The 72,089-nt window shown below is 41.8% G+C and overlaps 2 protein-coding genes across 4 annotated transcripts in view; both read right to left on the bottom strand.

The window, feature by feature from the left end:
• The window catches only part of LOC124118026 (sodium- and chloride-dependent glycine transporter 2-like), a 24,804-nt gene extending 12,072 nt beyond the window's left edge, over nt 1–12,732 (bottom strand). The window contains exons 1-6 of one of the 3 annotated variants that reach the window (XM_048402819.1): nt 12,371–12,732; nt 11,687–11,818; nt 3,815–4,124; nt 2,530–2,662; nt 347–481; nt 74–177 (exon numbers count right to left, since the gene is read on the bottom strand). In XM_048402819.1, coding sequence (XP_048258776.1) covers nt 74–177; nt 347–481; nt 2,530–2,662; nt 3,815–4,124; nt 11,687–11,818; nt 12,371–12,491 — 935 coding nt within the window. In that variant the 5' untranslated portion in view covers nt 12,492–12,732. Of the gene's footprint in view, nt 1–73; nt 178–346; nt 482–2,529; nt 2,663–3,814; nt 4,125–11,686; nt 11,819–12,071; nt 12,141–12,370 lie in introns of those variants that run through there. The other 2 variants (XM_046480067.2, XM_046480068.2) reach the window with 2 other exon arrangements.
• An 11,296-nt stretch (nt 12,733–24,028) lies between these two features.
• LOC124118019 (sodium- and chloride-dependent glycine transporter 2-like) lies at nt 24,029–55,400 on the bottom strand. The gene is made up of 14 exons (XM_048402820.1): nt 55,296–55,400; nt 48,523–48,658; nt 46,332–46,463; nt 44,586–44,895; nt 43,938–44,070; nt 40,881–41,015; nt 40,585–40,688; nt 36,866–36,990; nt 36,029–36,141; nt 34,436–34,567; nt 32,941–33,040; nt 30,717–30,817; nt 28,569–28,739; nt 24,029–28,105 (listed from the first exon to the last, which is right to left on the bottom strand). The coding sequence occupies exons 2-14, from the start codon at nt 48,641–48,643 to the stop codon at nt 27,971–27,973; spliced, it is 1,812 nt and encodes a 603-aa protein (XP_048258777.1). The 5' UTR covers nt 48,644–48,658; nt 55,296–55,400; the 3' UTR covers nt 24,029–27,970.
• Nucleotides 55,401–72,089: the final 16,689 nt, after the last annotated feature.

The following is a 72,089-nucleotide window of genomic DNA, read 5'->3' as shown; positions in this document are numbered from 1 at the left end:
CCATGCAGCTGCACATCAGTATCTGTGTTTCAATCACTGCAAAGCACCCCAGTTGACGAAAAACAATTCATACCTGTAACAGTTATTGTGAAATCTGTTGTAGCTAGACAGGGTAACTATTCCTCCGTTGCCAATACCCACAGAGTAGAACATCTGGACAGCAGCATTACGCCATACCTGGGAGGAATAGTTCAGCAATAGTTGATTTGTTTTAAACCTCTTTTTAGTTCACTGTGAGATTTGGAGAAGGCGTTGTTTAAGGTGTTGGCTACAAGTAGAGCTATTTTGATAGAATATGAATCAATACTTATTCACTGCAATAGGTTGTTCCGCTAACACAGCTCACCTTCGCATCCATGAGTTTCGTCCACTGTGGTATAGTATAGTACTTGATTCCTTCTACAGCACCCGGAAGTAGCAATCCACGCACAAGCATAGCTATCAGAATCAGGTACGGAACGGTTGCCGCAACGTACACAACCTAAAATAATAACAGTAATAATTGACATTGAAGTAGTGAGTGAGTTTATTTTGACGCGGAATTTCAGTTATATCGTTGGGTTACAAACGTCCTACCTGGATGGAACACATGAAGATGGACGAACTACGCATTTATGTTATTATCTTATTAATAAGACCAACGAGCCATTTCATGGGAGCCTCGCTGAGCTATGGCCTCCAAGACGTGACAATAATAGCATCATTATATTTAAGGCTGTCTCACAAAGACCTCTAGGATTACACTACCCACAAAGTCAACCTTTGTGCCTACAACAGCCCAAGGTCAATCACACAGTAGCAGCGAGCTCAGTCTGGGTAAAAAACATGAAATGGTGGAAACGTTGTAATATAACATGTGAAGGGAGTAGTGCTTGAGGGAAAAACTGGAAATACAATAAAATGCTGCATGTCCGGAGAAAAGTATCGTAAGTTCTACACCAGTAGCCGAAAATATGTTCTGTCAAAAATGTCCCACAAGATTATTGTTGATTGGTCAATATTCGTATTCTACAGGGGTATTATGTACATTGATGTAGACGAGTTATTTGGTGGTGGATTTTAAGTTCAAAATGATTAATTTAGTATTTCCAAGATGAAAGAATACTCTCCACAAGCCAAAAATGGTCCACAGTCCATACAGGGCATTATAGTTATTGTAAGATGTCACTTCTAAACAAAGGAATGTGTCGTCACATTTGATTGGCTACACGTTTCTGTAAACCAAGTAGAACCAGTTTGATTGGCTTGGTAATGCACATGCGTTTTGTGCTGTGAGCATGCTACATGCATGATCACCTTGCTGGTGACATCTGGAGTCGGAACACCTGAAAACATTACTTCAAGTCAGTTTAGTTTGTTTAAGAAAAGTTATTTTATACAACGTATAAATATGAATAAACATTGTTGTATTGTTGTACCCTTTATAACGGTAGTTTAATGGTTCATGTAATTTGGTAATAACTGAAGTTTGAACATTTTAAGTGTGTAGTTGTGTACAGAATAACTGTTGATGGTAAACGTTTTGCAGTTTTGTCTATGCAGTTATTTATTGTACTATTTGGTGGTGGCAGTGGTGACCAGGTCAATACCACTCCTACTTGGTGTCTACAAGATTTGAGGTACATTCAAGCATTCTCTTTCTGCCTATATTTCAAAGGTGCTCAAAAGTTGTTTGATCAAGTTCCAACATTCAAGGCCTAACCCGAGCTTTCAAAAGGTTATATTCTAGTTATGGTGGACATTTCAAAATTTCAAAATGATGTCGATGCAATTCTCTATTTTGACAGTTGGTGACTTCCTCTTGCATGTGTTTGTGAAGGGTGCCATCTGGCGGACAGGATGCGTTCTCACCTCTTCGTGAACATCTAGTATCATCACTATTTGCAGTGATTCCCACGCACATGATCACAACATAGTTGGAATCGTACAACCGACTACGCTTTTGGGGAATATGGGAAGGCTTTTGTCGCTTTAAAGTTTTGAGACATTCAAGATTTTGTGATACTGACACCTTGTTTGTCTTCAACCCATCAGATGTATCATCATGGAAGAAGCTTTTGAGCAAATGTGTATCCTCAGTAAAAGGGTAAAGATCAATGCTGTACTTGTCTGCAGTGTCACTGTGTACAACGTGAACAAGGGTGGTCATGGAACCGATCATTGCAAGACATCATACATTAAAGCCATTTCCTCTGTAGCTGGACGACGTCTATCCTGAATATGGGACACAAATCAGCAGCACCTTGCAGATACGGTGAGGTAAAGTTGGGTTTAAGATTATTGGACTTATATAGCACCTGTGTTTCGTGTCTTTCGTGTGTGTGTGTGGTGGCTTGTACTAGCCCAGTTAATGTCGAGTTCATAGTCACCGCATCAGACACAGTATACACTTATTGTAATTACAATACCCTGCCCGAGGACTTGATGCCCTTTATAAGACTGAGGAACACCGCCAGCCAGGCTCCCAGTAAACACAGGAGTAGCTGCCACCGCATCAGATATAGTATACACTAATTGTAATGATCATACCTTGCCCGAGGACTTGATGCCCTTTATAAGACTGAGGAACACCACCAGCCAGGCTCCCAGTAAACAGAGAAGTAGCTGCCACCGGATACTTCCCATTTCTCCGATTCCCGAGGACATCTGAAGCACGTGGTGCCTGAAGTACACACATCAAACATTGCTTTTGGCATGTTTTACTCACAATTCCTTAGGATGCGCAATGAAATATAAAATGACTTTTAATGTTGCATCTTGCCCTGACATACGAGACTGTCAAATGTGCATGAAACGCAGCAGGGTTTTCGCCGTTTACGTTCCCATCGATGTAGTTTGCAATATAATATTTATCTGAGCTTTTAATCCATGACGTTAGATTTTCCTCAATGATAGCTTCCTATCTGTACATACTATACATATTCGTGCCACTCTTATATGGAAGGTGAGGTGAAATGGGGTTTAACGTCGCGTCCAAGATTATTGCACTTATATAGCGACGTGCATGTACATGTACGTGTGCCCTGAGATACCATGCCGCAGTTTAACATGAATACCCCACTCAGACACAGTATACTGACTCCGAGCCGACCATTACTTGTTTTAGCCCCTTAATGCCGATCGCCAGACAAGGTAACAACAAGTACCATCTTTTAACGTCTTTTGGTATGACGCGGCCGGGGATCGAACCACGGACCTTCCGCTCTCCGGGGGGACGCTCTACCACTAGACCACGGAGGCTGTCTTATATGGAAGGACTGCCAGCAAGTCAACTTTGAATTCCGAAATGAATGGATCATCACTCTGTTGTGTCTGGTTGGGCACCTTACGGTATCAGTCAGATAGTGAGGTACCTTGGAGGATGCATAGCAAAATGGTGGAAATTAGCAAGAGATTGCATAGGCATGGAAGTGTGACATCGTCGTGTGTAATTATTTCAAGTTGATTCGCTCCACCGTATCGGCAACAATATGCAACATATGAAGAGATGCATGCAGGGTAAGGGAGTTGTGCACGCCACTTTTGAAATCTGCTTGCCACGTTTCAGCAGCAGTTTTGGATATAGGCTAAAACAGGGGATCGGCTATGCTCTTGTCAGTTGATTTCAATGTTGTTGTTATTAACTCGATGTTAAAGGTAAGATGTTAACATTTAGTCTCTTACATTTGTATATACTGGTGTACCAGTATAGTAGTCTCCGAAAGAGAAATAGAGAATATGAATAATTTATTAGATCTATGTGAATTATACTAATCCACGCACCCATACACATAACTATCAAATGGTCGACCCCATACCACAATAAGGCACACACCTCCAATACTCTTCAGAAGGTGTCACCGTCTGGTTGGTCATGTTTACCAACATCTGATTTGAGATGTTGGGTGTTCCAAGCTCTGATAATGTAGTATTTACAAGAGTTTCATTTCCAAGTAGAGGCAAGTATGATGAATTTGACTTGTCAGTCCTTATGCGGCAAAGGTCAGTGTTCCACTCGTTGTCGCACGTGCTCCAAGGAAGGACTGTACTGAATGAGCCCGCGAGGTAGTAGAGGGTCCAGGCGAGGATGACGTTGTAATAGATGCTGATGATGGCAGTGAGGACAACCATGCCGTAACCTATGCCTGGAACACAGATACAGTCTGTACATAGGTGGGGACAACGGGTCAGAGCATGTGCCTTGAACACAGATACAGTCTGTACATAGGTAGGGATAACGGATCAGAGCATGTGCGGGGAACACAGATACAGTCTGTACATAGGTAGGGATAACGGATCAGAACATGTGCCTTGAACACAGATACAGTCTGTACATAGGTAGGGATAACGGGTCAGAGCATGTGCGGGGAACACAGATACAGTCTGTACATAGGTAGGGATAACGGGTCAGAACATGTGCCGGGAACACAGATACAGTCTGTACATAGGTAGGGATAACGGATCAGAACATGTGCCGGGAACACAGATACAGTCTGTACATAGGTAGGGATAACGGGTCAGAGCATGTGCGGGGAACACAGATACAGTCTGTACATAGGTAGGGATAACGGGTCAGAACATGTGCCGGGAACACAGATACAGTCTGTACATAGGTAGGGATAACGGGTCAGAGCATGTGCCAGGAACACAGATACAGTCTGTACATAGGTGGGGACAACGGATCAGAACATGTACCTTGAACACAGATACAGTCTGTACATAGGTAGGGATAACGGATCAGAACATGTGCCTTGAACACAGATACAGTCTGTACATAGGTAGGGATAACGGGTCAGAGCATGTGCGGGGAACACAGATACAGTCTGTACATAGGTAGGGATAACGGATCAGAACATGTGCCTTGAACACAGATACAGTCTGTACATAGGTAGGGATAACGGGTCAGAGCATGTGCGGGGAACACAGATACAGTCTGTACATAGGTAGGGATAACGGGTCAGAACATGTGCCGGGAACACAGATACAGTCTGTACATAGGTAGGGATAACGGATCAGAACATGTGCCGGGAACACAGATACAGTCTGTACATAGGTAGGGATAACGGGTCAGAGCATGTGCCAGGAACACAGATACAGTCTGTACATAGGTGGGGACAACGGATCAGAACATGTACCTTGAACACAGATACAGTCTGTACATAGGTAGGGATAACGGATCAGAACATGTGCCTTGAACACAGATACAGTCTGTACATAGGTAGGGATAACGGGTCAGAGCATGTGCGGGGAACACAGATACAGTCTGTACATAGGTAGGGATAACGGGTCAGAACATGTGCCGGGAACACAGATACAGTCTGTACATAGGTAGGGATAACGGATCAGAACATGTGCCTGGAACACAGATACAGTCTGTACATAGGTAGGGATAACGGGTCAGAGGATGTGCCTTGAACACAGATACAGTCTGTACATAGGTAGGGATAACGGATCAGAACATGTGCCTTGAACACAGATACAGTCTGTACATAGGTAGGGATAACGGATCAGAACATGTGCCTTGAACACAGATACAGTCTGTACATAGGTAGGGATAACGGGTCAGAGGATGTGCGGGGAACACAGATACAGTCTGTACATAGGTAGGGATAACCCGTCAGAGCATGTGCCTGGAACACAGATACAGTCTGTACATAGGTGGGGATAACGGGTCAGAACATGTGCCTTGAACACAGATACAGTCTGTACATAGGTGGGGATAACGGGTCAGAGCATGTGCCGGGAACACAGATACAGTCTGTACATAGGTAGGGATAACCCGTCAGAGCATGTGCCAGGAACACAGATACAGTCTGTACATAGGTAGGGATAACGGGTCAGAGCATGTGCCGGGAACACAGATACAGTCTGTACATAGGTAGGGATAACGGATCAGAACATGTGCCTTGAACACAGATACAGTCTATACATAGGTAGGGATAACCCGTCAGAGCATGTGCCGGGAACACAGATACAGTCTTCACATAGGTAGGGATAACCCGTCAGAGCATGTGCCTGGAACACAGATACAGTCTGTACATAGGTAGGGATAACGGGTCAGAGCATGTGCGGGGAACACAGATACAGTCTGTACATAGGTAGGGATAACGGATCAGAACATGTGCCTTGAACACAGATACAGTCTGTACATAGGTAGGGATAACGGGTCAGAGCATGTGCGGGGAACACAGATACAGTCTGTACATAGGTAGGGATAACGGGTCAGAACATGTGCCGGGAACACAGATACAGTCTGTACATAGGTAGGGATAACGGATCAGAACATGTGCCGGGAACACAGATACAGTCTGTACATAGGTAGGGATAACGGGTCAGAGCATGTGCCAGGAACACAGATACAGTCTGTACATAGGTGGGGACAACGGATCAGAACATGTACCTTGAACACAGATACAGTCTGTACATAGGTAGGGATAACGGATCAGAACATGTGCCTTGAACACAGATACAGTCTGTACATAGGTAGGGATAACGGGTCAGAGCATGTGCGGGGAACACAGATACAGTCTGTACATAGGTAGGGATAACGGGTCAGAACATGTGCCGGGAACACAGATACAGTCTGTACATAGGTAGGGATAACGGATCAGAACATGTGCCTGGAACACAGATACAGTCTGTACATAGGTAGGGATAACGGGTCAGAGGATGTGCCTTGAACACAGATACAGTCTGTACATAGGTAGGGATAACGGATCAGAACATGTGCCTTGAACACAGATACAGTCTGTACATAGGTAGGGATAACGGATCAGAACATGTGCCTTGAACACAGATACAGTCTGTACATAGGTAGGGATAACGGGTCAGAGGATGTGCGGGGAACACAGATACAGTCTGTACATAGGTAGGGATAACCCGTCAGAGCATGTGCCTGGAACACAGATACAGTCTGTACATAGGTGGGGATAACGGGTCAGAACATGTGCCTTGAACACAGATACAGTCTGTACATAGGTGGGGATAACGGGTCAGAGCATGTGCCGGGAACACAGATACAGTCTGTACATAGGTAGGGATAACCCGTCAGAGCATGTGCCAGGAACACAGATACAGTCTGTACATAGGTAGGGATAACGGGTCAGAGCATGTGCCGGGAACACAGATACAGTCTGTACATAGGTAGGGATAACGGATCAGAACATGTGCCTTGAACACAGATACAGTCTATACATAGGTAGGGATAACCCGTCAGAGCATGTGCCGGGAACACAGATACAGTCTTCACATAGGTAGGGATAACCCGTCAGAGCATGTGCCTGGAACACAGATACAGTCTGTACATAGGTAGGGATAACGGGTCATAGCATGTGCCAGGAACACAGATACAGTCTGTACATAGGTGGGGACAACGGTTCATAGCACGCATTTTACTCTTGTGGGGAATCGAACCCGGGTCTTCGGCGAGATGAGCGAACACTTTAACCACTAGGCTACCCTACCGCCCACTTTATGGAAGAGGAATCTAACGCTCTCAACCATAACTGAAAAATGGCTGACTTTGTGATAGAATTTGTACTTTACCAAGGACGTGTTGTCCAAGAAATAACATTTGTTACATCCGATCACTTTCGTGTATGTATAAAAACTATTAAACTGAAAGTGCTATAAATTTAGACAGATTTTATAGCAAAGTAATAATTCTTGTTACAAGAAGACTGCCAAGTTGAAATGCGACGCTTAACCCAGAAATCGGTACGCCTTGAAAGCAGGCAGAAAAGTCTAGTTTAGAAATTGGAAGGCAGCAAACTTTCTGAATGAGGTTGTTTGCCCCGGGAGTGATCCACGTCTGTTTCGCTCGTCACGCCGAAAACCCGGGTTCGATTCCCCACATGGGCACAATGTGTGAAGCCCATTCCTGGTGTCCCCCGCCGTGATATTGCTGGAATATTGCTAAAAACGGCGTAAAACCATACTCACTCACTCACCCCAAGTCTGTGAACAAACTCCTCACAGCAGAGCTTTCTATATCAAGAGGATTACGGAGCGTGGACTGTAAACAACTAAGGGGGATCGCTCTGGTTTTAGTACGCATCAATCTGTTGCCACTAACAATCATAACAAATTCACTCAACACGTCCCATTTTAATTCTGGAAATCCAGTTGTCCAAAAACTCTCCATGTTGTGGTGAGTCTCGGTCAAAGGTATTTACAAAATTTAACATGCTGTCGCCAATGGGCGAGAATACTTTCCTTTGCTGAAAACTCATGTCTTTGTTTTGCAAATACATGGAGGTGTTTCGACAATTATCATGGCACTGATTCAATTTATGTTAAACTTAATTCAACCAATGTATAGCCTTATTAAAAGATTTCGCCAATGGGCAGATTTCATTTGATCAAAACTCATGTTTTGTATTCGCAAATATATAAAGGTGTCTCAGGAAGAATCAAGACACTAATTCATTTTCTCAAAGTTCATGTTATCATCACTATTTGACAGTGATTCATAAACGCATGTTCATGGTGAAGTCAGAATAGTCAAATGTAAAACCAAGTGGTTTTCTAGCTTTTGGAAATACATAATCCTGTGTCTACAAGTATTCTGAACCATTTTTCAACTTATTTCTTTAACTTAATTCAGCTGATGTTTAGCATTATTCAAGTCATTGATTAATGCGAGAAAACGTTTGATACATGGCCCAGTAAAAATATAGTCCTTTTTGTTTATAGCCTTTTGTTTATAGCTCACTTCTTGGTGGTGTGACAACACAAGGTGTTATGCAGCTATCGTTTTAGCGCTTTCCAACTTCAAAATTTAAGTATTTTATATATGAAACAAGTGTCACAGAGTATATAAGTAACATCAATTCATGTATGAAGTACATAAACATAAAGCCTTATTTCAAAAAGTTGAAATTCAAGATTAAATATATCCATGTATTTACACAATAAGTGAGGTGAGGTGAAATTGGGTTTAACGTCGCGTCCATGATTATTGCACTTAGCGACGTGCATGCACGTGTGTGTGGGTGTATGTGGCTGCTTGTACTAGTCCGGACTGATGCCGATTTATAGTGCTAGCCCACTGATATACCATGCCGCAGTTTAACACGAATACCCCACTCAGACACAGTATACTGACTCCGAGCCGACCAGTCCTTGCTTTAGCCCCTTAATGGCGAGCGCCAGACAGGGTAACAAGAAGTACCATCTTTTAACGTCTTTTGGTATGACGCGTATTTACACGATATTTTCTAATATTACACTGAAGTATTAACAAACATAATTAAAACAGCTATATGCACATAAGAACCTTTTGCAAAATGTCGAAATTCAAGATTAACTGTATGCATATTAACAAATTTTCAATGACACATCTACATCAATATCAATCTATTTACAAAATTATTTTGAATTTGACCTGGGCCCTCTTGCACAAAGGGATCTTAGCGCTAAGATGACCGTAACTACCATACTTTAACATACGCTTACGATACTCTTAGTTCTAAGATCGCTTTGTGCAAATTTTAGCAATTTACTATTGGAGCAAAGTAAAGGTTTTTCGTTCAACTTTGCGTTTGAAATTATGTACAAACTTAAGTATAATATTTTGTTGGTGATTTCCCATAGATATCGAACAGTTACATAGACATAGCTATGCCGCAAAGATTTCAGATGCGTAAAAAGAAATAATGCACATTGATACCTTTTTGAGACATGATGAGCCTTAATAATATAAAGATGGCCTAAAATATTAACTGAGTTATCAAATTTATACAGTTGATTTTATTACTTATTGATTAATAAAGATATTGGAAAATAAATACAATATCGTCCTTGTGTCTTTTTTAGATAAACTATATCAACAAACCATGATAAAAGTAGAAAAGCTCCTCTTCACGCCTCAGAGTTTTGCTACATTAATCAGCTTGCGTTCATGTATTTGACACCAAAGGACGCTTTGTGATAATCTCTATTTTTACATACTTGTGGGTGAGAAACCAATTTGAGATACATGGTATCAGAGATATGTGTGATATCGAATTCCAGATCCGTGATTGGTTACTCCATGGTGATGACCTAGAGACAGATTATGACAGACTACGTTCCTGATTGTAATTCATTGATGAGTTACTCGTGCTACAGTCGACACCTCTGTGACCGAAAACAAAACAGATTAGATATAAAGACAATGAAAAGCTCAGACAAGAAATGAAAAGATAGAAAGCTATTGTTGAGAGGCAACAGAGGAAGTTTGCAACCGAAATAAAGATTCTGAAGGTAGGCAGCGAAATGATATTCTTCACCGTATCCCTACTGAACATGTTCTTGATACTTATATTTAAGTGTATTTTTGTGTGAAAGAACGTGAGATGTTATCATATCTATTCTTATGTATTTATGATGAATGTTATTTTAGGCATGTGCTTCTCATGGCAATAGTCAGGAGGAAGTGGCAGATGATACCTCAACTCAGTCTTCCAGCTAATGGCACTTTGACAGGGGTGAGAGAAAGGACAAATATGACTTATAACTGTACAGGTGCTTTTGTCAACACTTAGCTATAAAAATTCCACACCATTCCCTTACAATATACATGTTGTATAGATTATTCCAAGCATGTATTTGATCAGTGGTCAAAACGTGTGTGTACATGTGGTCCCCGGGCGAATTGTTTTAATAAGACTAGAAAAATAAAGAAAAAATCAGCTGAATAAGTGTCATGATACTTGTAGACACACCTTCATGTTTTGGAAAATAAATACATAATTGGATTTCAGATTGAGTTTTGAGTAAATGCAAAATGGGACGTGTAACTGATAATATATGCAGCAGCATAGCATACTTAGATTTCACCTGTAAAACATATGTTCCTTGAGGTAAAAATACAAACCCATATAATGCAGATCCCATGGATCAAGCACAATCAGCAAGAGTGAAAATGCCGTTTAAAATATATTATTTCAAGTTTGAGAAACCATACCTCCAACTGCAGACATTGAGACATGATTGTCGACAGCTATATAGCTGACCACGTTACAAAGTAAATGGTAATGCCTGTTATGGCTGTGTCCTGCGTTGACAGAGAAACGTTTTGAGTATGAAACTACCATGGCTTTGCTTGACTGGACAAAATCCCCCGCCGATGCAAAGGCAGTGTAGGGAAGGTTTTCACATATGTTACATTCACTTATTTCAGTACCATTAAGCGACACCTGCATGATAATTCTAGTTTCAAAGAGAATCCAATATAGATGCCAAAGCATGCGACCTATGGAAAAGGATTGTCTGGTCCAGCCTCGATTATCTACAGATCGCCGTCATACACCTGGGATATTGCCTAAAAGAAACTCCATTGGGCGTAATAGGCAAATTAACAGTGAAAATTATATCAATGGTTCACTGAAAATCAAAGATGACACCAGGTGTTCGCGAATAGGGTAATAATGTACCTTCATATTTGGGGAATTGAACCTGGGCCTTCGTCATGTACAAGCTCTTGCTTTCTCCACCGCGGTATAAGAACGGTCGAGTGTGCATTGCAAGGCAAATACTCTATATTGTGGCTGTGGCGCTACATTCACACTATCCACTCTGTCACAGGCAATTCCACCCCTACGCGTTAAAGACATCCTTAATTAGTCAGAAGCATACCATGGCTTGTTATCAGAGTCCACTTTCCCTCCTATACCATGGAAGAATATGCCACATGTATGAACAACAGAGGGACACGAACACTGACCTTGAAACAAAGGGCAGATAATCCACACTCTTCCGGGTCCGAGGTTGGAGTACTGAGAGTACATCAGCTCCAAAAATATGGCGGGCATCCCGCACACAAACATGGACAGGAAGTAAGGGATCAGGAAGGCAGCTGCGAGGAATTATAAAACACAAAAACATACAGACTTTTTTATATATTTTTTCTTGTGTAATATATAAGTGGATTTCAGTGAACACTGCATAATGCTCCTCGAACGGGATAGCCTAACAGAGACACTTACCATAAACAAGTTTAGTTTAACGTTACGTAATAACCGAGTCTAGACCAGTAAACAACCAGGAGTAATATTATGAGTCTCGATCCACGCCGTCGCGGTACAATGACACGCAATCAATAAAATTACCGAGCCAAACCATCCGATCCGTTACGTCGCCTCTCACGACCAGCATAGGTAGCTGGAGACCTCGAGCTCGTCTGACCCGGAATCTACGTGGCGTATGCTCCACAGTAAACACTTCTGTACACCTTGTATAATCTTGTGCACCCTAATTTCATTCTCAACAGCATATTCCGGAACCAAGTCCTAAGTTCCAGATTTAGATTAAAAATGTGAGCAATATGGTACCACACATGACATTTATAACAATCGTTCAAATGCTAATGCAAATGGAACAGCGTTGATTCAATACCACAGACACTCACCACCTCCACTGTGAAAGCAGATGTAGGGGAACCTCCATATATTTCCCAGGCCAACCATAGAACCAATCACAGAGAACAGGAACTCCAGCCAGTTGGACCAGTTTCCTCGGGGTTCAGACATTGTTATTCACTGTTACTGCTTAACAGAAAGAGGACTCGAAAATGTTCAAAATGAGATCTGCCCCTCTCTTTTCACAACTCGCTTATGTCTTAATCTTTACCAACAACAATACTTCACAGTGTACAATTTTCCAGTACACATCATCCAGAACACGACTGTTTCGTGCTTTGAATCCAGCCAGGTCATCATACTACAAAGTCATATACTGACTGTCAGGTATGAGCTGAATGCGAGAACAGTATAACCAGACAGGCGGTTGACGTGCACTGAATTGAAGAGCTAAGAACTTAAAGGGGCCAAAATGCACTTTGGCCCTTTTTGCTTATTATTGCATAAATAACATCTATGAGTTCTTGTCTACCTGTAGAAAAAACACTGTATGTTTTCATTGATGCGGTTTTGAAATATAGCTACTTAAAATTCTATAAAGGGCCACAGTCAAGTTCCAAAAGGGCCAAAGTCGCTTGGCTAGATTTGGGCCTTTTAGCTCTCATTTCCGTGTGTGGTTGCAACTGGTTGTCTGAGAATGATTTTAAAAGTCTGGACACCTTATTATTATATTTCGACTATTACAACAAAGTTGGCATTTGTTTAAATCATTTAAAAGTACTTCAATAGCATGTTTTTTGTACTTTCAGCAGTAGTTTTATCAATCTCACATGTTAAATCCCATGCAAATGCCTGAGGGTCAAAAAGGGCCAGTGAATGAGTGAGTGAGTTGGATTTTACGCCGCTTTTAGCAATATTCCAGCAATATCACGGCGGGGGACACCAGAAATGGGCTTCACACATTGTACCCATGTCGGGAATCGAACCCGGGTCTTCGGCGTGACGAGCGAACGCTTTAACCACTAGGCTACCCGACCGCCCTCAAAAAGGGCCAAAATACAGACATTGGCCCTTTCTACCCTTACACAAATTTAAAATGTAAGTTTATTTCCTTTTTTGAATGTTTTTTTATCGGTAAAAAAAGTTCATTAACATGCATACTATTATGTGTTTTCTTCTCTTTTCTCAAAACAGACTCCACATGACATTGGCCCTTATGGCTCTAAGCTCTACAATTCACCAATCCAATAAACTTACACATGTATATTCAAATGGAGTCACCACACAGGACCTACTTTTAATCAGCATACATTGATTCAGTGTCTGCTTTCTCAATGAATTAAAATGACTAACGTTCCCAAAACGTTTAGAGTGGGTTTTCCGTTAAAATATCCTCTTAAAACGTCTTTGGGTCAAGCATATCTACCAACAACTGATGTCTGCCACACATTGATGTCTACTTACCGTCGATGCCATCCATCACTGTCTACTACCCATCGATATCTGTCCTCTACCACACATAGATGTCTACACTGTGAAGTACATGACATCAAGGGCATGACGGCAGCTTCAAGCTTTGACTTTAGTTACAATGACTGGTCAACATACCAATCACAGAGAACAGGAACTCCAGTCAGTTGGACCAGTTCCCTCGGGGTTCAGACATTGTTATTGACTATTTCTGCTTAACAGAAAGAAGACTCGACAATATTCAACATGAGATCAGCCCCGCTCTTTTTATAACTCGCCATTGTCCTAATGTCTTCCAAAAAAAGGGGGCGGTCGGGTAGCCTAGTGGTTAAAGCGTGCGCTCGTCACGCCGAAGACCCGGGTTCGATTCCCGACATGGGTACAATGTGTGAAGCCCATTTCAGGTGTCCCCCGCCGTGATATTGCTGGAATATTGCTAAAAGCGGCGTAAAACCACACTCACTCACTCACTCCCAAAAAAGACCACAGAGTGTAAAATTGTCCAGTACACATCATCCAGAACATGACGACCTTCGTGCTTTTAAACCAGTCACAATGATAGATCAACATACTATACGTTTACACACTGACAGTGAGGCATGAACTGAAGGCGAGAACATTATGACCAGACACGCGGTTGACGTGCCTTGAATTCACCAATCCGATAAACGTACACATGAAATACATATATATGTAATTGGGGTGACCACGCAGGACCTACTTTCAACTAGCATTCGTTGATTCAGTGTCTGTTTTCTCAGTGAATTAAAATGACACTGATGTCTACCATCCACTGATGTCGGCTACACACTAATGCGTACCATACATTGATGTCTACCATCCACTGATGTCTGCCACACACTGATGCCTACCAAACATTGATGTCTACCATCCACTGATGTCTGCCGCACTCTGACGCCTACCATACATTGATGTCTACCATCCACTGATGTCTACCACACACTGACGCCTACCATACATTGATGCCTACCACACACTGATGTCTGCCGCACACTGATTCCTACCACACATTGATGTCTGCAACACACTGACGCCTACCACACATTGATGTCTACCATCCACTGATGTCTGCAACACACTGATGCCTACCATACACTGATGCCTACCACACACTGACGCCTACCATACAGTGATGTCTACCACATACTGATGTCTGCAACACACTGACGCCTACCACACATTGATGTCTACCATCCACTGATGTATGCAACACACTGACGCCTACCACACATTGATGTCTACCATCCACTGATGTCTGCAACACACTGATGCCTACCATACACTGATGCCTACCACACACTGATGTCTACCATCCACTGATGTCTGCCGCACACTGACGCCTACCATGCATTGATGCCTACCATCCACTGATGTCTGCTACACACTGATGCCTACCATACATTGTTGCCTACCATCCACTGATGTCTGCTACACACTGATTCCTACCACACATTGATGTCTGCAACACACTGACGCCTACCACACATTGATGTCTACCATCCACTGATGTCTGCAACACACTGATGCCTACCATACACTGATGCCTACCACACACTGACGCCTACCATACAGTGATGTCTACCACATACTGATGTCTGCAACACACTGACGCCTACCACACATTGATGTCTACCATCCACTGATGTCTGCAACACACTGACGCCTACCACACATTGATGTCTACCATCCACTGATGTCTGCAACACACTGATGCCTACCATACACTGATGCCTACCACACACTGATGTCTACCATCCACTGATGTCTGCCGCACACTGACGCCTACCATGCATTGATGCCTACCATCCACTGATGTCTGCTACACACTGATGCCTACCATACATTGATGCCTACCATCCACTGATGTCTACTACACACTGATGCCTACCATACATTGATGCCTACCACACACGGATGTCTGCAACACACTGATGCCTACCACACACTGATGTCTACCATCCACTGATGTCTGCCGCACACTGACGCCTACCATGCATTGATGCCTACCACACATTGATGTCTGCAACACACTGACGCCTACCACACATTGATGTCTACCATCGACTGATGTCTGCAACACACTGATGCCTACCATACACTGATGTCTGCAACACACTGATACCTACCATACACTGATGTCTGCAACACACTGATGCCTACCATACACTGATGCCTACCACACACTGACGCCTACCATACAGTGATGTCTACCACACACGGATGTCTGCAACACACTGATGCCTACCACACACTGATGTCTGCAACACACTGACGCCTACCACACATTGATGTCTACCAAACACTGATGTCTGCCGCACACTGACGCCTACCATACATTGATGCCTACAACACACTGATGCCTACCACACACTGATGCCTACTATGCATTGATGTCTACCATCCACTGATGTCTGCCGCACACTGACGCCTACCAAACACTGATGTCTACCACACACTGATGTCTACCACACACTGATGCCTACCATCCACTGATGTCTGCCGCACACTGACGCCTACCAAACACTGATGTCTACCACACACTGATGCCTACCATCCACTGATGTCTGCCGCACACTGACGCCTACCATACATTGATGCCTACCAAACACTGATGTCTGCCGCACACTGACGCCTACCATACATTGATGCCTACCAAACACTGATGCCTACCACACACTGATGCCTACTATACATTGATGTCTACCATCCACTGATGTCTGCCACACACTGATGCCTACCAAACACTGATGTCTGCCGCACACTGACGCCTACCATACATTGATGCCTACCAAACACTGATATCTACCACACACTGATGCCTACCATACATTGATGTCTACCACACATTGATGTCTACCATCCACTGATGTCTGCCGCACACTGACGCCTACCATACATTGATGCCTACCACACACTGATGCCTACCACACACTGATGCCTACTATACATTGATGTCTACCATCCACTGATGTCTGCCGCACACTGACGCCTACCAAACACTGATGTCTACCACACACTGATGTCTGCCGCACACTGACGCCTACAATACATTGATGCCTACCAAACACTGATGCCTACCACACACTGATGCCTACTATACATTGATGTCTACCATCCACTGATGTCTGCCACACACTGATGCCTACCACACACTGATGCCTACCATCCACTGATGTCTGCCGCACACTGACGCCTACCATACATTGATGCCTACCAAACACTGATGTCTACCATCCACTGATGTCTGCCGCACACTGACGCCTACCATACATTGATGCCTACCACACACTGATGCCTACCACACACTGATGCCTACTATACATTGATGTCTACCATCCACTGATGTCTGCCGCACACTGACGCCTACCAAACACTGACGTCTACCATCCACTGATGTCTGCCGCACACTGACGCCTACCATACATTGATGCCTACCACACACTGATGCCTACCACACACTGACGCCTACTATACATTGATGCCTACCACACACGGATGTCTGCAACACACTGACGCCTACCACACATTGATGTCTACCATCCACTGATGTCTGCCGCACTGATGCCTACCATACACTGATGCCTACCACACACTGATGTCTGCAACACACTGACGCCTACCACACATTGATGTCTACCATCCACTTGTGTCTGCCACACCTGATGCCTGTCATATATTGATGTCTACCATCCACTGATGTCTGCCACACACTGATGCCTACCATACATTGATGTCTACCATCCACTGATGTCTGCCGCACACTGATGCCTACCATACACTGATGTCTGCAACACACTGATGCCTACCACACATTGATGTCTACCACCCACTGATGTCTGCCACACATTGATACCTACCATACAGTGATGTCTACCATCCACTGATGTCTACCATCCACTGATGTCTACCATCCACTGATGTCTGCAACACACCGATGCCCACCGTGCATTGATGTCTACCATCCACTGATGTCTGCCGCACACTGACGCCTACCATACATTGATGCCTACCACACACTGATGCCTACCACACACTGACGCCTACTATACATTGATGCCTACCACACACGGATGTCTGCAACACACTGACGCCTACCACACATTGATGTCTACCATCCACTGATGTCTGCCGCACTGATGCCTACCATACACTGATGCCTACCACACACTGATGTCTGCAACACACTGACGCCTACCACACATTGATGTCTACCATCCACTTGTGTCTGCCACACCTGATGCCTGTCATATATTGATGTCTACCATCCACTGATGTCTGCCACACACTGATGCCTACCATACATTGATGTCTACCATCCACTGATGTCTGCCGCACACTGATGCCTACCATACACTGATGTCTGCAACACACTGATACCTACCATACAGTGATGTCTACCATCCACTGATGTCTGCAACACACTGATGCCTACCACACATTGATGTCTACCACCCACTGATGTCTGCCACACATTGATACCTACCATACAGTGATGTCTACCATCCACTGATGTCTGCAACACACTGATGCCTACCACACATTGATGTCTACCACCCACTGATGTCTGCCACACATTGATACCTACCATACAGTGATGTCTACCATCCACTGATGTCTGCCACACATTGATACCTACCATACAGTGATGTCTACCATCCACTGATGTCTACCATCCACTGATGTCTGCAACACACTGATGCCTACCACACATTGATGTCTACCACCCACTGATGTCTGCAACACACTGATGCCTACCATACAGTGATGTCTACCATCCACTGATGTCTGCAACACATTGATACCTACCATACAGTGATGTCTACCATCCACTGATGTCTACCATCCACTGATGTCTGCAACACACTGATGCCTACCACACATTGATGTCTACCACCCACTGATGTCTGCAACACACTGACGCCAACCTTACATTGATGTCTACCATCCACTGATGTCTGCAACACACTGATGCCTACCACACATTGATGTCTACCATCCACTGATGTCTGCAACACACTGACGCCAACCTTACAGTGATGTCTACCATCCACTGATGTCTGCAACACACTGATGCCTACCATACAGTGATGTCTACCATCCACTGATGTCTGCAACACATTGATACCTACCATACAGTGATGTCTACCATCCACTGATGTCTACCATCCACTGATGTCTGCAACACACTGATGCCTACCACACATTGATGTCTACCACCCACTGATGTCTGCAACACACTGACGCCAACCTTACATTGATGTCTACCATCCACTGATGTCTGCAACACACTGATGCCTACCACACATTGATGTCTACCATCCACTGATGTCTGCAACACACTGACGCCAACCTTACAGTGATGTCTACCATCCACTGATGTCTGCAACACACCGATGCCCACCGTGCATTGATGTCTACCACGCGCTGACGACTAGTTACCATCGATACCATCCACCATTGTCTACTACCCATCGATATCTGTCGTCTACCACACATACATATGCACCTGCATTTTCACCACAGTGGTTTAAAATTTCACTAAATTTAAACAGCAGTATCAAAATAATCTTCTAATAATAGAGAACATTCATTCAACATTTCCTTTCTATTATTGCTGTATAATTAGTTGTGATACGAAGTGATCTTATCTTCAGGGAGTCTGTATCTAACTGTATGATTAATTGACAAACGAGTAGTTGCAGGCCTCTTATTGGGTTGACAAGCTAAAGGTAGGATGTTTCTCAGAGTAAATAGTATTGGCAAATGGACTCAGTTTGCTGAAGAACCGACATATGTATTATATTTGTAAAAATATCAGTAGAAATGATAAAAAATGTGAGACAGGAGTCATATTCCCTGTGATGTCTGATTTTAATCTTCCATTAGCTACATAGAGAATCTCACCTTCGTGTCTTTTGATATCAAATATAGTTTTTCAACTTTTATTAACGAGTGTTGATATATTTGTTATCAAAAGATACAAGGATGAGATTTTATTTATCATCCAACATCATTCTTCCAACGTTTTCAGTTTGTAGACAGTGAAAGCAGTGTCTTAAGTCTAAAACGTACTCACTCTCCTACCCAGAGTTCCATGCGGCCGGCAGCCAGCCAGCATAGTACCTCTGGCACAGGCCAGCGCCATGTGACGATTCGTCACATCTTTCATAATCCATTCAAGATATTGCATATGCTTTTCATCCGTTTCATGTTTGACAAGTTTACACATTTTCATGAAAAAATGTCAAAGAATGGTTACGATTTATTTGGAAAGTATCCTAATACGTGAAAATCTACTTGTTTTTGCGTAGTTATCCTATGTTTACATTGCTTGTACGGCTCCACGTGATGTCATCGAAGCCCAACGGAGAGCTAGCGATACGGTCACTTTAATGTATAAATATGTATTGTCATGAAACTCACTGTCGCAGTTGTAGTAGCATATCTACATAATTATGCAGCACAATATGTAAAGCGCCCCCAAATACTTGCATTAGTCCGTTCTGTTCTGATTTCTGAAGAAGCGCGTTTGTTTAAAAACAAGAGAAAAGTCTGGTCACGTGATATGCAAATTAACCTGTGGCAGTGGTGTTATGCTGAGTCACCACTGCGCCGGAGTGTGAAACGTACTGCTAACTTCAGTATCAAACCAAATTTGATGCGTGTGACTATTTTGTATGGTTTAATAAAGTGTTTGTAAATATCTCTCGTTCTCATTAATTTCTTCAGTTCTCCCTTGTAGTTGCAAAATGAATGACGTCTCGCGATTTTTATGAATGAAAAATGTAGTCCCGGTGTGCCAGATGTCACGGTCCATTCAAAACGAAGAAAACAAGGTCAACCTTGTACGACACACGTGTGACGTACGGATTTAGTATCTTATCACCTGTATCTTCACCACGTGGGTAATAAATAGAGATTACTACACGAGTGTCTGTCAGATACCATTGATCTTACAACGAGTCGTTTCAAAACGTACCTAACGACCGAAAGCGAGTTATATACGCTTTGTAACAACTAGTTGTAGGATGAATGGTATTTGACAGGCACGAGAGCAGTAATCTGTTTCTTCCACACCCTAAATTTGGCCTAAAATCGCACCTTTTTAGCATCGAATCGATGCAGTTTGTCTATTCTCGTGATCGCAGTAGCGCATTAATACATAACACCACTGTCACAAGTGACGTCATACTATGTACTGCTTACTACTCATAAATAATGTGACCTTACACAAAAAGGTTTCCGCCATATCTGTGGATTATCAAGGCGATGATGATACTAGTGCAAACTAAACAAAAACAAAGAACACGCTGGATGCCGAGTTAAAAGTTCACACCTCAAAGATATTACCAAATATGTACAACAATGTTTACTTCCGTGTGACATCACGACCAGTGACCGACTTTTACAAAATGGCGTGTTCACTGACAATCCGCGGGATTTCCAGAGGAGGATTTTCGTTGATTGAGGGATCGTATATACATAAATGTGTCATTTAAGTAATCAGAAGCATTCTGACAATCTGCGTACTGTTATTTGTTTACCATGTTTTCCAATGTAACAAAGATAATTAGTCAGAAATGCAGATAACTACCGTCGTCGTTGTGCGTGATTTAGCGTCAGTCATGGCGTCAAACAAGACGGAAACTTTTACGGTTTCTGTTGAATTTACCAGATCATAGTAATGTATATATTTGAAATTCCATAATTAGTGCAAAGATACTCTTCCTATGACTATTCTCAAATGCGTGATCGAGCCAATGTATGCAACAAGAAGACGAAAGTACCTCTAAAAATGCTGCACAGCGTAAAATCTGAAATTGGCTTTGTTTACATTTCAACAAGTACAGTTTTCCGAGCACAGTGTTCGTTTCAACACCAAATTTATTTCACATGATTTCATCTTGATAATTTGCGTTATTGACAAAGACCATTTGTCATTTGTTTGTAAAATGTATACGGATTCAGGGATGCATGTATAGCAGCTGGGTTTGAAATATGCCTGATCGTCTCATAACCGGCATTTTGTAAACACAATCCAATATGGCGGATTAACGTACTCTTCGGCGTTCGTGTATGCGTATTTTCCAAAATATTCTAAACGATTCTAGGCTTATCAGCGACATTTCAGAATTATCATTAGTGATTTGATACCCGTAATCACTGATATGTTATTTTTCTACTGTAATTATTCGAGTAAAGATCCGATATTTAGATTTCTAAACACACAGTTGATCTAAAACACACCGTGAATTGTGATTTGGCGGATTTACGATGTACCTAATTTTCAGAAGTCACTTTCAGTAATTTTGCTTTGCCTAAAATGACAGTAAATGATAAACAGAAGGGGGAATTCAAAACTGTGAAGCGTATAAGTTTACGTGATGTATTTCAAATTGTATTCGACTTCGATGTGAGGGTTGAAGAGCAGGGACATATGTGTCGCCGTGGCATCCAGGGGGTTTACGCTCTGAAATAACGAAAACGTTAACAACAGATAATGTAACTGATAATAATAACAACAAAACTCGCAGACGAGGACGACTTTGTTTATTATTATTATTATTATTATTATTATTATTATTATTATTATTAATCACACGGTCATGTGGTTCAATACAGACGTAGGTGAACATTCGCCTGAAGCACGAGCAACTTATGGAAAGTAGTCCGTCATCATCTGACCTCAGGTCATCACCATTGAGTAGCCAATCACGGGCCTGGAATTCGATCTCACACATATGTTTGATACTAGTTATCTCAAAGGGGTTTCTCACCCACAGGCGTGTATGAAATAGAGAATACTACACTCATTCTCGTTAGATACCATTTTTACGAAACGAGTGGACTTTCTATTGTATCTGACCGAGCAAAAGCGAGGTCAAATACTATAGAAAGTTCACGCATTTCGTAAAAATGGTATCTGACGAGAATGGGTGTGGTATTTTATTTATGACCCACGTTAAATATATATTAAAGTGTAAACACATAACATCTTTCGTTCGTTGACAGACCAAACTGAAACAGGTTGCAAAATCTGGTTGCGCATGAATATTGACATATGCCCCAATATGGGCATTGTTGACATTTCTATGCATACGCATTAACAACATGGGCCTGCAGTTGTGTCTGCAAACAAAACAGCACCGACGCTCAAGATCCTTTTGGAACTTCTTTAAATTATGGTAATTCAAGCGCCATGTAGTTAGTACGCAGGACACCTATAAGAACATTTGAAAAGTCACATTAGCGCCGGGTTTTGAATATCGAACCAACACTCGCACTGTCACTCGCACTGCCGGTGTCCCGTCTGTGCAATCAAACTGGTTCGGTTTCCTTGATCTATCAGCTAAGGTTATATCATGTCCGTACCATTTTGGAAGAGGGAAATCAGAGTGTTCGCCAAAGACATTCATATTAATTATATATAACTGTACGACACTATACTGAAGACGTGAAAATCAACAAACTCAAGAATGCTTGCATGTCAGTGACAGCTTCGAACGAAGGGCAAGGTCTCCACCGGAATAAGAAAAAGCAACTGTGATCTTCTCACAGCGTTTCACGCTAGAGATAGGGAATGTTATTATTCACATTTGGGATGTTTTAGGAGACAAAATCGGAAATCAGCCACACTTCTACGGAGTTTTCGAATGATTTGTATCGGAAAAGGTACTTAGAGTGATCTGGCCGTGCAGTCGTGTACAAATAACTCCCTGAACAGTGCCACAAGGTACGCTTCGAAGGGCCGGAAACTGATGGCACGACCGGATCATTCCAGGGTAAGTCTGGACATCTGACCAGATAGTTTAAACTGACTTCATTTTACCACGCTTATCCTTTTGCGTTAAATCAAATTGATAGTTGGGAAAGTTGTCGGGTGCGTCACGTTCATGATTAGCCCCGTGGTTAAAGCTTTCGCCCGTCTCGGCGAGGACCCCGACATGGATACAATGTGTGAAGCCCATTTCTGGTGTCCCCTGCGGTGATATTGCTGGAATATTGTTGAAAGGGGCGTCAAACCATACACTCTCACTCATTCAAATTGGATGGGTCGATGCTCATGATGTCAATCACTGGATTGTCTGGTTCAGATTATTTACAGATCGCCGTCATATAGCTGGAATATTGCTGAGTGCGGCGTTAAACAACAAACTAATCACTTTTGCAGGGACCGCAATTAAAGGAGAACACAGATAACACGTGAACAATTAGATTGAAAAATTTAATCTGAAATAAACTATGTTACCATGAACGAATTACCCAAAGCGAGGTATTCATATTTTAAGATAAATAGGGGTGTTACAGAGAAGTGCATTTCGAAATGCGTTATAAGCATAGAATACCCGCTAAGGTACATACATCTGTTGGGTAAACACATTTGCCCCCGTGGGTAAATGCGTTATTTGGCCCAGGGTGTAAATTAATTAATATAAACAGGGCTTTAAAAAAGACAATTCGCTGAAAGATCAAAGGCGCCGACTATACGTCATAATGGGCTGACGTCATTACTGTTCAAATTACATCCCCGTGATTACATTTATCCTTGGTAACATCGTTCTTCCATTACTGTCAAGTAGCATCCACCATCTTGTCGAATGATCGAATATTATTCACTGGGAAGAAATTAACAAGATGCTCACCGATGTCAAGCGCCCTCTGATGTCTAGCACCCAATGATGTCTAACACCCACCGATATCTCCAAGTCACTGATGTCTAGCACCCAATGATGTCTAGCACCCACCGATGTCTCCGAGTCACTGATGTCTAGCACCCGATGATGTCTAGCACCCACCGATGTCTAGCAGCCAATGGTGTCTAACACCCACCGATATCTAGCCTCCAATGATGTCAAGCACGCAATGATGTCAAGCACTCACCGATGTCTGGCACCCAATGGTGTCTAGCACCCAATGATGTCTGGCACTCACCGATGTCTAGCCTCCAATGATGTCTAGCACCCAATGATGTCTAGCACTCACCGATGTCTTGCCTCCAATGATGTCTAGCACCCAATGATGTCTAGCACTCACCGATGTCTAGCACCCAATGGTATCTAAAACTCACTGATGTCTACCACTCACCGATGTCTACCATCCACTGCTGTCTACAATACACCGATATCTACCACTCTCTGAGGTCTAGCACTCACCGACAGTGATGTCCAGCACCAACCGATATCTACCACTCACTGATGTCTACCACTCACCGATGTCTACCACTCACTGATGTCTACCACTCACTGATGTCTACCACTCACTAATGTCTACCACTCACTGATGTCTACTACCCACCGATGTCTACCACTCACCGATGTCTACCACTCACTGATGTCTACCACTCACCGATGTCTACCACTCACCGATGTCTACCACCCACCGATGTCTACCACTCACTGATATTTACACCTCACTGATGTCTACCACAGACTGATATCTACAACCCACTAATGTCTACCATACACTGATATCTACAACCTACAGTCTACTATACACCGATGTCTACCGACCACCCAAGGTCTACCACCAACTGATGTCTACATCAAACTGTGTACAAAACCCTGATGTCTACAACCAACTGTCTACCAAACACTAATGTCTACAACCCACTGTCTACCAAACACTAATGTCTACCACCCACCCAAGGTCTACCACCAACTGATGTTTACAACCAACTGTCTACAACCAACTGTCTAGCAAAAACTTATGTCTACAACCCAGTGTCTACCAAACACTAATGTCTACCACCCATCGATGTCTACCACTGACTCATATCTACAACTCACCTATGTCTACAACCCACCGATGTCTACAACCCACCGATGTCTACATCTCACTGATGTCTACAACCCACCGATGTCTACAAATCACTAATGTCTACAAATCACTGATGTCTACAACCCACCGATGTCTACAAATCACTGATGTCTACAACCCACCGCTGTCTACAACTTACTGATATCTACAACCCACCGATGTCTTCAAATCACTGATGTCTACAACCCACCGATGTCTACAACTTACTGATGTCTACAACCCAACGAAGTCTACAAATCATTAATGTCATACACTGATGTCTACTACTTCCTGATCTCTACCACTCACTCATGTCTACAATTCACTGGTGTCTACCACCCACCGATGTCTACCACTAACTGATATTTACAACTCACTGATGTCTACCATACACTGATGTCTACCATACACCGATGTCTACCATACACTGATGTCTACTACTACCTGATCTCTACCACCCACTGATGTCTACCACAAACTGATATTTACAACTCATTGATGTCTCCCATACAATGATGTCAAGCACTCACCGATGTCTAGCACCCAATGGTGTCTAGCACCCAATGATGTCTGGCACTCACCGATGTCTAGCCTCCAATGATGTCTAGCACCCAATGATGTCTAGCACTCACCGATGTCTTGCCTCCAATGATGTCTAGCACCCAATGATGTCTAGCACTCACCGATGTCTAGCACCCAATGGTATCTAAAACTCACTGATGTCTACCACTCACCGATGTCTACCATCCACTGCTGTCTACAATACACCGATATCTACCACTCTCTGAGGTCTAGCACTCACCGACAGTGATGTCCAGCACCAACCGATATCTACCACTCACTGATGTCTACCACTCACCGATGTCTACCACTCACTGATGTCTACCACTCACTGATGTCTACCACTCACTAATGTCTACCACTCACTGATGTCTACCACCCACCGATGTCTACCACTCACCGATGTCTACCACTCACTGTTGTCTACCACTCACTGATGTCTACCACTCACCGATGTCTACCACTCACTGATGTCTACCACTCACTGATGTCTACCACTCACTGATGTCTACCACTCACCGATGTCTACCACCCACCGATGTCTACCACTCACTGATATTTACACCTCACTGATGTCTACCACAGACTGATATCTACAACCCACTAATGTCTACCATACACTGATATCTACAACCTACTGTCTACTATACACCGATGTCTACCGACCACCCAAGGTCTACCACCAACTGATGTCTACATCAAACTGTGTACAAAACCCTGATGTCTACAACCAACTGTCTACCAAACACTTATGTCTACAACCCACTGTCTACCAAACACTAATGTCTACCACCCACCCAAGGTCTACCACCAACTGATGTTTACAACCAACTGTCTACAACCAACTGTCTAGCAAACACTGTTGTCTACAACCCACTGTCTACCAAACACTGATGTTTACAACCCATCAATGTTTACCAAAAACTTATGTCTACAACCCAGTGTCTACCAAACACTAATGTCTTCCACCCATCGATGTCTACCACTGACTCATATCTACAACTCACCTATGTCTACAACCCACCGATGCCTACAACCCACCGATGTCTACATCTCACTGATGTCTACAACCCACCGATGTCTACAAATCACTAATGTCTACAAATCACTGATGTCTACAACCCACCGATGTCTACAACCCACCGATGTCTACAAATCACTGATGTCTACAACCCACCGCTGTCTACAACTTACTGATATCTACAACCCACCGATGTCTTCAAATCACTGATGTCTACAACCCACCGATGTCTACAACTTACTGATGTCTACAACCCAACGAAGTATACAAATCATTAATGTCATACACTGATGTCTACTACTTCCTGATCTCTACCACTCACGTCTACAATTCACTGGTGTCTACCACCCACCGATGTCTACCACTAACTGATATTTACAACTCACTGATGTCTACCATAGACTGATATCTACCACCCACCGATGTCTACCACCCACTGATGTCTACCACTCACTGATGTCTACCACCCACTGATGTCTACCACCCACTGATATCTACCACCTACTGATGTCAACCACTCACTGATGTCTACCACCCACCGATATCTACCACAACATTAAGTTGAGACATTAGCTCCTTTACACTATTGTAGGAATGACGTCATAAAAATTGTTTGTGACGTCATCTTCACTTAATTGATACAGTTGCATGTGTTTGCATGACGGCGCGTTGATATGGCCTCTTCGTAAACAATGCAAACCTTCAAAAAATTGTAACGATCGAACGAATCAGCTTGAAACAAGTTCATCTGATAATTCTACAGTTGTCTGAATAGTCCCCTTCACTTCGCGTAACTATGGTCATCACTGAGGAGCATTTCTCTTGTCTTCATGTCCATCTCGTTCTTCCCATGTCCAGTATCGACATCGAGTGCTGGCCGCCATTCCTTCCTGGGTTTTGATGCTTGGATCAGCCTCTGCAAACATACTCGGTAATGTTATCACCATAATGGCACACACGATTAAAAAACAAAGCGCAATGTATTTGTTTCATATAAAGATAACCTGTAAATATATTTGCCATTTTAGATTCAGGAAGTAGGAGTTGTTTGAGACTGTTTACTGCTATATAATACATTTACTTTAGCGGAAGGAGTAGCCATATTTTTAACACACATATTTTTCAGGACATCGGGCGGACAAATATTAAGTTGATGTTTTCTTGTTGATAGGTTATTGTTCCAAACATATTCCAGCAATCACGAATATAAATTTGTGTCTCCCTGAGCTGACTTACAACGTATACTATCAGGACTACCTTTAACCAGTATGAAAACTTTGGCGCTTTTTTACATGATCTGAATTACCTTTATGTCGCATGTCAGTGAAACGATTACATTTTTTTAATTTCAAGGCAAGAATTTAGCTTTTCGTACTGACCTCTTTCAACGAGCCATCTTTCTCCTTCCAAATGGCAAGCACCATGCCCACCGGGATTGGCAGTAGAGGACACGTGGCTATAAACCAACCAATCGCCTGTGCCCAATAAGGGTAACTCTTCCCACCAAGCGCTACTGGGGACATGTTGGTAAGTCCCGCAATAAGCAGCATCTGAGTACGAAACAATGATATGGTTTATTTCTTTACTTCAATCAGGGAGACCAGCAGACTAGAAAGTACGAAAGTACGATGCAATTATTTTGTCTAAAAGATACTCAGCTTCATTTGCTATATATCTGTTCATGGAAAAACCCAACAACCAACTGGAAAGTTTCCATTACATGCAACAGTAGAAGCAACTTTCCTTCCCACCAGAAACATCTATCATGAACCATTTGAACTGAACCACACCAGGTGACGTTTGAACTAACAGATGCGCAATGCAACACAAGCCTCTAGCTACCTCATTATGAAAGTTATAAGAACTTCCAGTTATAGATATATAGATAATATATTCATACCAAACTGAGGCCACAGGCCCATGATATACCGCATTTGTACAACATAAAGTAATTGACATGGACAAATTTCGTATAGCATCAATGTTAACAAAAGACACCAGAGTGACAAATTTACGGACACTTGGATCTACATAAGTATTTTTAAGTATATACTTCTTAAGTTTTCATATGTATGGCATATTAACAAGAAGTAATATTTATCTTCAATAAGATCTGGATTACACAGATTACAAAATTCAAGTTTAATAACACTACTTCCGGTTTGGGAAAACATGCCCTGGACACTACGACTTCGAAACAGAAAATCATTTCCAGATATCTTACAAACAACGTTAGAAGTACTTCCGTTTTAATGGCATCCCTTCTTGTTCAGCGAAACACATGCCCGACTTGGAAACAGAAGTTCCATGCCTCTGTCTACCTTATTAATCAAAGTTGGAAGCACTCCGGATTGTTAACCATCACTTCCGGTTTGGTAACACAAATGCCCAAAGCAGTACAACTTGGAAACATAATTTCCCAGGCCCGTAGCTAAATTAATAACAGACACACTACCGGTTTAATTACCTTGACAGTCAATACCATGACGTTTTATCAAGTTTAAGGTGTATATATTCGCTTTATGGGACGTCTACTTCACACGTTGACCTTGACCTTTAACGTCATTCAGTCACATGCGATAACCTTACTTGTTGCAACCTTGTTACAAATATGAACTCATCATACCATGCTGACAGTATACAAATGATTCACTTGGCAAGATAATTATGTGAAAACCAAGACGGGACCCTCTTTTGGCATAACGACCCCGCCAAGAGAAGTTTGCTCCTGTATAACAATTTGTCTTCAGAATGATAGGCAACAGGGGATTTCCACTTGGTGACTCCATGTTGTTTTCCAGCCATCTTCCCGAGGCAAGGGAGTTAACTGACTTTAAAAGTCCAGTTTCTACCCTTGCCGAACGAGGCTGGAATTACTGGGCTCGATCGTTGCGCCACCAGTGGCTATTACCAATTATGTCCCGTATAAGCCTCTCCTATGGACCAATCAGATTCCACCTCTCGTATCACTTGCGTTTGCTCAAAAATGGTGGCGCCAGATCACTGTCATGTAATTTGACAAAACCCTAATGAATGGGTTTTCCATTGTCTGCATTGAATAGACACATGGTGGGGTCAACCAATGGTGTTCAAGATGTTTAATAGAGGAACAGCAGTACTTTCTGAATGCAAGTATCTACAAATCATTTCATGAGTGAATAACCTCGAAACTGACTTTGACATTTGACACAATCATGACACATGCCAGATACAAGTATTGAGTTGGTTATTAAGAGTCTGACATAAGTGATTGGAAATGAATCAGATTTTTCATGGCATAATCCGAAATTTGAACATTCTTTCTAAATATGACCTCCACTGATCTGAGCCTTATACAGAAGCTATGCAGTAACAGAGATGCAATTGGGATCCTGTCTTTCATATTCCATAGGGATAATTACAGTATCTGAAGTCTATAACATCTGTCATTAAACGCGTGGTTGAAGCAACCAATAGCAGACCAGAGTTCAAATTTGGGCAAACACATTAAGCAGCCCCATAGGTGGTCAGCCGTCAAGAGTACTCACGAAGACGAACAGAGGAGTGACGACGAGCCACATCGGCTTCCATACAGGAGACACTCGGAAGCCAATCATCATCGTCAGATCATCATACAGGCGATTTACACCTGCATAGAAGAAGACGGTTTGGGTCATGGTGACACAGTTGATGGCACATCATCCTACCCTGCCCTTCACTGGTTTGTTTGGCATGACCCGATTATTCCCAGACCACCGTCATATAACTCGAATTTTGCCGCGTGAGGCGTAAATCATGAATCAAACGGTAAACGTGACGTGTATACAAGGAAAGGAAACATTCAGGTTAATAGTATCATAGACATGGGGCATGTCTGCGCTTGAATACGTAAAGGGACTTAAGACAAAGTATTTCAGTAGAGTAAACATCGTTGTCTGTCTTTTGAGATACAAGGGCAGCAATCATCATATTCATATATCACACGTTGTGTACTATATTTAAAGTGATCTGAGCTCTTACTGAAAGGTTGTGTATTAGTGTATTAGAACATTACATTGTCACTCGACTGATTGATACTTCTTATTTCACATGAATACATGGTATAACCACAGGTCATATAGTTGTTTATTACCCACGTGGTGAAGATACAGGTGGTAAGATACTAAATCCGTACGTCACACGTGTGTCGTACAAGGTTGACCTTGTTTTATTCGTTTTGATTGGATAACCGTGACCTCTGTCACACCGGGACTACTTTTTTCATTCATAAAAAATCGCGAGACGTCATTCATTTTGCGATTACAAGGCAGAACTGAAGAAATTCATGAGAACAAGAGATATTTACAAACACTTTATTAAACCAAACAAGATAGTCACACGCATCAAATTCGGTTTGCATTCTATATAAGTTATGCATAGAGGTTCTACAGACATATAATCGACCTAGATCTATAAATCATTTTACAATGTACGACTGCCGATCGAGCGCGTCCCTTGAGCGTGACGCAACCGACCATTTTCGCAACTTTCTATTTGATTTAACGTAAAAGGATAGGCGTGGTGAAATGAAGTCTGTTTAAACTATCTGGACAGATATCTAGACTTACTTGGGATGATCCGGTTGTGCCATCGGTGTCCCCCTTGAAGCGTATTTTGTGGCGCTGTTTCGGGAGGTGTTGTTCATGAATGAACGAACACGACAGCACGACCAGATCACTTAAAGTTCACAGTTCCGATACAAATCATTCGAAAACTCCGTGGAAGTGTGCTTGACTTCTGATTTTGTGGCCCCAAACATCCCAAATGTGAACAGTAACATTCCCAATCTCTAGCGTAAAACGCTGTGAGTGGATCGCGGTTGTCTTTTCTTATTCTGGTGGCGACCTTGCCCTTCGATCGTTCGAAGCTGTCACTGACATGCAAGCAGATTTGAGTTTGTTGATTTTCACGTCTTCAGTATATAGGGTGGTACAGTTAACATAAATGTCTTTGGCGAACAGTCTGATTTCCCTCTTCCAAAATGGTACGGACATGATATAAATTCAGCTGATAGATCAAGGAAACCGAACCATTTTGATTGCACAGACGGGACCCCGGCAGTGCGATGCGTGTGACTGTTGGTCCGATATTCAAAGCGCGGCGCTAATGTGACATTTCAAATTTTCTTATCGGTGTCCTGCGTACTAACATCATGACGCTTGAATTACCATAAGTTGAAGACTTTCTTCCAAAAGGATCTTGAGCGTCGGTGCTGGTTTGTTTGCAAACAGAACAGCAGGCGCATGTTGTTAATGCGTATGCATAAACATGTCAACAATGCCCATATTTGGTCATATATCAATATTCATGCGCAACCAGATTTTGCAACCGGTTTCAGTTTGGTCTGTCAACGAACGAAAGTTGTTATGTATTTACACTTAATTATATATTTAACGTGGGTAATAAATAAAATACCACACTCATTCTCGTTAGATACCATTTTTACGAAACTCGTGAACTTTCTATGGTATCTGACCTCGCTTTCGCTCGGTCAGATACCATAGAAAGTCCACTCGTTTCGTAAAAATGGTATCTAACGAGAATGAGTGTAGTATTCTCTATATATGTGTAGTTTGTAATGGTAGAATGAGTAAATTACATTGGTTTGACGCCGCTTTGAATTGTATTTCAGTGGGAGGAAAACCCGAAGTAACGCAGGTCCGAGACGTTTACCACTTTGATGAAACCCACGAGAATAGTGATGACTAATTTAGCCCTGGCAGACTGACGTACCATATATCCACGCTAGAACCAACATTTCCGACATCGCCAACACCATCACTGATATGCTCCCGATGTACCAGTCCAGTAGCGTCAGCACGTAGATACCTCCCTGTAAGGATAACATAGCAAGCGAGGTAAGAGACCTCATGTGAATGTAATTTGTATTTGACTCAAGTAATGAGGGACTATGCTGGGTGGCCCAGCCGTCTTAGTCGCCGCGATAAGCTGTGCAGAGTTGCGTCCCTTAGGCACGCCAGAAACCTATGATTATTGAATCAAATCCCTGTTCGCCCCGATTATGTTTCTAGGTTTATCAGCACCATGCCCGTGCTCGTGGGTTTCACCGAAGTAGTAAACGTCTGAGACCTGCATCACTTCGGGCTTTCTCCCCACATTAAGCCGACACGCCGCGATATAACTGGAATACTGTTAAAAGCGGCGTTAAACCCAACTCACTCACTCACTCACTTTACCGTTTACCAGCACGGAAATGGTGCTGACAAATGTGCCATAATAATAGGATTCGAACCACTTATTGTTCTGGCATACATAAGGGAAGCAACCAAAGACTATTGGCCTACCCATCTTTCTCAATAGTCTGAACCATGAAAAACATGCATATGCTCTTAAGGAGTATTGGTTGGTTGGTTTGTTGGTTTGTCGTTTAACGCCGCACTCAGCAATATTCCAGCTATATGACGGCGGTCTGCTAAATAATCGAGTCTGGACCAGACAATCCAGTGATTATTATCATGAGCCTCAATCCACGCAATTGGGATACGATGACATGCATCAACCAAGTCAGCGAGCCTGACCACCCGATCCCGTTAGTCGCCTTTTACGACAAGCATAGTCGCCTTTGACGGCAAGTATGGGTTGCTGGGGACCTATTCTACCCCGGAATCTTCACGGGTCCTTAAGGAGTGAAGGTCTTAGATTGGTATACATGACATAACGCAAAAGAATTGACGTCTTTAGTTCGACAGAACAATCTCGTTATTCCCTTGAAACCACTGGAGTAATATAGAACCACAAAGATATAATTTATGATGGAGTGAGTGTGCCGTGTTTAACCCGTATTGAACAGTATTATGTCAAGGATGAATGTGCCCGATTAAGTGAGGCAACTCTTCATGGTGAGGAGTGAGTGAGTGAGTTGGGTTTTACGCCGCTTTTAACAGTATTCCAGTTATATCGCGGCGTGTCAGCTTAATGTGGAAGGAAAGCCCGAAGTGATGCAGGTCTCAGACGTTTACCACTTCGGTGAAACCCACGAGCACGGGTATGGTGCTGACAAACCTAGAAACATATTTGGGGCGAACCGGGATTCGAACCCACAATCATATAGGTTTCTGGCGTGCCCAAGGGACGCAACTCTGCACCGCGAATCGCGAAGCCTTAGACGACTGGGCCATCCGTGCCCCCTCATGGTGAGGAAGCACATGTACATGGGAACACACGATGCGATTGTCTGACAAATATAGAAGTATATCTCTGTACTTACTTGAGTAACGCACGACAGCCCTAGAATAAACCCAGTCAAACACACGCCAGCTGTGACCAGGAGCTTCCGGCGCCCGAGGGATCTTGGGAAGGCATCTGTGATGGCGCTGACGATCGTCTGGACGTGGACGAACTGACAGGGAATGTATGTATATGTATTGACGCATTGTGTTTAAAGATACTCTGTTTATTCGTGCTGCTCGGCAAAGTGTGTTGATAGTGAGCGAGTAGATGGGGTTTAAATCCCTTGGTGCTACTTTGAAGTTGACTTACACGAAAAATATATATGTTACACCCACATGTGCAATTGCCCATTGCGTGCATTTGACGGGCCGTTTGCCCAAATGGGCAATACAGCTTGCCCAATGTATGCAATGGATAGTGACGTGTATGAGTTTTAAAATCTTTTTCACAGAAGTCTAAAGGACAGGGTAATTTTATATGGATTTATTCACCGAGTTATTTTACAAAGATATGCTCACTGGATTGTTTTCACACACGGATGCATCATCATGAATCATAAATTACCATTTATATGTTTTTTAACTACTGTAAAACACCAATACAATACGGCTCGAATATAATAGTATGACGAAGTGTAGACTTTAATGCGCTCCAAATATCTTAAGATCACATATTTGTTTGCTGGTTATTTATAACAGTTTATTCACTTAATAATAAAGTGATTTATGATTTACACATGTCCAACTTTTAGGATATATTGTTTGTTTACAAGTATTATATTGAGTAATTGATTTATGTAACATTGATATATTAATCACACGTTATTGTTCATAAACGATAATTTCAAGATATGATTTACATGGTAAAACAATCTATTTAAGTAATTTTATGTGGAAAAATCCTCTACTTCTGTTTAACAAATCTATAAAAATAAATAGTTCTATAAAAATGAATAGTAATGTCATGGGCACTGAAGGTCACCTGCATATGTAGACAACAATTTAAAATGTCAGGTAGACACATACTTGTAATAAATTGGTGTCAGCATTGATATTCAAACATTCATTTTCTGCATAATTACTGATGAGGACTAAAAACTGATACTTAAATAATTTCAACCAAAATATGTTTTCATCATAATTTGAGTTTCTCGGTCTGCCATTATAGAAACGAGGAAGTTGAAAGAGCTTATACACTTTTGGTCGATATGCTTGGTCAAACCTAGGTCAAAATTAAGATATCGAGGAAATTGAGTTATACATGTAGAGTTTCACTATTTACTACACACATACCAGAATTATTTACATTTTGAACATAAACGGCCATTAAAAGTTTCAGCTTTCAGTTTGGTTCAAAACTACACATGTACCAAATTTCATTCCATTTTGAAACAAAATGACTGAGTTATGGCCATAAATAGGGGTTTTAATATGACCACCGACAGGTTGAGCTTTGGTCACGTGGTTTCTGAAGAGAAAATGTTTATGACTGACAACGAGTGACGGACGACAGACAAACAAGTCTAGAAATAAGCTCACTTGGCAGGAGAGCTAAAACTAGATGGGCCATAACTTAATCACTGTAAGAATGTCCGACGTCGCAAAAGACATACAAGTCATACAATGTATACCTGGCTGTCAAGTCCTACTGTAAACAGCATCAGGAAGAAGAGACAGGCCCACAACTGGGGCAACGGCATTGTCGTTACAGCATCGGGATACGCCATGAACGCAAGACCAGGTCCTGGAAAATACGAAATGCATGAGAACCAAAAAGAGGAGGACTATATCAGGACAAGGCAAGAACAAACAGCGACATGAAACCAGGCCCTACTCTCGCAACTGTTCCACATTACTGTACTGTCAAACGGCTTTGATCTGTTTTAGAAAACACATCCAGCCAAATACACGAGTTTCAGGGGGGCACGGGTAGCCCAGTCGTCTAAGGCGCCGCGATTCGCGGTGCAGAGTTGCGTCCCTTGGGCACGCCAGAAACCTATGATTGTGGGTTCGAATCCCGGTTCGCCCCGATTATGTTTCTAGGTTTGTCAGCACCATACCCGTGCTCTTGGGTTTCACCGAAGTGGTAAACGTCAGAGACCTGCATCACTTCGGGCTTTCCTCCCACATTAGGGTGACACGCCGTGATATAACTGGAATACTGTTAAAAGCGGCGTAAAACCCAACTCACTCACTCACGAGCTTCACGAATAGCATGCTCATCTACTAGTATATAGTGAACAGTTCGTGTCAACGGAATAATAAGTAGATCATAGCCTTCAGCTGTTCTCTACATATAGAAGGACATGGAACGCACTCTGCAATGGTCAACAAGAACATTCTGGTGGAGCTAATATTTAAACATTTGTCTAATCTCTAAGTACAATTAGTTTCTCCGCTGGGAATGTATGTCGTTGAGAACATTGCCCTCGTCATGATAACTTCAGCATTAGAAATATCCCACCCACCTTCTTTGACGACCTCCGAGATGGGCAGGTTGGATTGGTTGGCCATGAAGCCCAGAAACACAAAGATGATGAAGCCTGCAAACCAGCTGGTGAGACAGTCCAACACAGGGAGCACCAGAGCATCTCTGGGACAGAAGCAAATTGTTCAATTAAATTGGCATCTCAATAATGTGAATCTACAAAGTACAATCGTTTAAAAATTTTCGTTTTTCTGTAACTTGCACTCTCCCCTTCCCTATTCACCATAGAATGCAAGGCTAGTGAGTTGTGTAATTCGTATTTTCTTCATGACATAGTTAGATATACTCAACCACAACAGTTCCTGTGACACCAATATTTTAATGTATTTTTCAAACAAGTAAAGTTTGGTTTTCAATATTGTAGTACATGTATGGAATCAAGTCACAACAACGCAACTGCTACAGACTTTTATGCAAGCCCCATGCATTTCACTACCCAAGAATGGGTATAAAAACATGTGCGTTAACGGGATTCCATATGCATTGTTTAGCATCGTGCTGACAACAACCACTCAGTAAAACAACACAATTACACAATTATTATTACGAAATGCCACGCCTTTCCGAAAATGAGCCTCTGCGAGCCATTGGTATGCGTGAAGCAGGATCGAGTCAACGTGATGTTGCAAGCAATTTAACGTCCACAGAAACACCATTTGGTGTATATGGAAACGTTGGCAACAGACGAATGCATCCATCCTCGGAGTGGCAGGCCACGCGAAACCAATAATCGACAAGACAATTGAATTCGAACAACATACCTACGAAATCGATTCAAGCCAGTAACAGTGACTACAAGAAGCATCACTGGCCTTCGACGAATATCTTCACAAACCGTACGACGTCGCCTCAGATGTGAAGGGATTGTCGCCAGAAGACCCGCCAGACGTCCCATTTGGACAGGAAACCACCGTCAAGCACGTCTACAGTGGCGCAGACAGCGTCTACGCTGGACGGCCATGCAGTGGGGACAAGTTCTATTCACTGGCGAGTCTCGTTTCACCTCAGCCACAGCGACGGACGGATTCGAGTGTACCGACGTCAAGGTGAACATTACGTCAATCATTGTGTCAGGAAAGAGGATCGGTTCGGGGGCGGCAGCGTCATGGTATGGGCTGGGATTACAGCAAGACAGAGGACCAGTTTGATAGTGGTAGAGGGAAATAGCGACGAGATCATCGGCCCATTTGTTCTACCGTTTTTGCTCCGTCATGGCCCAGGCATTACCTTTCAACATGACAACGCTCGACTTGTTCAGGATTCTCTTCAACACAACAACGTGAATGTCATCCCCTGGCCGGCTCGCTCCCCTGATCTCTCACCAATCGAGCACATGTGGGATGAGATAGATCGGCGCCTTCGACGTCAACCTCGTGTTCCACAGACACTCCAGGAACTTCGAAACATTCTCCAGCGGATATGGACAGATATCCCACAGGACTTTGCGCGACGCCTGGTCCATTCCATGAGTCGAAGGTGTATTGCTTGCATCGCAACCAGAGGTGTACACACACGCTATTGATTTGTAAATTGACATTATGGTATGTTCATGTTTCTCATGAAATCACGCATTTTCCGAAGTCAGTATGGCAAATTAAATCATTTGAACACTTATCTTTTATCTGTTGCAAACCGAAATTGTTTCAGATTTGGTAAAAAACATAATTTTGCATTAAATCTTATTCAATGACACAGGAACTTTCGTTGTTCAGTATCTATAATTAAGTCGGTTCCACCAATCCCTTTTATTGCTAGTTCAGGTGAGTAAAGCAGTGGAAGGGAATTAGATCCTTATTAAATGATATCATATCATGGCTATACCTGAAGCTTAACTTTTTGGCTAAATTCCCTTCGTTTGCTATTGCCAATCCGAGAACAAAATCAGATTCATATTCATAAAGAAACAAATCAGCAAGATGGGGACTATAGTTGGTGCCCACGGGGATCCCTACTTCTTGCCCATTTTTTTCTCCATATTTCATATAGATGTTAACAATGAGGAAGTCCGGCATTTCACGTAAAAAAATATTTTTTCTGATCAAAGTTCTATTTTTTACAAAATATCCTGAAACTCTGAAGATCGAGGTGTTACTATAGCTACAATGTAGGGTCACCATGTTACGGAAATATGAAATGTCAAAGCGAGAGAATAACCAGTCTCGAGTTTCCGACAAAATCTAGAAATTAAATATTTCCTTAAGTTTGTCGTGTGGCAGAGTTTTGTTTTGACATAAATGAACTTCCTACTTTTCCGTGATTGCAAAAATTGTGTCTGCTTTGCAAAAAATCGAGCAAATCCTTTCAGTGTTTGAGAATGCACATGGCATTAATTCCACTGGTCTCGAATACTTTCTGTGTATATAAAAAATGTACTTCTTTTATTTATTAAGGATTATGGATACTCTTTGAGGTGGGGGTGAGGTGAAATTGTGTTTAACGTCGCGTCCAAGATTATCGCACTTATATAGCGACGTGCATGCACGTGTATGTGTGTGTGTGGCTGCTTGTACTAGTCCGGACTGATGCCGATTTATAGTGCTAGCTCACTGAGATACCATGCCGCAGTTTAACATGAATACCCCACTCAGACACAGTATACTGACTCCGAGCCGACCAGTCCTTGTTTTAGCCCCTTAATGCCCAGCGCCAGACAGGGTAACAACAAGTACAATCTTTTAACGTCTTTTTGTATGACGCGGCCCGGGATCGAACCCTGGACCTTCCGCTCTCCGGGCGGACGCTCTACCACAAGACCACGGAGGCGGTCGATACTCTTTGAGACAGAGATTTAGTGTTTCCTTACGGCATTGAAATTATACAGTATGTTAAATACATTTGTATGTAAAATACAACAGTAACGCTAGAATGCCGTAAATGTAAATGTTAACAGTTCCTGTATGAAATGTCTTAGCATAAAATACTTCCCAGTTCATTGTTATTCACAATTCGTTTTTTGTACCTTATTTATTAGAACAATCTTGTTAAGAAAGTTCAAACCAGTCGCTATCAATTCATGTATGGTTGTCAGTTATATATTTAATGTAACAAGTCAACGACTGCATTGACTTGTAATGTAATATTGTTTAAATATCTCTCTCTATATATGAAATTTCACTCTGCCACGAATAAAGACGTAAAGGGACTCAGCAGCCTTCTCTCTGTTTTAGATCGCCTCCGTGGTCTAGTGGTAGAGCGTCCGCCCGGAGAGCGGAAGGTCCGGGGTTCGATCCCCGATCGTGTCTCACCAAAAGACGTTAAAAGATGGTACTTGTTGTTACCCTGTCTGGCGCTCGGCACTAAGGGACTAAAACAAGGACTGGTCGGCTCGGAGTCAGTAAACTGTATCTGAGTGGGGTATTCATGTTAAACTGCGGCATGGTATCTCAGTGAGCTAGCACTATAAATCGGCATCAGTCCGGACTAGTACAAGCAGCCACACAAACACACGTACAAGCGCATCGCTATGTAAGTGCAATAGTCTTGGACGCGACGTTCAACCCCATTTCACCTCACCTCACCTCTCTCTGTTTTAAGGTGATAGCCGAGTAATCAGCTCTACCAACCTAATTCCCCCACTATCTTGGTCATTGTGACGTCGCAAACGGGACCACGCCCACACAAGGCAAAAAGATCCCCAATAACAAGCTACGTCAGTGATATCAATAGGCAATAATCAATATAACAATACATAATTCGTACCTGTAACAATTATTGTGAAACTTGTTGTAGCTAGCCAGGGTCGCTATTCCTCCCCAGCCAATACCCGCAGAAAAAAATACCTGGGAAGCAGCATTACGCCATACCTGGGGAATAGTCATCAATAGTTAATATCTTTTATATCGAACTGAGGATGCGAATCGCTGTGAGAATTGGAGAAGGTGTTGTTTATGGTGTCGGTTACAGTTAGAGCTAGACTGATAGAATATAAATCTATACTGATTCACATATAAAACATTGAGTAGATGAAATGAAATTAATTTGCTATAAAACAAGACCTTCGCATCCAGTAGTTTAGTCCACTGTGGTATAGCATAAAATTTTATTCCTTCTACTGCTCCCGGAAGTAACAATCCACGCACAAGCAGAGCTATCAGAATCAGATACGGAACGGTGGCTGCTACGTACACAACCTGAAAAAAATATAACAATAGTAAGAAATAACGTTAAATACACTGAGTGTGTTCATGTGATACGTGTTGAACACTCTTTCAGTTACATCACGCAATGGCAGCATGATGTGGGAGAAAAACCTAACCTTATATTATCAGATGGAGATGTATTACGCATTCAAAGACGTTCCATAGCAACTGGTTTCATGAAAGCTATCTCGATAAACGTTACTTTGAAAGTTGTTTCACAAAGCTTACACTACGAACAAAATCACCCTTTGTATTTTCAACAGCCGCAGGACACTTGCTCCGTACTTGCACTTGGTCGGTCAGAGTTCGCGAAAGGTCGGTCTGACGTGACCCGTAATAGGATGTCCTCAGATCTTTGTTTAGCGGCAGCGAAAACAGAGATCTGATTTTAATGAGATTGATTGGAAACTATACAGAAGGCACAGCTAATTTTAGTAATGAACACCTACTGTTTGGATTTAAAGAGAAGAAATACAATTCAGTCAATGCAGTAATTATGGCAATAAAATCTATGCTTTACACATTTAATAGAAAAAAGTAAGACAAATCTTTTGCAAATTCAAACAGAAATACTTAGCTGTTATGAAAATACAAAATATTCAAATTGTAATAATGCAAGTTTCCATGCCTTCTGGTCTTCTTTACATGTATTATTTAGAAACCCAGTGTAAACTATGATATATGATCTGTCCATGCTACAAACATAATGTATTTTTGTATCTATTTTTTAATTTGACCCTTGGCCTATATAGAATAAACTATATCTCGCTGTGATAGTTATGCTAAATGAAACAATTAATTCATGCACACTCTATGTATTTTACATTGAAATGTAAATATAATGAGAAATGTAATAATTAAAAAGATATAAAAAATAAATTCATTAACCTCACTTTTTTTTAATCTTGTTCCTTCAGCTGTTCACGCTTCGGAATCATATCGTTTACAGTAAATGCAATATTTATATTTTCCTAATCAATATTATTATTATTCGTTTCATACAATATATTTCATTTTTTTGCAATGGCGGTTTAGTTACATATATTATATTTGTATGAATATATATTAACATTAACTGCCATCATTTTCTGATTTAAACAGTTTCTACGATGAAATACCGACCATAACAAATGATTACTTTCGATTAGTGCAATGCAATTTATGCATCACTGCACACATCTGTTAACTGTTATGACAAGTAGACTCCCACTATAAATACCTTTGAGTCTCACAAGACGATTCCGAACATGGACAATCAATGCCCAATTATACCTGTATATATTATTGTTCGAGAAATAGAGTTACCATCTAATGATCTCAACTACGTAGGAGATATTGGTGTAAAGTGACTTCGTATACCAAAACAACACACTTCCTTTTCAAACATCACAAGCCCTTTCTTATATTTTGTTTTGATGCGAGATGTCTTCACCAAATTTTAGATGTACAGTACACCTCTCACAAATCATACCATTCAACTGCAGGATACGTTACATCTCGTAGAGATACCCACAGACAAATTGTTCTGAGCTGAAAATATATATTTGTGCTAAAACATTTTGATTTTGTTGAACACGGTTTCAATAATGTTGTGTTTTTTTATATTGTTACATCGATATACTGATTCAGAAATGAAACGTCTACCAAAGTATTCTTACAGGGATATACATGGGTTGATATACTTCCAGCACAGGGATATAAAGCAAAGGATACATTAGTTAGAAATATTAGTTGTATAAAAAGCATTATAACAAATTGGATTTTCTTTGTCCAATTGAATATATATATATATATATATATATATATATATATATATATATATATATATATATGTTAAAATTTTAGGATTGTGAAGTTTTTAATTTGGTTCAGTATATATATTAAGTAATATATATAAATATCACTTGCATATATATCAGATACAATTTCTATTAACTTTCATTTATCCCAGCATTACATTCTCACTTTGGGGTTTTTTTCTGCTTCTCTCCCAATTGTTTAATACAAGAGCAGTAGTGCGTAGCTGGAATTGTACGGTTATATCAGTAAAATGTTTTGTATATATCAAACATTAGAAACAATGGATGAGTCGGAAATAAATATTTAATAAAGCTTTCAAGTTAGGATCATTTTTGGTGTTATATCATGAAGTGTTTAAACTGTCTGTATCAACAATTTAATGGTTTGGATAAGTAATTAATTTTGGTAGGGCGCAGCTTATCCCCAACACAGTGACCAGAAAGTATAAATGGAGTGTTTTCATCCTGGGGAGAGGTTTCATCCTGCAAACGGTGAGTGCTAAGATCCTAAGGGAGTAAGTTAATCCTAGAATGAGAACACTCTACAGTGATCTGACCCTGGGGAGAGACCCGATGCTCCACCACCGGAACTAAATTGGCGCTATATACTGAGCCCTGTAAACCTGCCGTTGTATGTACATAGAGACACCCTAGATCTGGTATAGGAAGAATTGTTGGTAGAAAGGGAATACCGAATAAGGCTGTTAAACCACTCTCAAGAATATCATTCTGGTATCAAGAAGAAGTTTTTAGTTTAAGATGTTCTTCGCGGTGTTGAGATAACTTCTGATGGGGGTCGCACAACGTGTTAGAGTTGCTGGAAAGACGTAAGCTACTTACCAGTGTTAATGCTAGTGCAAACAAAAGGCCTTTTCACAAATTATCACAGATAACATGGTGTCAACAACCCATCCCGTGTCCTGCAATAGCGTATAAAACATGAGTAAATCAACCCTGAAGAATCGGTATCATCTTCTCCTCCTTTCAAGAAGATCTGATGCCCTTTTCTGGAATGAGAATTTGTCTCGGGACACTTTCGGATTCACTAGAATTCGATGACGTGGCGTGACTGTTCCGCATCAGACACAGTATACACTTATTGAAATGACAATACCTTGCCCGAGGACTTGATGCCCTTTATAAGACTGAGGAACACCGCCAGCCAGGCTCCCAGTAAACACAGGAGCAGCTGCCACCGGATACTTCCCATTTCTCCGATTCCCGAAGACATCTGAAGCACGTGGTGCCTGAAATACACACATCAAACATTTTGCCATTTTGAAATCACAACTGTACTAATTCTTTAGGCTACAACAATAAAATGTTTAATCCTTCTGATATGTATCTGAACAAATACGTAATGTTCGTGCCTCTCTAAAAACACCTTCAACTTTGAATGCGGAGACAATTAGATCATCATTCTCTTGTGTCCTGATCTTGTTGTGAACGTTACGTCAGGTATTGGGGTACATTGGAGGATACATAGCAAGAGATTGCACATGAAGAGAAACATGCAGGGTAAGGGAGAAGTGCACACAACTTTTCTGGTATTTTGTTTCAGACAGAATATGTTTAAGGCAGCACTTAGGACAAATCGTATTCTCCAACTCATTCAGAAACATGTTGTTATCTTATTTTACTGGTTTAGACAAATCTACACAGCCCTGAATATTACACTGAGGTGAGAAATGATCAAGGAACCGACAATTTACATTAAAACATCTTCAGTATGGTCGGCCCCATACTACAAAAAGGCACACACCTCCAGTACTCTTCAGAAGGTGTCACTGTCTGGTTGGTCATGTTTACCAACATTGGATTTTGGATGTTGGGTGTTCCAAGCTCTGATAATGTAGTATTTACAAGAGTTTCATTTCCAAGTAGAGGCAAGTATGATGAATTCGACTTGTCAGTCCTGATACGGCAAAGGTCAGTGTTCCACTCGTTGTCGCACGTGCTCCAAGGAAGGACTGTACTGAATGAGTCCACGAGGTAGTAGAGGGTCCAGGCGAGGATGACGTTGTAATAGATGCTGATGATGGCAGTGAGGACAACCATGCCGTAACCTATGCCTGGAACACAGATAAAGTGTGTACATTGGTGGGGACAACGGGTTATAACCGACGCCTGAAACACGGATAAAGTATGTACACAGGTGAAGACATTGGGACATAGCCGATGTCTGGAACATGGATAAAGTATGTTTACAGATGAGGACAATTGGCCATAATCGATGTCTTGAACACGGATAAAGTATGTTTACAGATGAGGACAATTGGCCATAATCGATGCAGTAACACGGATAAAGTATGTTTACAGATGAGGACGATTGGCCATAATCGATGTCTGGAACACGGACAACATATGAACACAGATGAGGACAATTGGCCATAATCGATGTCTGGAACACGGATAACATATGAACACAGATGAGGACAATAGGCCATAATCGATGTCTGGAACACGGATATAGTATATTAAGAGATGAGGACAATTGGCCATAATCGATGCAGTAACACGGATAATATATGTACACATATGAGGATAATTGGCCATAATCGATGTCTGGAACACGGATAAAGTATGTTTACAGATGAGGACAATTGGCCATAATCGATGTCTGGAACACGGATAAAGTATGTACACAGATGAGGACGATTGGCCATAATCGATGCAGTAACACGGATAAAATATGTTTACAGATGAGGACAATTGGCCATAAGCGATGTCTGGAACACGGATAAAATATGTACACAGATGAGGACAATAGGCCATAATCGATGCAGGAACACGAATAAAGTATGTTTACAGGTGACAACATTGGGACATAACCTGTCCCCGAAACATAGATGCAGTGTTGACATAAATGTGTCATAACCATTGTGATATTATAGCACATTTCGGATTCGGAGTCAGTATAGGGGGTGGGTGGTGAGGCTCTCATTCATTGCGCGTCACCCTACATTGTACATCGATGGAGCAGGTACTTGCTCTTGATCGCTAACTACTATATTTCCCAGATGCGGTGTCATAGCGGTAATATATTGCGTTAACTAGATACACACACAAACCACAGAACATGACGCTGCATTCGTGTAGAAGTGAGTGAGTAGGCTTTACGCCGCTCTTAACAATCTTCAAGCATTGCCACGACGGCGGCCATCGGGAATGATCTTCCCATATTGTTCCCATGTGGAGAATCGAACCCGGGCCTTCGGCGTGTCTAAGTATCACTTGTTTCCCCCATATCGGAGGAATACTGGTGCATTGCTTGTAACAAAGACGGACTGAAAAAGAAATCGAGGGGAGTGTTGCTCGTCCTTTCATTCAAAGTTCCCATTATTGTGGCTATGGCGTTACATTCACACCTTCTATTCACTCACTCATAAGCAATATCCCTGTACAGTGATGCGTCCCTCAAGTGGTCAATTGCAAACCATGGTGTGTTGTTTGACCTTGCAGGATCCGGGTTTTATTACAGGAACAACATGGAAACACGAACACTGACCTTGAAACAAAGGGCAGATAATCCACACTCTTCCGGGTCCGAGGTTGGAGTACTGAGAGTACATCAGCTCCAACAAGATGGCGGGCATCCCGCACACAAACATGGACAGGAAGTAAGGGATCAGGAAGGCAGCTGCGAGGATACATGAAACAAATAATACTATTCTTGATACTGTTTCTGTTTCTGGCATTATATGAAAGTTCTGTTATTTGCATAATATATAAGTGCATATCTGTCACTATGGCAATAGGCAGCCGCGATTCGCTGTGCAGAGTTGCGTCCCTTGTGCACGCCAGAAACCTATGATTGTGGGTTCGAAACCAGGTTCGCTCCGATTATGTTTCTAGGTTTGTCAGCACCATATCCGTGCTCTGGGGTTTGACCGAAGTGGTAAACGTCTGAGACCTGCATCACTTTGAGCTTTCCACTCACATTGAGCTGACACGCCGGTATATAACTGGAATACTGTTAAAAGCGGCTTTAAACCCAACTCACTCATTCACTATGTCAATAATAATTCTTGTGCCGCTCGAATTCGTAAACATACATCTTTAAAAAGGGCATTCAGATTTGATTGCATGTAAAACATCATAGACAGACTTTAAAACAGACGATGGTAAGCTTTCTCATTAACCGCTTCAGTTTCACATAACACATCAGCTTTACCTGTCGTATGGAGGCAACAATTAACGTTTCGTGTGTGTGAATGACTTTTACGCCACTATTGGCATGTATGTGTGCAGGTGTGGAATGTGGAAGTGAGTGTGGGTGTGGGTGTGTTGTGGGTGTGTTGTGGGTGTGGGTGTGGGTGTGGGTGTGGGTGTGGGTGTGGTGTGGGTGTGGGTGTGGGTGTGGGTGTGGGTGTGCGTGTGTTGTGGGTGTGGTGTGGGTGTGGGTGTGGGTGAGGGTGTGGTGTGCGTGTGTTGTGGGTGTGGTGTGGGTGTGGGTGTGGTGTGTTGTGGGTGTGGAAGTGGGTGTGGGTGAGGGTGTGGTGTGGTGTGGTGTGGGTGTGGTGTGGGTGAGGGTGTAGGTGTGGGTGAGGGTGTGGTGTGGGTGTGGGTGTGGTTGTGGTGTGGGTGTCTTGTGGGTGTCTTGTGGGTGTGGGTGTGGGTGTGGTGTGGGTGTGGTGTGGGTGTGGGTGAGGGTGTGCGTGTGTATAGGGGGAGGGGGTAAATAAATTAAACAAAACACTACATTATAGTTCTTGTCATAACAGCAGCTTCTAGTGTATTCTAAACTTATGCTCACTGTGTTATTATTGCAAACATGGGATGGGGATAGATCTGTAATAACACATTGTTTTAGAATGTATCCCGCAGATCAAGAAAATGGATAGTCATTATACTAGAGACGCACCATATACATTCGATTCAGGATTGTCTTTTGATCACATAAAATCAGTGGTAGTCTTTTCTTTGTCGTTTCGGACCGACTCAGCAATATTCCAGCTATAAGCGGCGGCCTTTAATATAAACTTGACCAGACAGACTAGGGATTGATATTATGAGCAGAGCCACACGTTGTCGGGGTACGACCACACGCAATCCACCAAGTCACAGATTCTGACCAACCTATCCATCACGTCGCCTCTCAAGACCAGCTGGTCACGACAGGTTGCTGGAGATCTAGTCTGTCCCGATTTCTCCGTGACCTATGAACTACAGTGAACAATTCAGTACACTGGACATAATGTTCCCTTACCAGATTCTGAACAGTATATTTTATAAACCTTTGACGTACAAGGCCACAATGTCCACAAAGGCATCATAGTCCTATAGTCGCCTTATTTCCGGGATATAGGACACTGTAAGCACCCGGTGTACAAAAAACGGAAACATATTTGGTACCTAATATGATCTTTTTAACAACAGGTCTAATGCATAACACTAGCTTTGACAATGTTGATTCAGTACCACAAACAAACACACTCACCACCTCCACTGTAGCTGGAGACGTAGTCTGACCCGGCATCTACGTGGCGTATGCTCTACAGTAAACACTTCTGTACACCTTATATAATTTTGTGCACCCTAATTTCATTCTCAACAGCATATTCCGGGACCAAGTCCTAAGTTCCAGATTTAGAACACATGTGAACAATATGGAACCATACATGACATTTATAACAATCGTTCAAATGCTAATGCAAATGCAAATGCAACAGCGTTGGTTCAATACCACAGACACTTACCACCTCCACTGTGAAAGCAGATGTAGGGGAACCTCCATATATTTCCCAGGCCAACCATACATCCGATCACAGAGAACAGGAACTCCAGCCAGTTGGACCAGTTCCCTCGGGGTTCAGACATTGTTATATACTGTTTCTGCTTAACAGAAAGAAGACACGGCAATGTTCAACATGTGATCTGCCTCTCTCATTTCACAACTCGCTTATGTGCTTTGAATCCAGCCAGGTCATCATACTACAAGGTCATATTCTGACTGTCAGGTATGGGCTGAATGCGAGAACTATATGACCAGGCAGGCTGTTGTCGTGCACTGAATTCACCAATCCGATACACAGATACATGTATATTCAAAAGGAGTCACCACACATGACCTGCTTTTAATCGGCATACACTGATTCGACAATGTTCAACATGTGATCTGCCTCTCTCTTTTTCACAACTTGCTTATGTCTTAATCTTTACCAACAACAATAGTTAACAGTGTACCATTTTCCAGAACACATGAACGTGACGACTGTTTCGTGCTTTGAATCCAGCCAGGTCATCATACTACAAGGTCATATTCTGACTGTCAGGTATGGGCTGAAGGCGAGAACTATATGACCAGGCAGGCTGTTGTCGTGCACTGAATGCACCAATCCGATACACAGATACATGTATATTCAAAAGTAGTCACCACACATGACCTGCTTTTAATCGGCATACATTGATTCAGTGTCTGCTTTCTCAATGAATTAAATTGACTGTCGTTCCCAATAGGTTTAGAGTGGGTTTTCTGTTAAAATATCCTCTTTAAACGTCTACCAACAACTGAAGTCTGCCGCAGAATGTGTCCACTACACATTGATGTCGACCACGCACTGACGACTAGTTACCATCGATACCATCCACCATTGTCTACTACCCACCGATATCTGTCGTCTACCACACAAAGATGTCTACACTGTCAACTACTTACATGGCGGCAGCTTCAAGCTTTGACTTTAGTCTTAATGACGGATCAACATTCTACTTGTTTATAATCTAACATGGAGGTAAGAGCTGATGGCGAGAACGTTTTGACGAGGCAGGCGGTTGACGTGAACATAGACGGACTACTCCTCACTGGCAACAGAGTAATTGCATTTAGTACTAAATATTAAATGGATTTATGCTACATATAAATCACTCTTTGTATTTGATCTATTTCAGGAGGGATGACGCTTCTGCCCCCGCCCCCCTCCAAGCGCGAGAACTATTACAAGCTATTCCAAGCCGCCTTGAAAGAAACTTGCGATTAGCCACGCACCGAGGCATGGCGGGCTACTTGAAACAAAAGCTACAAAAGGAAGTCGACCTGGGCAGGATGTCGGGCCCATTCAAGGACATACCACAAGACAACCTCCAAGAATTTCCAATAGGCCTGGTGCCATACAAGTAGCCATGCCATGTTCAACATCCAGGTAAGCATGCCGATTATTTCCGTCTAATTCACCAATTATCTTATCCCAAGGGTAAATCTATTAATGACTTTATAGACGCAGAGGCCTCCTCCGTGGCGTGTGCCAGATATGATTCAACAATTCAGCCACTGTCGACAGGTAACGTAAATGTCACGTAAAGGGCACTTCAGTCTCTCATAGGGAAGCTTAACTTTACGTGCAGGGCTATACCAATGGCAAGGGCATTCAGCCGTAGGCTAATAGACGTGCTTAGTAAAGGTAAGCAACCTTAACATCACATTATATTAGGATTACCAACTGGGTCAAGGAAGATTTACACATGTGGTTCACATTCCTCACCAGTTGTAATGGCATTTCAGTGTTTCAGGGTCAACTGTGGGTAGGTAGCGATATTCTTCAGCTGTTTAAAGACGCAGCCGGTGGGGGCTACCTGCAGGGCAAATGGTTCAGTAGCAGATGACCAAACTAGTTGGTTACTGATGGAACTGCACGCGACTTGACTCAAGTGGAGCTGTTCCAAATCACACTGGCCATCCAACTTTGGGGCAAACATAAAAGTCCTCTTCTTTTGCGACGACCAAGCCGTTGAGTGATGAGTCTACTCCGCCACCTAATCCTACAGTGCCTCCGGCGTAATATTCTGTTTCAGGGAATGTATCTTTTTGCCACTGCTAACACTATGCAGAAAACTGGTTTACTCCCACAACAATCTCTGGCTGTAAACACATGGGCCACATGAACTTGCATCAATACCTTACAACCGTTCTGGTCCGCACATACCGCCTTCGTGGTCTTGTGGTTAAGCGTCCGCCCGGAGAGCGGAAGGTCCGGGGTTCGAAGGCGAGAATATGTTAAAAGATGGTACTTGTTGTTACCCTGTCTGGCGCTTGGCATTAGTGGACTAAAACAAGGACTGGTCGGCTCGAAGTCAGTATACTGTCTGAGTGGGGTATTCATGTTAAACTGCGGCATGGTATCTCAGTGTGCAAGCAGTATAAATCGGCATCAGTCCGGACTAGTACAAGCAGCCACATACACACACACACACACACACACACACACACACACACACACACACACACGTCGCTATATAAGTGCCATAATCTTGCATTTCCCCTCACCTCACCTCTGGTCCGCACATCAGCTACAGGAGGTTGTTATATGGCAGACTGAGTGTATTCTGTTGTTGAACAATAAACTGTGTTACATTGTTTCTGTTGGGATTCAGTAGACGCTTATTGCATTGTGTTCGGGCAGTGATCAGTCTTCAGGAAGGTACTATATTTAGATGTATATGTGGCGTGTCACCTTTCAGTCCGGGTCTCCCGCGGACGGTGATAGTATATTTTCGAAACAATTGTTAGGATGTATATACGGGGACAATAGCGTGGTTACTTACATCACACACACGTTTTGACTCTCAAGAGGTTTCATCACGACAAGAGCATCTTTCATGTGAGGATCAGTCATCATCCTTGATTCCCTGCCCAGCGCATCTCGGAAGCTTAACCACTGTAGCCAATGGGTGAATATATATTATTATCACTGACTTTTGCTATCACCACTGTATTTGTTTATTTGATACTGACCACTGCCATCAAATTCTATATTACCATTGGATATTGCGCTGTCGCTCTTTTGTGTACTGCCATTGTATTTGTTGTGCAGTAATGTGTATTGATTTGTAAACCTAGTTAATGTTGTAATACAATTGTTGATTGTATACCACTTGTTGGTTCTTTGTTGGTTTTACACTAAGTTCTTTTACTACTTACTTATTTCTGGATTAACAGGGGGCACGGGTGGCCCAGTCGTCTAAGGCGCCGAGATTCGCTGTGCAGTTGCGGCTCTTGAGCACACCAGAAACCTATGACTGAGGGTTCGAATCCCCGATTATGTTTGTCGGTTTGTCAGCGCCATACCTGTGCTCTGTGTTTCACCGAAGTGGTTAACGTCTGAGACCTGCATCACTTTGGGATTTCCTCCCACATTAAGCTGACACGCTGTGATATAACTGGAATACTGTTAAAAGCGGCTTTAAACCAAACTCACTCACTCTCTCACTCACTCACTCACTCACTCACTCACTCGCGTGATTTGATGTTCTTCGCGATGTAAGACCCGTTTTATCACAATATAGATCTTGATTATCGATCAGATCGTCTTGACTAGGCGCCGCCATTTTGTTTGAAACAAATGCAAGTGATGGAATCGGATTGGTCCACAGGAGAGGCTCAGAACGGACATAACTCATAATAACCACTGGTGGCGCTACGATCGAGCCCAGGAATTCCAGCCTAGTTCGGCAAGGGTGGAAACTGAACTTTTAAAGTCAGTTAGCTCTGTTGCCTCGGGAAGATGAATGTTGGTGGACATTTTTATCAATGCGACAAACCTTTGGCGATGTCAACTTGGTAAATTAAATATAACTACTTTTACTTATATCACTAGAGTTATGTATATCTCTCCAGAACAGATGGGTGCTTTCGGTTATCTCTTTTATTTCGAGTTCTGGTGGGTAAATCAGTGGAAGGGAATTGGATATATGAACATTAGAAAACGATGTCAGATCCTCCATATACCTGAAGCTTTTATAGAAATACGTTCATTTGTGTGCCTTTGTATGTTACATATCAACTTCGTAATTGGGTCAACGTTTTATGGCCATGCATATTTTGAAAATATAAAAACATGAGCAAATTCTTAAATTGGTATACATGCTGTATGAGAGTGAGTGATTGGGTGAGCCTTTAGTAACATTCCGGAAATAACACCTGAAATCCGTTTCACACACTGGCGTGACGAGCGAACGCTTTAACCACAAGGATCTCACATCTCCTTGAATAAAATGTTCTCTACCCTAAATTTTGTTAACAAAGTATGTATAAACTGAAAAATGAAACAAAAGAAGAACATATCAAGTAAGAATTACCTTTGTTGAGCAAGTGTCGAGTTGTCTGTATTAAGATAAACGCGGCGCAGATAATATAGAGGTTCACGTGCAGATACACGTATGTGAAATGAATAGAACGGCCATCTGCCTCGATAAATTGAAACAAGGTCATCTTCCTTCATTGTTAAACATTATGCGACAATGTTTCCGAGGAAAGTGGTTCAACATTATGCGGCAATGTTTCAGAGGAAAGTTCACCATGTCAAAATAACATGTTTGTTAAACTCCGACATTTCGAAAGCGGGGTCCGCATATTTGCCATGTTTTCCCTGAATCTTTTCAATCACATTCGTGTCAAAAGGGACAGCAACTTCAATGATGATTATTGGTTATATCAAAAAGGACAGGATCAGGTTTGTTGGTTTGGATATGTCTGAGGCTGTATAGGGCCCCTTCCAAAGAGTTATGTATTTATCATTTTCCATGACGCCCTCTACATATTCGTGGTCGTACCGTTGATGCACATCTGTGTCGTAACCACAAGCACGGCGAAACGGTAAAACAGGATCAAGCCAAGTCCTTAAGATAATATGTTAGACAATCATGTAATATGTAATATGTTTTGATGCAAAACCACACATTCACGGTTTCGATTGGGAAGTGACTTGTCCTGAGAAGCAAACAGAAGGTCTTCTGTTTCACTTTTCAGGCCAGCCAACTTCATCCAACTCTGCAGGGTTGCTGACGTTCTCAACACACTGCGCATAAACTCACGGTGAAACCAGCAAATGTTGCTGAGAACCTGCCCAAACACTGAATCCCTACGGCTATTGTGGCCACAAGTTAACGTACAACTGCGTCATACAAGTGTCTTTGTACATCACCCCAGGAATTCAGGTTTAGACAAGCCACGGACAATGACATGGTCAACATGTTGGTATCTTCATGCTGGATATTATCAAATAGGTTAGCGGTTAAGGCTATATCTGGCTAGAGCTATGGACCGGAACTAAATGATAGAGTGAAATACAAAGAGTATGTTTCTTGGTGTAAAAAGACCCTAGGATATACTACCAACCAAAATAAGGGAACTGATGAAGTGATTTTAAAGGTGTAATGACGATCAATTTCTGGGAAATTTATGTCGGGCGTGTAGATCAATGTGTCGTGTGTCCTCCATGTGGGTCGATACATGTACGACACGTGCAAGTTGATAGCATACTGTTGATTAACTTGAGTATGGCTGTCCTTTGTGTTCCCCGACATTCCGTCTGAATAGCTACTCAAAGCTAAACGGCCGAGAACACCACACAGATGCTCTATTTGCGGCATGGGGACTTAGCGGGCCAATCTGATGTCCGTATATCTTCTCATCGGAGATACTCGGTGACGACCTGGAACGATGTGGCCTGGCATTGTCATCTTCCTTGCAATAATACCAACAAATAGAACAAAGATAGGAAGCAACATGCACGTGTGTGTGTGTGTGTGTGTGTGTGTGTGTGTGTGTGTGTGCGTGTGCGTGTGTACTAGTCCGGACCGATGCCATTTAATATTGCTAGCCCACTGAGATACCATGCCGCAGTTTAACATGAATACCCAACTCAGGCACAGTATACTGACTCCGAGCCGACCATTCCTTGTTTTAGCCCCTTAATGCCGAGCGCGAGACAGGGTAACAACAAGTACCATCTTTTGACGTCTTTTGGTTACCATTTGGTGGTACTTGGCCCATATTGATGTCCACCTCTATTATACTTACAATTCGCCATTTTATCGTTCACTGAGATAACTGTCTCTCAGGTATTTTCAAGTGTGGTTGTGAGTTCCCCTATTGGCGCACACACTTTGGCACACACATGTGCACATGCATCACGTGCTGTTCATGCATGATGTGACATTTCATTGTGATTAGATGTTTCGTTCAGACGCAACCCCACGGTGTTGTAAATGTACACCTCAACGATAGCTACATTCACATCATTAGTTCCCTTATTTTTCGTCGGTTTGTTTGTTGTTAAACGCCGCACTCAGCAATATTCCAGCTATATGACGGCGGTCTGTAAATAATCGAGTCTGGACCAGACAATCAAGTGTTTCACATCGTGTGCATCGATCCACGCAATTGGAATACGATGAAATGATCAATCAAATCAGCGAGCCTGACCACCCGATCCCGTTAGTCGCCTCTTACGACAAGCATAGTCGCCTTTTATGGCAGGTATGGGTTGCTGAAGATCTATTCTAACCCGTATCTTTACGGGTCTCTTTGTCGGTAGTTCTAAATAATCGATACCGACAAGAAAGATATATAAGTTGAGGATATCGAATTTTCATTAAACGATGTACACTGACAATAATCTAAACGATTTATGGTGAAACATTGCTCTTGTGAGTTCCTGGAGAAGTGATGACTAAATTATTTAGTTAAACATACCTTCGGAGTTTTCACTTGGCTTGTTAAGATCCCTGAGACGCTGCAAATGCCGAACACTGCATTGATCGATTAGTTGAGTTGAGCTGAGCTGCGTTTTATAGGAATCCTTTCGTACTTGGTTTGAGAATTAGAGCTGAACGACAGAGTGTGCAGTGGAAAATTCCGTGGTTGAAAAATGAAAAAAAGGCATCGACGTAAGTCAGGCGTAAAGCAGTCATTAATTATGAAAGAGGGAGAATTGTCACGAAGAGTAATTCAGAACGAAACATAAACTTGCGTAACAAGCCACGAATCATTCTCTTTCGAAATACATCGAGTTGTATTTGGTTTTTTTGCATGTACAGTAAACTACGGTTATAACGAACACGCTTATAACGAACTGGCGGATATAACGAACTGGCGGATATAACGAACTTACTTTTTAGTCCCGACTATTTGCTGTTGTTATGCTGTATATGTGCTTATAACGAACTACGGTTATAACGAACTAAAAATAGTAGTCCCTTTGAGTTCGTTATAACCGTACTTTACTGTATTGTACCTTTAGTAGAAGATGTACTTTATGTACATTCACATAGAAAGAAAGCAAAAAGATTTAAGTGAGCATTGGGAATGTACATACTTTTCTCTAGCTCGTTTCTTTCCTTTCTGCCATTTAATTTTTAAATTGTAAATAAGCATACATGAAAATCTATGGGAGAGGGCGTTCTAAGTTGTGATAACTTGGGCCTAATCCTTTTTATGAGAATAAAATATGTTTAAACTAAAGTAGAAAACATGTCTATTCATTTATAGGAATATTATTCTATTTATAGGAATCTCATCAAGCCTGAACGCTGGCTCATTGTGAAATGTGGCCAGGTTTCGACATTTTAACAAATAGAGTAATATTGAACCTATTTTAGCGAATCCTGCTCCTATCTTTCACACTGCTAGAATCTGCCATGACATTTTAACGAAACGCAGAGGCTTTTTGTTCTGTTAAACTTTTATATCTCTTTATATGTACATTAGCACATTGTGTATTTTACAAATTATGTCTCTCATAAATCGCCGAACGATCGGTTGTTTTATATGTTTAATAATGAATATGCATACACTGTAGTATATGTCCATGTTAAACAAGTGAGACAGAAATAAACTACTACTACTACTACTACTACTACATATATATATATATATATATATATATATATATATATATACTAGTATTTCTCGCGCGGATCATTCGTGACCACGCCCTTCTCAGAAATCTTGTAACTATATACATAAGATTGCTTCGCGATAAATCGCCAAGACCAATGAAGAAAGAAGCGTGGTTTATTTCACGATGAAATATTATTCTATCAGGAAGTCATTTCTGGAGATTCGAATCAGTTTGCTAATCAAATGTCAGCGCCAATAATCTGTGGGCTTCCTTAATTTAGTTTCTACCTTTGTTATTTCCCCCTTTTGTTATCTTATTAACTATATATGATCTCTGCCTCATGGCATTCATTCATTCACTTCATGAAGGGACCGGTAGAGTGGTAGAGCGTCCGCCCGGAGAGCGGAAGGTCCGGGGTTCGATCCCCAGCCGCGTCATACCAAAAGACGTTAAAAGATGGTACTTGTTGTTACCCTGTCTGGCGCTCGGCAATAAAGGGCTAAAAGGGACTGGTCGGCTCGGAGTCAGTATACTGTGTCTGAGTGGGGTATTCATGTTAAACTGCGGCATGGTATCTCAGTGTGCTAGCACTATAAATCGGCATCAGTCCGGACTAGTACAAGCAGCCACACACACATATACACGTACATGCACGTCGCTATATAAGTGCAATAATCTTGGACGCGACGTTAAACCCCATTTCACCTCACCTTGATGAAGGAGTAAGCATATACTCCGAAACGTTGTGTTCCTCATAATAAAGAAGTTGACATCTATATATATTCTTCCTTATTTTTTAAGCTTGCACTTTTTATGAACATTCGTGGTCGTTGTTGCGGGGTTTATTCTCCCTGCAGTGTTTTATTGTAAGATTGAAAACGACCGCGAGTCGTTTATTTGTTAAATAAAGGATGAAAATGAAGACAAGCTCCCGCCTTTAAACTAGCCCCAGGAGATTTGGCACGTTTTACCGTATGTAGTTCACGCACTGATGTCTACGACTAACTTGCATTGACAAAAGTCCTTCACGGTCTTTTAAACGACGGCATCCTTCCTTCAGCATCTGGAGCAGAGTCGTTTCGCTTCATCGCATTCTGAACTAATGAAATGTCCCCAGAGCTAAGAGAGTACCTGGTTATCTTAGTCGGGTTACTTCCATATCGACTACAGGGGCGGTCGGGTAGCCTAGTGGTTAAAGCGTTCGCTCGTCACGCCGAAGACCCTGGTTCGATTTCCGACATGGGTACAATGTGTGAAGCCCATTTCTGGTGTCCTCCGCGGTCATATTGCTGGAATATTGCTAAAAGCGACGTAATCCCATACTCACTCACTCATTCACGCCAATTCGCCTACACGCCAATTCGCCTACGCTTCAATACGTCTACATAGTAGGCGATTGGGCACACCCCTGTGTAAAAAATAAACTGTCCCGACATGTCATTAAAACATTTAACATTTCAGAAATTGAGTGTTCAGACAGCTTTATCTCACAGTAAAAATGATTAAATTACAGACTGTTTTGTGATATCAGGTTCTCAGACTGTTCACACAGGTTCAATATTCATTACATTCAAACATCTCACTTCACGAAAGACTAAAGAACTCGGCTTCTGAACACACTGTCAATGACTGTATTATGGTCAGTAAGGAGAGTCAGATTAAAGGATTATCTGAAGTTTGAATGGTGGTCAACAGGTCCTACATGATGGCTTTCGCTATCGTTTGAACGTCCGGCGTGAACTGGCTGTCCTTTGGAAGTGTATCGTTGCTGGGTGCGGGCCTGTATGAATGAATGTCGGCGAGATGAATTCGTTGTCAACCGATCCCAAGTGGCATATAGTGTGATGTATCCTGTTTATGAGCCTGGAGATCGGTTGATAACCCGTAAGTGTTGCTGGTTATTATGAGAGACTTGCGATCGAATTCGGGATGATCCATGAGGGCGAATATAATTTTCTAAGAGTACAAACTGCCTTCTGATCCAGATTAAAGGATTATCTTTAGTTTGAATGCATAACTTTACAGCGTGGTGGTCAACAGGTCCTACATGATGAAGCATGTCCTTTTATTCTGTCCCCTTTCCGACGAAATACGTTTTAGCCTCATCAACAAGTGCAATAGTTTATGGATAGATTTTACTTCTTTGACAGAGCAAAATAAATATATTAGGATTCTATCAACTGATGACCTCACCTTTTACTGTGCCAGAACCTGCCATGACATTTTATATACCCGGAGGAATATTTTATATCATTGAGTCTTAAACATTGTATTGTATATTAATGTATGTATATTTTAATATTTAGCTTTTGCTATATTTTTTTATTATGTGCCTGTTTACAATGTGCCGTCTCATAAATCGCTGTGCGATTGGTTGTATACAACTTGAATGTAACTATATTTTTTAATTTGTTTTAACAAAAATGTGGTATACAAGTGAGACATTAATAAAATCTTCTTCTTCTTCTTCTTCTACATGATGGCTTTCGCTGTCGTTTGAACGCCCGGCGCGAACTGGCTGTCCTTTGGAAGTGTATCGTTGCTGGATGCGGGGCTATATGAATGAATTCGTTGTCAACCGATCCCAAGTGGCATACAGTATGGTGTACCCTGTGTGTGAGCCTGGAGATCAGTTGACAACTTGTAAGGGTTGGTGGTTATTATGAGAGACTCGCGATCAAATTCGGGATGATCCATGAGGGCGAATATAATTTTCTAAGAGTACAAACTGCCTTCTGATCCACGAGGCATATCATAAGAAAAAATGACCTTATGGTAAGCAAAGAATGCCGTTACAACTATGAATGATGAAACGGAAGAGTGAGTGAGTGAGTATGGTTTTACGCCGCTTTTAGCAATATTCCAGCAATATTACGGCGGGGGACACCAGAAATGGGCTTCACACATTGTACCCATGTCGGGAATCGAACCCGGGTCTTCGGCGTGACGAGCCAACGCTTTAACCACTAGGCTACCCGACCGCCCCTGAAACCGAAGAAAAGCTTCATGTAAATCTACACGGTATGTACACCACTTCCATACACGACTGCGTTGCACTAGTATCATGCCTTCACGCATGGTCTGCCAAGTGATAATGCGTTACCCTGCAATGCGTTTAAGAAGCTAGTAATTCATTTGAAACGAATGGATTGAAACAGCTGTTTAATAATCATCCAGCCTGAGGCAAAATTTGTAATTTCAAACAGACGCAACAGTATTTATATACATGTGTAACAACATACGTATGTTTCTTTTTAAATTCATTTATAGCCCCTGAATATGTTTCATATTTTGCGACGATTATAACTGACAAATGTTTTCCTTCGTTTGACAGATACCGGAGTATCTTCCAATATTTTTTTTAAACAGATAACTGCATAAAAAGAACGCACAAGAAGGAAGTGATATTTATCTTCTGTAAGCTGAAAATTGCATTGAGTGCATTAATATCTTATGACGGACAATTGCGACATTGTTGATTTTTCGATTGTGTGACAAACAAAGAAATTTACACATAATTCTGATAAGATTCGTTCTATCTGTAAGATGTAATACATGTTTTTCACTTCAAGAATTGTTTTATTGCGTATTTCGATACGTTGACTTTGTAACTTTGACAGGCCAAGTCTGGAGTGAGTGAGTATGGTTTTACGCCGCTTTTAGCAATATTCCAGCAATATCACGGCGGGGGACACCAGAAATGGGCTTCACACATTGTACCCATGTCGCGAATCGAACCCGGGTCTTTGGCGTGACGAGCGAACGCTTTAACCACTAGGCTACGCGACCCCCCACCCCCCAAGTCTGGAACTGAATATCGTTACACCGTTGTACAAATTGATAACAAAGGTCTACATTTCCACAATTTTGAGCAATCCAAACATAGGAGAACCAAGCATGACATAGCAACATTCTGATTTTGGTATCCAAGTTATTTTTATATTTTCATCAAATACCTTCAGCATTTCATAACAGGCACGTGGATATCGTTTTCGATCCATAGATGACAATCCACACCAAAACTTTTACTGTGTAGTATTTGACACACAAATAATGCCTTCCAGCCTCTCCACGCATTGCCGTACTTGGATCTGTTTACGAAAGGTTAACAAAACAAGTTTTGACTTTTTTCGATAACTTGCCTATCTTCGGAACCCCCGATTTCGGAGCCATACAATAAAGAAGGAGCTATCTTAGTATCAAATATAGTCACAACGGTTTGGAATAGTAATAGTCGATATCTTTAAGTATAGAATACACAGGAAACGTTGGCTTTCTCTAACGCCTTCGACCAAATTAATATAGACGAAAAGACAATTCCTAAATATTAATAACGTGTAACAGTTTGCATTTGCGAACTATTATAATGCCACTTCTCAGTTTTCTTTAAGGAACCACCATTACTGAAGGCAATAATATCAGACTTAGCCATGTTCACCTCTAAGCCCAAAATTATTACAAAACATATCAAGGGCATGCAGCTTTCTTTGCAAGTCAATACCACAATTATCAATTGTCTCGGGAAAGCGTGAGTGAGTGAGTTGGGTTTAACGCCGCTTTTATCAGTATTCCAGTCATATCACGGCGTGTCAACTTAATGTGGGAGGAAAGCCCGAAGTGATGCAGGTCTCAGACGTTTACCACTTCGGTGAAACCCACGAGCGAATCGGGGCGAACCGGGATTCGAACCCACAATCATAGAGGTTTCTGGCGTGCCCAAGGGACGCAACTCTGCACAGCGAATCGCGGCGCCTTAGACGACTGGACCACCCGTGCCCCCGTCTCGGGAAAGAAAAATACTAAGTACATTATACATTTTACCATTCACATACCCTTGAATGTAACGAATAAAGACGTGCTTTGCCCTGTCTGAAAACTCAAAGGTTTTTCGAAAAATATATAAATGCCACATAAAAGCAGTGTTTTTTTCTGACATTATGCCTGTAAACGAAGATATTATCACCGTTGAATTATTAATCCTAAACCCCCTAAAAAAATCCTTGGGCCTAATCAATAATCTCATTTAACTCTAACCACTTTCTTATTCTTGTTTGTAACACTGAAGTAAATATCTTACCCATAACACTTAAAAAAGCGATACCATGTTATTATTTGGGTCCTTCTTTGATCCCTTCTTAAACAGAGGCATTATCATCCAAATATTCCACTGATCGGGAACATAACCTTATAAAAATAGTATTAAACAATTTTTTTTAAATATGGCACTGTACACAAGGCGTTCTGTAACAATTCTGACGGTACGACTTCAACACCCGGTGTTTGGGCTGATTTTAATGATAGAATAGTGTTCGTATTTCATTCATGGGTAGATTTCCTGTAGACAGTGGTTTGGATCTTGCGGTTTGCCCTGGAAATCCTCCGTCAATGCTCCTCGAACCTCCATCAACCACTTGAATGTAGTGCAATACAATACGTATGTTCGCTTACCACCTAAATGTAGTGCTATACAGCCAGTATATTCGCTTACCATCTGATTGTAGGGCCATACAATTGATATTTTTGCTTACCATCCTAGTCTAGTGATATACAGCCAGTATTTTCGCTTACCATCTGAATGTAGGGCCATACAATTGATATGTTTGCTTACCATCCTAGTCCAGTGATATACAGCCAGTATATTCGCTTACCATCTGAATGTAGGGCTATACAATTGATATGTTTGCTTACCATCCTAGTCTAGTGATATACAGCCAGTACATTCGCTTCCCATTTGAATGTAGTGCAATACAATCGGTATCTTCGCTTACCATCTCAATGTAGGGCTATACAATAGGTATTACCATGTTAGTCTAGTGATATGCAGCCGGTATATTCGCTTACCATCTAAAGGTATGGCCATACCATTGGTATATCACTTACTATCTCAGTCTAGTGATATACAAGGTAGACACAATTTCATGGATAACAACTTCTTTAATACCGTGAAAAGCGACGTTTAGGTATAGATCCTTATACCGTTGTCAAGCAAGACTGAATGAGGGACATAGTACAGAATTTATGTAGCAGGTGGAGGATTAACAGTAAAAACAATTGCATACATGAGTGGGATAACGGGTAGGTGTTGACAACAAAGGGATAATGCTGTCACAACACGATGGACAGAGAACACATAGGTGGAAGCCAATAGGGACATGAAGCTAATAAACAGGATAAGTGACTATTGCTTGATGAGTTCAGAATAGGCGGGTGGGATGAAATAGCCTTGATCTCTGTTGATTGATGGCTTGTGGCGGCGAATGTGGACTGCTTCTGTTAGTTTTCTTTTACATCTGAATGTCAGACAGAATGGCTGTCTGTCTGAATGTAGGGCTATACAATTGGTATGTGCGCTTACCATCCTAGTCTAGTGATATACAGCCGGTATGTTCGCTTACCATCCTAGTCTAGTGATATACATCCGGTATATTCGCTTACCATCTGAATGTAGGGCCATACAATTGGTATGTTATCTTACTTTCTTCGTCCAGTGATATACAAACGGTATATTTGTTTACCATCTGAATGTATTGCAATACAATCGGTATCTTCGATTACCATCTGAATGTAATGCAATACAATCGGTATATTCGCTTACCATCTGAATGTAATGCAATACAATCGGTATCTTCGATTACCATCTGAATGTAATGCAATACAATCGGTATATTCGCTTACCATATTAGTCTAGTGACATACAGCCAGTATATTCGCTTACCATATTAGTCTAGTGACATACAGCCAGTATATTCGCTTACCATCCTAGTCTAGTGACATACAGCCAGTATATTCGCTTACCATATTAGTCTAGTGACATACAGCCAGTATATTCGCTTACCATATAAGTCTAGTGACATACAGCCAGTATATTCGCTTACCATCCTAGTCTAGTGACATACAGCCAGTATATTCGCTTACCATCCTAGTCTAGTGACATACAGCCAGTATATTCGCTTACCATCCTAGTCTAATGACATACAGCCAGTATATTCGCTTACCATCCTAGTCTAGTGACATACAGCCAGTATATTCGCTTACCATCCTAGTCTAGTGACATACAGCCAGTATATTCGCTTACCATATTAGTCTAGTGACATACAGCCAGTATATTCGCTTACCATCCTAGTCTAGTGACATACAGCCAGTATATTCGCTTACCATCCTAGTCTAGTGACATACAGCCAGTATATTCGCTTACCATCCTAGTCTAGTGACATACAGCCAGTATATTCGCTTACCATCCTAGTCTAGTGACATACAGCCAGTATATTCGCTTACCATCCTAGTCTAGTGATATACAGCCAGTATATTCGCTTACCATCCTAGTCTAGTGACATACAGCCAGTATATTCGCTTACCATCCTAGTCTAGTGACATACAGCCAGTATATTCGCTTACCATATTAGTCTAGTGACATACAGCCAGTATATTCGCTTACCATATTAGTCTAGTGACATACAGCCAGTATATTCGCTTACCATCCTAGTCTAGTGACATACAGCCAGTATATTCGCTTACCATCCTAGTCTAGTGACATACAGCCAGTATATTCGCTTACCATCCTAGTCTAGTGACATACAGCCAGTATATTCGCTTACCATCCTAGTCTAGTGACATACAGCCAGTATATTCGCTTACCATCCTAGTCTAGTGACATACAGCCAGTATATTCGCTTACCATATTAGTCTAGTGACATACAGCCAGTATATTCGCTTACCATCCTAGTCTAGTGACATACAGCCAGTATATTCGCTTACCATCCTAGTCTAGTGACATACAGCCAGTATATTCGCTTACCATCCTAGTCTAGTGACATACAGCCAGTATATTCGCTTACCATCCTAGTCTAGTGACATACAGCCAGTATATTCGCTTACCATATTAGTCTAGTGACATACAGCCAGTATATTCGCTTACCATCCTAGTCTAGTGACATACAGCCAGTATATTCGCTTACCATCCTAGTCTAGTGACATACAGCCAGTATATTCGCTTACCATCCTAGTCTAGTGACATACAGCCAGTATATTCGCTTACCATATTAGTCTAGTGACATACAGCCAGTATATTCGCTTACCATATTAGTCTAGTGACATACAGCCAGTATATTCGCTTACCATCCTAGTCTAGTGACATACAGCCAGTATATTCGCTTACCATATTAGTCTAGTGACATACAGCCAGTATATTCGCTTACCATATTAGTCTAGTGACATACAGCCAGTATATTCGCTTACCATCCTAGTCTAGTGACATACAGCCAGTATATTCGCTTACCATCCTAGTCTAGTGACATACAGCCAGTATATTCGCTTACCATCCTAGTCTAGTGACATACAGCCAGTATATTCGCTTACCATCCTAGTCTAGTGACATACAGCCAGTATATTCGCTTACCATCCTAGTCTAGTGACATACAGCCAGTATATTCGCTTACCATCCTAGTCTAGTGACATACAGCCAGTATATTCGCTTACCATCCTAGTCTAGTGACATACAGCCAGTATATTCGCTTACCATATTAGTCTAGTGACATACAGCCAGTATATTCGCTTACCATATTAGTCTAGTGACATACAGCCAGTATATTCGCTTACCATCCTAGTCTAGTGACATACAGCCAGTATATTCGCTGACCATATTAGTCTAGTGACATACAGCCAGTATATTCGCTTACCATATTAGTCTAGTGACATACAGCCAGTATATTCGCTTACCATCCTAGTCTAGTGACATACAGCCAGTATATTCGCTTACCATCCTAGTCTAGTGACATACAGCCAGTATATTCGCTTACCATCCTAGTCTAGTGACATACAGCCAGTATATTCGCTTACCATCCTAGTCTAGTGACATACAGCCAGTATATTCGCTTACCATCCTAGTCTAGTGACATACAGCCAGTATATTCGCTTACCATATTAGTCTAGTGACATACAGCCAGTATATTCGCTTACCATCCTAGTCTAGTGACATACAGCCAGTATATTCGCTTACCATCCTAGTCTAGTGACATACAGCCAGTATATTCGCTTACCATCCTAGTCTAGTGACATACAGCCAGTATATTCGCTTACCATCCTAGTCTAGTGACATACAGCCAGTATATTCGCTTACCATCCTAGTCTAGTGATATACAGCCAGTATATTCGCTTACCATCCTAGTCTAGTGACATACAGCCAGTATATTCGCTTACCATCCTAGTCTAGTGACATACAGCCAGTATATTCGCTTACCATATTAGTCTAGTGACATACAGCCAGTATATTCGCTTACCATATTAGTCTAGTGACATACAGCCAGTATATTCGCTTACCATCCTAGTCTAGTGACATACAGCCAGTATATTCGCTTACCATCCTAGTCTAGTGACATACAGCCAGTATATTCGCTTACCATCCTAGTCTAGTGACATACAGCCAGTATATTCGCTTACCATCCTAGTCTAGTGACATACAGCCAGTATATTCGCTTACCATCCTAGTCTAGTGACATACAGCCAGTATATTCGCTTACCATCCTAGTCTAGTGACATACAGCCAGTATATTCGTTTACCATATTAGTCTAGTGACATACAGCCAGTATATTCGCTTACCATATTAGTCTAGTGACATACAGCCAGTATATTCGCTTACCATCCTAGTCTAGTGACATACAGCCAGTATATTCGCTTACCATATTAGTCTAGTGACATACAGCCAGTATATTCGCTTACCATCCTAGTCTAGTGACATACAGCCAGTATATTCGCTTACCATCCTAGTCTAGTGACATACAGCCAGTATATTCGCTTACCATATTAGTCTAGTGACATACAGCCAGTATATTCGCTTACCATCCTAGTCTAGTGACATACAGCCAGTATATTCGCTTACCATATTAGTCTAGTGACATACAGCCAGTATATTCGCTTACCATATTAGTCTAGTGACATACAGCCGGTATATTCGCTTACCATCCTAGTCTAGTGACATACAGCCAGTATATTCGCTTACCATCCTAGTCTAGTGACATACAGCCAGTATATTCGCTTACCATCCTAGTCTAGTGACATACAGCCAGTATATTCGCTTACCATCCTAGTCTAGTGACATACAGCCAGTATATTCGCTTACCATCCTAGTCTAGTGACATACAGCCAGTATATTCGCTTACCATCCTAGTCTAGTGATATACAGCCAGTATATTCGCTTACCATCCTAGTCTAGTGACATACAGCCAGTATATTCGCTTACCATCCTAGTCTAGTGACATACAGCCAGTATATTCGCTTACCATATTAGTCTAGTGACATACAGCCAGTATATTCGCTTACCATATTAGTCTAGTGACATACAGCCAGTATATTCGCTTACCATCCTAGTCTAGTGACATACAGCCAGTATATTCGCTTACCATCCTAGTCTAGTGACATACAGCCAGTATATTCGCTTACCATCCTAGTCTAGTGACATACAGCCAGTATATTCGCTTACCATCCTAGTCTAGTGACATACAGCCAGTATATTCGCTTACCATCCTAGTCTAGTGACATACAGCCAGTATATTCGCTTACCATCCTAGTCTAGTGACATACAGCCAGTATATTCGTTTACCATATTAGTCTAGTGACATACAGCCAGTATATTCGCTTACCATATTAGTCTAGTGACATACAGCCAGTATATTCGCTTACCATCCTAGTCTAGTGACATACAGCCAGTATATTCGCTTACCATCCTAGTCTAGTGACATACATCCAGTATATTCGCTTACCATATTAGTCTAGTGACATACAGCCAGTATATTCGCTTACCATATTAGTCTAGTGACATACAGCCAGTATATTCGCTTACCATCCTAGTCTAGTGACATACAGCCAGTATATTCGCTTACCATCCTAGTCTAGTGACATACAGCCAGTATATTCGCTTACCATATTAGTCTAGTGACATACAGCCAGTATATTCGCTTACCATCCTAGTCTAGTGACATACAGCCAGTATATTCGCTTACCATCCTAGTCTAGTGACATACAGCCAGTATATTCGCTTACCATATTAGTCTAGTGACATACAGCCAGTATATTCGCTTACCATCCTAGTCTAGTGACATACAGCCAGTATATTCGCTTACCATCCTAGTCTAGTGACATACAGCCAGTATATTCGCTTACCATCCTAGTCTAGTGACATACAGCCAGTATATTCGCTTACCATCCTAGTCTAGTGACATACAGCCAGTATATTCGCTTACCATCCTAGTCTAGTGATATACAGCCAGTATATTCGCTTACCATCCTAGTCTAGTGACATACAGCCAGTATATTCGCTTACCATCCTAGTCTAGTGACATACAGCCAGTATATTCGCTTACCATATTAGTCTAGTGACATACAGCCAGTATATTCGCTTACCATCCTAGTCTAGTGACATACAGCCAGTATATTCGCTTACCATCCTAGTCTAGTGATATACAGCCAGTATATTCGCTTACCATCCTAGTCTAGTGACATACAGCCAGTATATTCGCTTACCATCCTAGTCTAGTGACATACAGCCAGTATATTCGCTTACCATATTAGTCTAGTGACATACAGCCAGTATATTCGCTTACCATCCTAGTCTAGTGACATACAGCCAGTATATTCGCTTACCATCCTAGTCTAGTGACATACAGCCAGTATATTCGCTTACCATCCTAGTCTAGTGACATACAGCCAGTATATTCGCTTACCATATTAGTCTAGTGACATACAGCCAGTATATTCGCTTACCATATTAGTCTAGTGACATACAGCCAGTATATTCGCTTACCATCCTAGTCTAGTGACATACAGCCAGTATATTCGCTTACCATATTAGTCTAGTGACATACAGCCAGTATATTCGCTTACCATATTAGTCTAGTGACATACAGCCAGTATATTCGCTTACCATCCTAGTCTAGTGACATACAGCCAGTATATTCGCTTACCATCCTAGTCTAGTGACATACAGCCAGTATATTCGCTTACCATCCTAGTCTAGTGACATACAGCCAGTATATTCGCTTACCATCCTAGTCTAGTGACATACAGCCAGTATATTCGCTTACCATCCTAGTCTAGTGACATACAGCCAGTATATTCGCTTACCATCCTAGTCTAGTGACATACAGCCAGTATATTCGCTTACCATCCTAGTCTAGTGACATACAGCCAGTATATTCGCTTACCATATTAGTCTAGTGACATACAGCCAGTATATTCGCTTACCATATTAGTCTAGTGACATACAGCCAGTATATTCGCTTACCATCCTAGTCTAGTGACATACAGCCAGTATATTCGCTTACCATATTAGTCTAGTGACATACAGCCAGTATATTCGCTTACCATATTAGTCTAGTGACATACAGCCAGTATATTCGCTTACCATCCTAGTCTAGTGACATACAGCCAGTATATTCGCTTACCATCCTAGTCTAGTGACATACAGCCAGTATATTCGCTTACCATCCTAGTCTAGTGACATACAGCCAGTATATTCGCTTACCATCCTAGTCTAGTGACATACAGCCAGTATATTCGCTTACCATCCTAGTCTAGTGACATACAGCCAGTATATTCGCTTACCATATTAGTCTAGTGACATACAGCCAGTATATTCGCTTACCATCCTAGTCTAGTGACATACAGCCAGTATATTCGCTTACCATCCTAGTCTAGTGACATACAGCCAGTATATTCGCTTACCATCCTAGTCTAGTGACATACAGCCAGTATATTCGCTTACCATCCTAGTCTAGTGACATACAGCCAGTATATTCGCTTACCATCCTAGTCTAGTGATATACAGCCAGTATATTCGCTTACCATCCTAGTCTAGTGACATACAGCCAGTATATTCGCTTACCATCCTAGTCTAGTGACATACAGCCAGTATATTCGCTTACCATATTAGTCTAGTGACATACAGCCAGTATATTCGCTTACCATATTAGTCTAGTGACATACAGCCAGTATATTCGCTTACCATCCTAGTCTAGTGACATACAGCCAGTATATTCGCTTACCATCCTAGTCTAGTGACATACAGCCAGTATATTCGCTTACCATCCTAGTCTAGTGACATACAGCCAGTATATTCGCTTACCATCCTAGTCTAGTGAAATACAGCCAGTATATTCGCTTACCATCCTAGTCTAGTGACATACAGCCAGTATATTCGCTTACCATCCTAGTCTAGTGACATACAGCCAGTATATTCGTTTACCATATTAGTCTAGTGACATACAGCCAGTATATTCGCTTACCATATTAGTCTAGTGACATACAGCCAGTATATTCGCTTACCATCCTAGTCTAGTGACATACAGCCAGTATATTCGCTTACCATATTAGTCTAGTGACATACAGCCAGTATATTCGCTTACCATCCTAGTCTAGTGACATACAGCCAGTATATTCGCTTACCATCCTAGTCTAGTGACATACAGCCAGTATATTCGCTTACCATCCTAGTCTAGTGACATACAGCCAGTATATTCGCTTACCATCCTAGTCTAGTGACATACAGCCAGTATATTCGCTTACCATATTAGTCTAGTGACATACAGCCAGTATATTCGCTTACCATATTAGTCTAGTGACATACAGCCGGTATATTCGCTTACCATCCTAGTCTAGTGACATACAGCCAGTATATTCGCTTACCATCCTAGTCTAGTGACATACAGCCAGTATATTCGCTTACCATCCTAGTCTAGTGACATACAGCCAGTATATTCGCTTACCATCTTAGTCTAGTGACATACAGCCAGTATATTCGCTTACCATCCTAGTCTAGTGACATACAGCCAGTATATTCGCTTACCATCCTAGTCTAGTGATATACAGCCAGTATATTCGCTTACCATCCTAGTCTAGTGACATACAGCCAGTATATTCGCTTACCATCCTAGTCTAGTGACATACAGCCAGTATATTCGCTTACCATATTAGTCTAGTGACATACAGCCAGTATATTCGCTTACCATATTAGTCTAGTGACATACAGCCAGTATATTCGCTTACCATCCTAGTCTAGTGACATACAGCCAGTATATTCGCTTACCATCCTAGTCTAGTGACATACAGCCAGTATATTCGCTTACCATCCTAGTCTAGTGACATACAGCCAGTATATTCGCTTACCATCCTAGTCTAGTGACATACAGCCAGTATATTCGCTTACCATCCTAGTCTAGTGACATACAGCCAGTATATTCGCTTACCATCCTAGTCTAGTGACATACAGCCAGTATATTCGTTTACCATATTAGTCTAGTGACATACAGCCAGTATATTCGCTTACCATATTAGTCTAGTGACATACAGCCAGTATATTCGCTTACCATCCTAGTCTAGTGACATACAGCCAGTATATTCGCTTACCATCCTAGTCTAGTGACATACAGCCAGTATATAATCGTTACCATCCTAGTCTAGTGACATACAGCCAGTATATTCGCTTACCATATTAGTCTAGTGACATACAGCCAGTATATTCGCTTACCATATTAGTCTAGTGACATACAGCCAGTATATTCGCTTACCATCCTAGTCTAGTGACATACATCCAGTATATTCGCTTACCATCCTAGTCTAGTGACATACAGCCAGTATATTCGCTTACCATCCTAGTCTAGTGACATACAGCCAGTATATTCGCTTACCATCCTAGTCTAGTGACATACAGCCAGTATATTCGCTTACCATCCTAGTCTAGTGACATACAGCCAGTATATTCGCTTACCATCCTAGTCTAGTGACATACAGCCAGTATATTCGCTTACCATCCTAGTCTAGTGACATACAGCCAGTATATTCGCTTACCATCCTAGTCTAGTGACATACAGCCAGTATATTCGCTTACCATCCTAGTCTAGTGACATACAGCCAGTATATTCGCTTACCATATTAGTCTAGTGACATACAGCCAGTATATTCGCTTACCATATTAGTCTAGTGACATACAGCCAGTATATTCGCTTACCATCCTAGTCTAGTGACATACATCCAGTATATTCGCTTACCATATTAGTCTAGTGACATACAGCCAGTATATTCGCTTACCATATTAGTCTAGTGACATACAGCCAGTATATTCGCTTACCATCCTAGTCTAGTGACATACAGCCAGTATATTCGCTTACCATCCTAGTCTAGTGACATACAGCCAGTATATTCGCTTACCATCCTAGTCTAGTGACATACAGCCAGTATATTCGCTTACCATCCTAGTCTAGTGACATACAGCCAGTATATTCGCTTACCATCCTAGTCTAGTGACATACAGCCAGTATATTCGCTTACCATATTAGTCTAGTGACATACAGCCAGTATATTCGCTTACCATCCTAGTCTAGTGACATACAGCCAGTATATTCGCTTACCATCCTAGTCTAGTGACATACAGCCAGTATATTCGCTTACCATCCTAGTCTAGTGACATACAGCCAGTATATTCGCTTACCATCCTAGTCTAGTGACATACAGCCAGTATATTCGCTTACCATCCTAGTCTAGTGATATACAGCCAGTATATTCGCTTACCATCCTAGTCTAGTGACATACAGCCAGTATATTCGCTTACCATCCTAGTCTAGTGACATACAGCCAGTATATTCGCTTACCATATTAGTCT

This window comes from Haliotis rufescens, unplaced genomic scaffold (assembly GCF_023055435.1).
Source record: "Haliotis rufescens isolate VD_foot unplaced genomic scaffold, xgHalRufe1.0.p SCAF_29, whole genome shotgun sequence".
Taxonomy (NCBI): domain Eukaryota; kingdom Metazoa; phylum Mollusca; class Gastropoda; order Lepetellida; family Haliotidae; genus Haliotis; species Haliotis rufescens.
The sequence above is the reverse complement of the archived record's forward strand: the minus strand, read 5'-3'. Positions and strand labels throughout refer to the sequence as shown.

Excerpts from the sequence above, each read along its gene's own strand:
- LOC124118019 (XM_048402820.1), bottom strand. The coding sequence starts at position 48,643 with ATGTCTGAACCCCGAGGGAACTGGTCCAACTGGCTGGAGTTCCTGTTC. Across the intron at positions 46,464-48,522 it reads CTGCTTTCACAGTGGAGGTG|CTGCCTTCCTGATCCCTTAC; the intron begins GTAAGTGTCTGT and ends GTATCCTCGCAG. Across the intron at positions 44,896-46,331 it reads TATCTGCCCTTTGTTTCAAG|GCATAGGTTACGGCATGGTT; the intron begins GTCAGTGTTCGT and ends TCTGTGTTCCAG.